Genomic DNA, 63,140 nt, shown 5'->3' on the forward strand with positions numbered 1-63,140 from the left:
ATCTTCGCTTAAGACACGCGCCGTTAAAATTTCTTTGTTATTTCAGTTACCCTGAGTGTATATATGTTATTTATTTCGAGAATAAACCTTTTGTTGAGAGCGAGCACCTATGCTGTTTACTCCTTTTTTACGCCTGCGGGCTTTTTGCGCCGGTTTGTTCCTAAGTATTGACCCGTACTATGGCGTTCAGCTTCTAGTGTTTTTTTTTTTCAACTACGCACGTCACTTTTTGCATCTGCAACACAAGCGGAAAAATTTGTGAGTCAAGCGTTTTGATTCCGATTATTATATTCCACAGAGGTTTAGAATAGCGTTCAACTAGGCTGACGCAATCATTTTCAGTCACGTTACGGCATGCGTATCTTCAAAACGTATGAAAGGCACAGGTTAAGGATTCAGCGCGTACGTCATCGTATGGCTCATGGTGTCCCAAATGTTCAATACGGTTGATTAAATAAGCAACCGTCCGGCCACTTTAATGCGACTCTGTTGTTAGGTCTATACTAAGAAGGACATACGAGGTGATCATTTCAAAGATACCTAGAAGACATCTAACGGAAACAGTCAGTGGGTCTTCATTATTTCCGAAATCATAGTTTTGCTAAGGTGACATGTATAATTGGCCCGTATTACAGGGATAACTTCTTTCCTATTTAATCTGTATGAATGAAATTTACAGTATATTCCTCAAACAGCGATATACATCAGCCTGTAAATTTTTATAAGCATCTGTGCAACAGTTCAAAAGATAATATTCAGCCCCCATCCCACTTAAATTTCCTTTTTAGTCTATACGTCTGCTGTAGTTGCCTAACGCTCTCACAAATTACGCCCACCGTAGGTTCGCAACTATCGTTTCAGGTGAGTATGGCGAAAACAAAAGCTTTCTTCACAATTTAGTGCCAATAAAACATAACGAGAGACAAAAATAGCAACCGTGACAATTCGCAGTGAACCTTGAGCCAGGGGGCTTCCATGTTTTACAGTTCGATTTCGTTGTGTACGTAAGCATTATGTATATTAAACGTGTGAAATATGATACAGTAACATTGCGAACGTAAGCTACTATAGGACAATAGCATACGCAACCTGCAGAATAAGCAGAACGCATTTCTTACCTATACGTTAGGCTTTTACCTAGGCTTGTGAACGCTAATTTATAGTTGTTTAATATTTGAATCCTCAGTATGGACGCGTAGGCGATGAGCAGGTTTTCAACATGCTAGTTCAAAACGTAAAACCGCTTATTAGACAACCGATTTCTCAAATTGATCATGTCCTTGCTTCGCTGTGTTGACCCGTGTCCAGACATTCAATTTTATAGCCACCATTGTTAATAAGGATCGCATTATTTGTGCATAATCCCTTCTATAATAATGGTGCGAATGGAGATTATTGTTTAACAATACCAATCTCTATACGGCGATCGGGCAAGTGCGGTGATTGTGCTGCAATGATGGCTATAAGCAAATGAAGCTAATGAAACGGGGAATGACACCGCTGAACGCAGGATGCTCATCGCTTTCCTAACCTTGCAGATGCTGTCGTGCTGGTCTTGTGCTGGTCCATGCCCTGCCCCAGAATCCTTTCGGCAAACCGGATCGCCTTCCCTGAAACCACCACAATCCTGGGCTACCCGTCCGCCTCTCGTCACCGAAGCCGTGAAGAAAAGTCCAGGTTTAGCGGCAGAATCTTCGTTCACCTGGCAACACCCTACGAAGGCGACGTCATCAGTCACAAGTTCAAGCCAGGCTGTATTTAATCGGCGTGGCAAAGCTGACCAGCGGGGGCACGACACCGCTGAACGCAGGATGCTCATCGCTTTCCTAACCTTGCAGGTTAGTTACTTACAAAATGCTAAGGAATTTCGTAGCGACAATCGTTGTCTCTTCGCGGCGTCGTGCCCCTGCGACTTGAAATGGGGTAGAGTTGTGCGTCTGTACTATAAAGCTGTTGCCTTTGCGCTTCTGTCCGATCTAATCCTGTTGCTCTCTGGAGACGTTGAACTTAACGCAGGCCCCGACAGAGACACCGTTTCTTCCCTTTCACAGACGAACAAAGAACTAAAAGAAGTAATTTCAGAAATACGCACCAATATAAGTGAGCTCAGAGAAGCCAACATTCTCAAATACAACACAATAGCTGCACTTACAAAACGTATTTCTGTACTAAAAAACGACCATCAGTACGAAGTAATTGCGACTCGACAGAATGTTTCCATCAAAGAGATAGCGCTGCTAAAAGCTGAGAGCACTGACACAAACAACAGAATGCGCCGTAATAACTTGCTTTTCCTCAGTCTGGAAGACAATGAAAAAGGAACATGGAAAGAGTCTGAGGAAAAAATCGTCAATTTCTGCGCTAACAAGCTGGAAATGCATCTAGAACCAAGCGCTATTGAACGTTCTCATCGCACAGGCAAATACCGTCCTGAAAGAAAACGCCCAATAATTATCATGTTGGCTCATTTCAAGTCAAAGGAAAACATTCTGGCCTGTGGGCGGAAACTAAAGGCAACAGACTTCGCTATACGTGAAGAGTTCACTCCTGCTACTCGCATCGCACGTTCTAAATTGTTAAATTTCATACGGCCACAAGAAATGTGCGTTCAAACTACACGTAGATAAGTTGCTTGTCAACAATAAGCGCTATCACTACGACCCTACTTCTGACGGCGTGATTGAGGCTACGAGGCCCTTCTAAAAGGCGCATAAACAGCGCATCTCAAATAACAAGACACGAAAATATGATATGACGGACAACGAAGCCTATCATTCCAACCTCATCCCGCAATCGTCCCTCATCTTTACCTCTCCTTAGCATAGCTTTCACTAACATGCGCAGTTTACTACCCAAACGAGAACAACTTCGCAGCTTCACTCATGACATCGATACCGACATCATAGCATTAACTGAAACGTGGCTAAGCGGAGACGTAAGAGATAGTGATATTTTCCCTCCAAATTCCGGCTATGCTCTGTATCGCCATGATCGGAGCAACCGGATAGCAGGAAGCATTTTATTAGCTATCAGAAACACCTTCTCATCTTCCCTGATCAGTCGAGATGATAATCTCGAGCTATTGTGGACCTGCGCTTACAATGGTGTTGGAAAGACAATTTTTGGCGTGTGCTATAGGCCGCCGGACAGCCATCCGTCATTATGCGATTTACTCCGTAAAGCACTAACCGACATCACTGGCAAATTCCCTAACGCGCCTATTCACCTCTTTGGCGACTTCAATTACCCTAACATTAACTGGCCTCTGCTTTCTGTAACCAACAGGTCGCCGTTATCAGAAGCTAAACAATTTATTGATCTTATCCTAGACTTCAACCTGCATCAGGTGATATGTTCTACAAGAGGGGATAACACCCTTGGCCTTATGCTCACATCTTGCCCTGATAGCCTAAAGAACGTTACCACACTACCCGGTCTTAGCGATCATAATATCATCCATATCTGCATGAAAATAGCGCTTAAGAAAAAGTCGCCCACAACAAAAATAATAAAAGATTAGAGAAGCGCAGATTTTGACGCCATAAATAACGAACTTCAAAATTTTTTTAATGATTTTCAGCAATCTTACTTATCAAGAACTGTCTATAGCAAGTGGAAACTTTATAAGGATGTATTGCTGAACTTGGAAGCTAGACACATACCAACCGTTCTCGTGAAATCCGACTCTAACAATGAATGGTTTAATAAACGGCTCAAAGCTCTCCTTACTAAAAAGAAAAGCCTTTACAGAAAAGCCAAACTTTCAAATAACTCAGAAACATAGTGAAAATACGAGCTGTGCTCTAACCAATATATTCAGGAGCTGACGATAGCCAAAGATAACTTCTTTAATCATGACCTTCTGACGATTCTACGATCAAACCCCAATAAATTCTGGCGCTTACTATCAGTAAAGACACATACTAGACAGATTGAACTAACAGATTCAGATGGTAATCTCATTAACTCTGAGAAATGCGCGTCAGCTCTTAACGACTACTTCACAGTTTTCTCCAACACTAATGACACTCCCATTGAACCAATACCACCAGTTTCAGTAAAATTGATGCCAGACATGAAGATCAACCCTGATGGCATATGTAGCCTCATTAATTCACTAAAACTAACCACCTCAGCTGGGTGGGGTGGAATTAACGTCAAAATACTAGTTAACACCAGTAATATTTCTAGCCAGGTACTACACCAAATATTTACGCAATCCTTAAAGACTGAAAGCTTGCCCGACGACTGGAAAAAGGCCCACGTCGTACCAATATTTAAGACTGGCGACCGCTCTCGTGCTATAAATTATCGCCCAATTTATCTGACCGGCATTCCTTCTAAACTTCTAGAACATGTAATCTCATCCAACCTAATGGCTCACCTGGAATCTGTCAACTTCTTTTACCCTCACCAGCACGGCTTCAGAAAACTATTTTCATGCGAGACCCAACTCGCCAAGTTCACCCATGACATTCTGCAATTCATGGACCTTCATTTGCAGATTGATGCCATTTTCTTGGATTACTCTAAAGCATTCGACCGCGTTTGCCACAATCGCCTACTTCAGAAACTCGCATCTATCTGAATCCCAAATAGCTTGCTTACCTGGCTTGAACACTTTTTAGAAGGGCGCACACAGTTTATTTCTGCAAATAACCATCATAATTCATCTCTTAGCAGCGTAACATCGGGTGTGCCACAGGGCGCTGGTTTATCGCCTCTACTTTTTCTCATCTACATCAATGACTTACCGGCAAACATCAAGAATAAATTACGTCTTTTCGCGTATGACTGCGTCCTATATGCCCCTAACGAAGGCTCGAGTGACATCCCCGCACTACAACACGATCTCGATTCCATCGCGGTATGGTGCGAGAAATGGTTCATACCGCTTAACCTTACTTAATGCAAAGCTCTGACATTCACCCTCAACCAAAGCTCAACCAGTCACACCTACACAAAAAATTCGGCTCCTATCTATCATGCCCCGTCTTACAGATATCTCAGCGTTCACATGACATCGACACTATTATGGGCAACTCATATTGACACCATCTGTTCTAATGCTTCACGCACACTTGCGTATATAAAACGCAATCTGAAAGCCGCATAACCAGGAATAAAAAGTTAGCATATCTAACATTCGTACGTCCGCAGTTAGAATATGCGTCATCAATCTGGCACCCTTCCCAATCATATCTTACCTATGACATAGAAGCAATACAAAATCGCGCTGCTCGGTCTATAACTTCCATTTACTCTCGTGAAACCAGCATAGCCGCACTAAAACGTGCACTTGAACTACACTCTTAGGCAAAGTTACACCCTTTGGCTTGCCCCTTCTGCCACACAACAATAATCGTTATCTGCCTTGATGCGTTTCCTTTCTTTAACGCTGCGAGCCCGGTACTTTCCAGTAACGAACGGCACGCGCGTTATCAGCACAGAACAGTTTACACCCTTTGGAGTGCCCCTTCTGATAACGCGCGTGCCGTTCGTTACTGGAATGTTCCGGGCTCGCAGCGTTAAAGAAAGGAAGCGCATCAAGGCAGATAACGATAATTGTTGTGTGGCAGAAGGGGCAAGCCAAAGGGTGTAACTTTGCCTAAGAGTGTACCATCACTTGCTTCCCGCCGGATCATCTCTCCTCTCTGTTTGCTTCACACCTTTTATTACCATCCACATTCCAGGCATTCCCTATTAAATCCAACCTTACGTACATCCTCTCGCTTAAGCCACAGTCGTACCAAGCAAACATTACCACCCGATCGTCTGCCATGAACACTTCATTCTTCCCCGACGCAATAACCCATTGGAACCATCTCCCAGAAGATACTGATACGTGTACTTGTTCGGCTTTATCGGGCGACACGTTTCACCGCCTATCAAACGTTATCGCACAGCGCAGGACGCGCCTGCATGTATCGGAAGTTTCTGGAATGTTGTCCATGCTTCCATCCGCTCTCTGTGACCAAACCTTGTGTAATCTGATCGCATGTGCGCGCGACGTGAATAATGTAGAATTTTGTGGAAGGCACGCGCGTCCCAGCGATTACTCCGGAACACTCGACGACTGATGTATAAAAGCCGACGCGCTTGAGCCGCTGCTCAGATTTACGATGCTCGCCGACTGTGTTCGCCGTAATCGTTGTGCTTGAAGTGTAGCCTGTCTTTGTGGGCACAGGTTCGTCCAATAAAAGCAAGTTTTGTCTTTCACAGTATTGCTACTGTGTTCTTTAACTTCACTACCACGTGACAATATGGTGTCATGCACTGACCGTAAATTTTATTACCGATCCCACCTACCCTTACTCTAACTCAGTATTGCCCTTTTTTCACAATTGTTCCTGGCTTGTTTTGTTTATTGTTGTTTCTTTACTGTTCTGTACATTTGTTCTAATATTGTCACAAGGATTAAAGCCCTCTTTTATGTAATGCCTCCATGCCTTTAAGGTGGAAATAAATGAAATAAATGAAATTAAATAAATAATGTTAATCATAGGACTACTCCTGCGAATAAATTTCACAACTCGACAGTAGCGGCAGGAAACGCGTACTTGCATTCTGAGGTATGGAACTGAAAACATGAAAAGTTCAGATTATGCTGGGACATTCTTACTCGCCTTTCTAGGGATATACCAATCATAGTTAAAATTTGTAGCCCGTGTTACCATGAGCATGTGCAAAACCTTCAGTTTGTTTTCTTTTCGTTTTGAGCGCGCTTAGGTTGAATGACAAAACATTCCAAAGAGCCCCCATGTGTTTATTATAACAATGACGTACAAACTATTTCTTTTTCTTTCTTAAAATATTTTTTTTGTTTATTGGGGACAAGTAGGCGGTCAAGCTCAATATCTTCAAAATTGATCTATAAACACCACTTAAGTGTAGCCGTAAGTATATTTTGTACTGTTGACATACCTGGCTTCAGAAAGCAGCAGCGCGAGTTGCTCTGAAAATTGATGTCACTGCCGCACCATACACTTGCATGCAGTCAACACACTTTCCTGCGTGCCTTCCCGGAAGCCCTGTAGTGCAGTTGACAGTTCAGAATTTCTTTAAAGTAAATCACCCAGCACACAAAATGACGTCTCTTTTTTTTACTATGGCGTTATCAGCCAAGCATGTTTTCTATGAATATCAACACGCACCTTCGCGGGTGGTATAGACTCATCGCCTGGAAAGCGTTCAAGCCTAATGCATTGGTAAACAGTCGTCGCGCTCCAATCGTTACAAGTAGAAGCATACGAGCATCTTTGTTCACTTCAACATGCCGCAGTACAGAATAAATACTTTCAAATCCACGAAGGGAGAAAAAGTACGCATGCTCACGGCAAGTTACTCCAAGCAGTGGTATAATTCTTTTTTTTTTACACGAGAGCTATAATGAACGAGAATAAATTACTGCTACTTTTTGTATAAGTGTTGTCTGTCGAGGTAGAACACACTTCGTGCGGCTCCTTTAGGAGAATCGGACGCTTCCTTGCATTTCCAAGCAAGGAATTACTTTGGCAACCTGAAAGGCCATTCGAGATCTTCTAGAGCATCTGAAGGCGACAGACTTGAGTGCTCGGCTTTAGATATGCGGTTCCTGGCTTTGTGTATGTGAAAGTGCGTTCGAGATTCCTGTCTTCTCGCTCTATTTCTTTCACTCCACGCTCCCCCTCTCCGCGTGTAGGGGTAGCAAACTGGGCAAAGTCTCATTAAGCCTCCTGCCTTTCCTTCTCATATTCTCTCTCGTGTCAGTGTTAGCAGTGAGTGTTTTGCCACCTAAGGTGCATTAGTCCGAGTAATGAAACCATTCCGCGATTTTTCTTTTGTCGCCTTCATATTGATCACATTTATTACTTCCAAGTCCAGCCAGATGACTTCGCTGATGGAAAGCGTAATTAATGTTATAAGTCGGCCATCAACTATTGTAGCTGTACTCTATTCATCAGTTGATGAGCGACTAGTGGCAAAGTTTCTACGAAACAGTTCTGTCCCAGTAAGTGTCTGGAGCATTCCAATTAACAGCGGGCTGTCCAAAAGATTTGCTAGCCACGTTGCACCAGCAGTTTACATACCGGCCCAAGCCTTAGTGCTTATACCACAGCATGATAACCTGCCAGCTAGCATATTCCAGGAAGTAACCCACTTCGAAAAGTTTTATTCGAATGTTCACTGGATTTTTGCAGTACAAAAGCACGAAAACGTCCTCGAGAAACTTGCCAACCACTCATGCCAAGTAATTACCGTGAGCGAATCCGAAATTACCGCACATTTTGGCGACTATAAGCACTGCAACACGAGTCAACGTCGGGTGCACCAAAGTGCAGAGACACTTTCAATAGGTAGCGCAGCTTCTGCCCTAAAGTATCCAAAGAACGCGAAAATAGAATACGCCGTTTTTGATCAGCGGAACAACTTCGGCAACGGCTTGTACGGTCCGAAGCCGCGCATGGTAATTAAAGCGTACCGAGCCCTCAACAATACTTTAATTGAGCGATGGAACAAGAACGACAGCGATTCGTTGCTGCTGGACCGACGCGTAGACGTCATCTTAGGCACGCGTAATGTGTACTGCTGGTCCCGCTGCTTCTTCTACCCCTACGCCCTTTACGTACCCAACGCTGCCCGCACCCTCGTCAAGCGTTCGGGTCCCTTGGTCCCGTCGTTCGCTAGCACTTGGCAGTCGTTCTTTCATATTCCAATAATATTGACTCCTGCTGTGGTGATAATCCTTTTGGCAGCGCAAGTCCACCACCGGTTCTCACCAAACGCAGCTCCGTCTCTGTCGGGCGTGATCGCTTTCCTCGTAAGCACTTACCTTGGCCGCAGTCCACCTCCGGAAATGAACTCAATCGCCCTGTCTAGTAAAATTATGATGGCTTCTTGGATGGTGGCTATGCTCTTCTTAATCAATTTCATTCAGACAGAGGTTACTTCGTCTCGCACTGTACCGGAATATTCGAGTGATATTCGGGACACGGAGGAGTTTATCTCACGGCTAAATTCTGGCGCAAGGCGTCTCTGCGTGAATGCTGCCACGCGTAACATCATTCGAAGAGTATCCGAAGGTGCGGCAACAGCATCCTACTTACAGTCACTGAACAGACTCCTGGAACAATGTGCGCCACGCTGCACGACGCACAACTTTTGGCGAGACTGCGCTCCGAAAATTCGTAGAGGTACGCATGTCGGCATCATTATGTCTTCTGCATTCCTGTTGGGCCTTGCGGAGAAGCAGGAGCTTGTGCCTGGGTCGGACACGTTATTGACCTCTATTATGCTTTCTCCCGCCCATGGCAGCTTCCCACTGAGGTGAGTGAATATTTTATGTAGTCTGTAAAAGGAGGGGGGTGGGCTATCTGTTTGCTCTGATTCACTCACAGACCCCTATGATGGAAACGACTATGATGCGACTGCCTGAACACCTAAACTATTTTTGATGCTGTAGTGTCGGCAGGCTTTTAAAGACTGTAAAAAGCATGTGGATCGTGTACTTTTTCACGCATATATTGACTCCGCAGGTGCTGAGTGAGATGACCTGCAACAGAACCTAAGGCACAGTGCCGTTTTTACGACAGAGCACATACTCTGTTCATGCCATTGACCTTATTATACATGTTTTCTCTACATTTGGTAGGGCAAATATAAGAAAAGATTTGTATTGGAACGAACTTCTCCGATCTGTAGTTGCTTAATTTTGTCGTAAACCAACAACCTCAAGAATTCTCGCTAATTCTTTCGATGTCAAAATGCCTACGAGTTTACTCTGCGCAAATGTTAAAGAAGGTGCCCAGCGAACGCTCTCGCATTTAATATTGCTGGCTTATTTGTTGAAATCTTTCTTGGTACTGAACCAAGAATCTCCTTCAATAAGTTGATGAGACTGAACTTGCTGTATAGCACAAGCTGTCACTTCAAAGAGTGGACTGTAGACCAAACGTACTCGTTAAAATCTAGTTTCAGCAAAGGTTTCCTTAAACGTTTCAAATAAATACTGTGGAGATAGACACACCAATCATTTACTCGTATTGTATTATTCTTATGCTTACGCTTATAACTGAGTTCTTTTTTACCATTAGTCATTATTGTTCTAGTAATAGCTCTTCATACTCCCTCTTTAATTTTACAAATTTCTCTTTTACAATATTGAACCAACAAACATCTTGACAAATGTTCTCATGCTATGGTTTCTTTTCTTATTGTGTAATCGCAGACGCCAGCACCGACGGTTAGTGACTGCCCTGCTCGAGTCCGGACTTCTTGATGCGGATTCTAGCACACACATCCGCCAGCGCAAGATCAGCGCTTTTTCTGTCGACATGCCATTCCGCGATTGTGTGCTCGTCTATTTAGCCGGATGTGGCTTTTCCTCGCTGACGTTAGTTATTGAAATAGCCTATCGGCTCTTCATGCAAACGATCCGGTGGCACTAAAGGCAATCTACAGACTGCGAATAAAATGACCTCTCAGAAAAATATTATCAAATATGAAACTTTCCTTGATCCGGCATCCTTGTCAACATAAACATCATCTGAAGACTGGAACCGTTTTGTCTCGTCTTTTAGTCAGTCAAGGCTGTCACAGAAGCTCCATCCACATGATTGCATTACAAGGGGATGTCACGGCAAGAAATTTAAGAGACCGGCTCGTAGGCTAGGTCAAGGAACAGAACTCAAAGACAAGAATTTCCGAGGCGCTGTAACGTGCCCATACTGTTCATTCCACAGCATCGCGGAGTATCCCCTTGCGCTGCCTGCCGAAATGGGCCAGAAGATTTTTGAGAAATAAACGACTTTAGTGCACTTAAATGATGACTTTGGCTGTATACTCATTTATTGCAACCCAAGGCGTTCTTAAAAGACACGTACTTGCGACACACACGGCGCCATCCTCGTTCGCTATAGTACTGCTTCCTTTTGGCTCCGAAATACATGAACAGAAGCGACCAGTCTCGTAGTTCACATGGTTCACAAGAACGCACACCAGTTTCCATGTGACATTGCCACGTGATATGGCGGCGGACAAAGTTCCCTGCTGTAAAGTGCCTAACGATGCAGTACCAGCAGTTCGATCTCTATAGTCGTGAGCAAAATCTTGTTTTTCTCTACGATATGACGAGCTTGAAGCAGAACACGAGGACGCGGTCCGACAAGACTGGCACAATGAAAAGTATGAAGGCTCAGACCAACGAACGCAGTGAGCCCAGATTTGAGGTTTTATCTCTTAGAAGGACATAGAAGTTAAGCATTAGGCAAAGTCAGATCGATAGAATATTCGATAGAATCCCGCTTGCGGAAGATGGTATTCATTATCCGCATATTATTCTGTTCTGCAAAGTCTACTAATAACACTCCCCTCTTATTCCTAGAACCTATGCCACATTCGCCCACTGACTTGTCTCCAGCCTGTTTCTTGCCTACCCTCACATTGAAGTCGTCCATCTGTAGAGTGTATTTTGTTTTCACTTTACCCATCGCCGATTCCACGTCTTCATAGAAGCTTTCGACTTCCTGGTCATCATGACCGGATGTAGGGGCGTAGAGCTGTACGACCTTCAATTTGTACCTGTTATTAAGTTTGACAACAAGACCTGCCACCCTCTCGTTAATGCTATAGAATTCCTTTATGTTACCAGATACATCCTTATTAATCAGGAATCCGACTCCTAGTTCTCGTCTCTCCGCTAAGCCCCGGTAGCACAGGACGTGCCCGCTTTTTAGCACTGTATATGCTGCATTTGTCCTCCTATCTTCATTGAGCCCTATTATATCCCATTTACTGCCCTCTAATTCCTCCAATAACACTGCTAGGGTTGCCTCACTAGATACCGTTGTAATGTTATGCGTTGCCAGGTACAGATTCCGATCGAGTTGCACGTATCCGCGTTTAAACGCTACCCCCAGCCTTAGTCTGTGCAGAAGACTGACACAGCTGCGTTGAATTTTCGGTGGTAACCTAAATTTCATGGTAGAGTCTAATCTCTGGAGTCCTCTGTGGCGATTATCCGGATTGTCCCAGTGCTTCTCTTTCGATTTTCGGAGGACACTGGAGAGGAGTCAGTTGGCGTCCGCTCTTGTAAAAGGAATTGCAAGCAGTGACTCTAGTTCTTCGAGTGCTTTCTTCGCCTTGGTATCGACCAGTTCGTTGTCGTGTATGCCACAGTGACTGGGAATCCACTGAAATCTGATATGGTTGCCGTTTTCTTGCGCTAAAGTGTAGAGCTCGGCAGTTTGAAGCGCCAACACTCTGTAAGCGCTTTCTTTCAACACCACTCTAATTAATTGCAGAGCCTTATTTTGCGTCACTGAAGACTGTCCATGCTTGAGGACGCTGTCGCGAGATATATTGAACGGCCTATCGATTGTCACTAGTTCCGTAGATGTTGTAGTGTTCTTGTTACACAGACGAAACTGTTGAATGATTTGATGCGCAGGCACGACGAAAGCCGCACCAGACGCATACTGCGAGACCGATCCGCCAGTATACACATTCGCCGAGGAGTCATATTCTTTCGACATATATTCAAGTGTTAAATGTCTGAGGCCGACGGTAGCTGTTCGCGATTTTTTCTTAAGGTGAACAAAATTGATCTGCTATCAGGCACGCATTCCCGCCCCCCCCCCCCCCCCCTCGCCTGGGGTTGCCGGGCTCCTCCCTCCTCACCACCGAAATTAGGCGCCATACACTTCCTCAACCCCTCCTCCCCACGTCTACGCCACCGCTCCGCGCCCACATTCCTAAAGCGCCGCCAAATGAATCTTGAGACGTGACAGCGATTCGGCGGTCAACACTGGGTTGCGGTTACAGTATTATTATGGCCGAGGCGTGGAAGCGATCGCTGATCGGGCTAAGGGGGAGGACACTGTGGCATAATCATCGTTGCTGTGTTATCGTGTTTAGTTCTTGTCATGCCACGGCCCTTGATGCGATGCCCTGCGCATGCGTCACATGCACACATATGTATATATACTACGGAGCAATAAAGGCGGGGGTTCATTCCCGTTCGTGTTCAAGACGGTGTCGTTTGTCGTGGAAACACGACATGGTGTCAGAAGTGGTCTTCGCAAATTGGGTGGAACCACGGGCGACGTGAGAAGATACCGGTATGGCTGACCTCCATCGTTGGCGTCCTCGGCTCGGACACGATAACGGAACAAGAGCTTCGAGCCATGGTGCGAGCGGAAAGTGGTATTTCGTGCCAGCTCCTTCCGGTACAGCCACCAACGAGCTTCAACTTTGACAAGGCGTCAGAGTGGCCGGCGTGGGTGCAAGAATTCGATGATTATCGATTTGCCTCCGGCCTTAATGAGCGAACTCAAGAGGCTCAGGTACGCACGCTGCTGTATACCATGGGGCGGCAGGCACGCAACGTATTCAAGACCTTTGAGCTGTCGGAAGAACATTCAAAGGATTATGAAGTGGTGAAAAAACGTTTCGACGCCTACTTCATACCCACACGCAATTTGGTCTACGAAAGGGCGTGTTTTCATCGTCGCCACCAAGTTTCAGGCGAATCGGTGGACCAGTATGTAACGGCCGTACATACTTTGGCAGATAAATGTGACTATGGCGTGATGAAAGAACGGATGATCCTCGACCGTTTCATGGTTGGACTACTTGACACAAAGTTGTCCGAGGCCCTACAGATGGACGCTGCACTGACTCTGAAAACGGCACTGACAAAGGCAAGGATGAAGGAAGCGGTACAGCAACAACAGGAACTTCACAGCAGTCCATACCACCAACCAGCCAGCGTAGAGGTCGACGGAATTCATCAACGAGCAAGCCGGGGACGTCCAGAGGACCAATGGGCCAAAGAAGACGTCCGAAAGTGTGCGGCTTGTGGCAGGGCCTGTCATTTGACCTCATCGTGCCCTGAAAGAGGGGGCAATCTGCTTCAGGTGCCAACGACGGGGACATTTCGCCGCGGTCTGCCCACAAAAGCAGAACTTCACGATCGCAGAAGCAAGCGCATCCGAGGTAGATTTGTGCAGTGTCCTCCGGACAGCTACATTGAGTGAGCAAACAGAGTGTGCCATCTATTTTGTTGGGACTTTAGCTGGTACAATTGCAAGAGCTCGTTTTGTTCAGGTCGCTATTAATGGGGTCACAGTGTCCGCTAAGATTGACACAGGTGCAGAGGTAAACGTTGTTCCAGCATCGTTTCCTGGCGCACCAAAGACTCTAGAGCGTTCCAACGTAACCTTAAAAGGACCAGGCAATGGAGTGTTAGATCTGAAAGGACAGTTCACTGCAGATATTCTGTGGAAATGATGTTTGGTTAGGCAGGGCATTTTCGTCATTAACTCTGTGAGTAATGTCATTTTAGGCTTGCCAGCTATCGAAGCTTTGGGAATAGGGAAATTTGTAGACGAAATTTTGATCCACCAAGCTGTGCAAACGTGCTTCTTTTTTGTTCTCTGGTTTGGGTACCATGAAAGGAGAATACTGCATTAATGTCAAAGCAGACGTGGTGCCCTAGGCGATTTACACCGCTCGTCGTATACCCATTCCGCTGAGGGACGGCGTGAAACGCGAGCTAGAAGAAATGGAAAAGAACGGCGTCATTCGTAATGTCGAAGGGCCAACCGAGTGGTGTGCTGGCATAGTGCCCGTCCTGAAGCCGCCCGGGCAAGTGCGAATATGTGTTGACCTAACTCAACTCAATAGGTGGGTGAAACGTGAGCGATTTGTGCTCCCCACTGTTGAGACACTCGGGTTACTAAGCGGAGCAGCCGTAATTTCTAAACTTGACGCGAACTCGGGATTCCATCAAGTAAACCTAAGCAAGGATTGTCGGCTATTGACCACGTTTATTACTCCCTTTGGACATTAGTGCTTTGAACGCCTGCCGTTTGGCATAACCTCTGCTCCTGAATATTTTCAAAGGAAAATGTGTGAAATTCTTGATGGAATGCCGGGGGTCGTAAACTTAATGGACGATGTGTTAGTCTTTGGTTCTTCACAGAAACGGCATGATGAGCGATTGTTTCAGACTTTAGAACGCTTGACAGAAGTCGACATAACTTCGAATCGTGAAAAATGTCAGTTCAGTGTAAAAGAGCTGCTTTTTGGGATGCCGAGTGAGCAAAGATGGCATACTGCCGGATCCTGCAAAAGCTGTAGTGATCACTGGTATGAAGCCGCCTGAAAATGTTGCCGCTGTGCAGAGATTCCTTGGTCTTGCAAATCATTGCTCGCGGTTTATTCCAGACTTAGCTGAGAAGACTGCGCCGTTACGTCAGTTGCTGCACAAGCACAGTGAGTGGATTTGGGCTGCGCCTCACCAGATCGTGTTTGACAGCATAAAACGTGCTATCTGTTCTGATAAGTGTATGGCAAAGTTTGATCCACGGAATCAAACCACTCTTTCTGCAGACGCGTCGTCGTACGGTTTAGGTGCAGTTTTACTTCAGGTACAACCAAACAAAGAGAGACGGCCAGTTATATTTGTTTCAAGATCACTGGCTCCAACAGAAATGTGCTACGCGCAAATTGAAAAGGTGACCCTAGCTCTAACATGGGCGACTGAGCGTCTGGAAAGTTATGTGCGTGGACTACACATAACGCTGGAGACGGATCACAAACCCCTAGTGACTTTGCTAGGAAAAACTCCCCTAGATTTGCTACCGCCGCGCATTCAGAGATTCCGAATGCGTCTGATGCGATTCAGTTTTGATGTCGAATATGTTCCTGGGAAAAATTTGGAAATTGCTGATGCACTTTCTAGAGCGCCAGTGTGAGAGCAAAAAACCAAGGACTCCTTTTCTGTGGATGAAGTGAACTCGTTTGTTACTGGTGCGTTATCCGAGTTGGGTGAATCGTATCACTTTAGACTGGTCGCCGCAGAGCAGGCAAAGGACGAGACCTGCCGTACGTTGTGCCGTTACCTTCGTGAAGGCTGGCCGGGCCCAACTTCACTATTAGCGTTATGAGGCCATATTGGCAGTATCGCGATATATTGAGCGTGTGTAAAGGGGTTCTCATACATGGCACTCGCCTCGTTGTGCCGCTCTCGCTCCAGAATACAATGTTAAGTCTGCTTCACGAAGGTCATCAAAACATTGCGAGATGCAGGGCAAGAGCACGGGAGTCTGTTTGGTGGCCGGGCTTGAGCTCTCAACTTGCTTCTTTGGTTGTCAATTGCCGCGTGTGTTCGCAGTTCCGAGGACAGCCGAGTGAACCAATGATCCCAACCCAGACACCTATTCGACCTTGGCAAAGGGTCGCAGCAGATATCTTCCATCTCAACGGCCATAACAATTTGCTCTTAGTGGATTTTCTATCTCAATTTCCAGAATTGTGTTTACTGGAATCGCTCACCAGCACTAATGTTGCTGGTCACGTCAAAGACGTCTTCGTTAGGCACTGTGTACCCGACGTGCTTCTCACGGGTAACGGTGCTCAATTAGTCAGTGGAGAATTTAAGCAGTTCGCGAAGGCCTATGGATTCAAAGGAGTTACGTGTAGCCCTAGGTACCCGCAGGCAAACGGAGAGGTAGAACGAATGCTGAAAACGGTAAAAGGGCTACTGCTAAAGTCTCGTGATCCCTATTTGGCTATGTTAGCCTACAGGGACATCCCGGGACCACTAGGCAAGACGCCAACGGAGCTGCTCATGGGGCGGCGGCTTCGTACAACCCTGCCTCTCCATCCGAACAGGCTGGTATCAAAGACACCCAACCTGAAAGAGGTACGGAAGAAGGATGCAGTTGTCCGGGCAAAGCAGCGGCAAAATTACGACCGCCGTCATGCGGCCCGACACTTTGTCCCATTGGCAGCCGCTCATTCTGTCTGGGTCAAGGACTGCAGGCGGGAAGGAGTCATCTGTCAGCGGGCAAAACGGCCGCGGTCGTATGTCGTCGCGTTGGAGAGCGGCATCCAGATTGAACACAACAGGAAATTTCTAGTCAAGCAAGCGTCAAGCAGAATTCCAGACTCTTACAACGAGACATACGAGTTTCCCCCTAGCCTGGAAAATGCAGAAGTTAGCGATCAGCGTAACTTCCAAGCCCTCCAAAATGACCCCACACAGGATCATGGTAATGTTTCGCCACAGGTACCAGGCGAATACGTTAGACGATTCGGTAGAGCTGAAAGAAAACCAAACCGTTACGGGATTTCTGAATGTAATGCAGTACGTTTCTTTTGACTGTGTTTATCAGTATTTAGTTGGTTGTTATTTTGTTGGAAGAGGGGAGATGTGGCATAATCGTTGCTGTGCTATCGTGTTTAGTTCTTGCCATGCCACGGTCCTTGATGCGATGCCCTGCGCATGCGTGACATGTACACATATGTATGTATACTACGGAGCAATAAAGGCGGGGGTTCATTCCCGTTCGTGTTCAAGACGGTGTCGTTCGTCGCGGAAACACGACAGACACTGCATGAACTGAGGGCGTAATGCAGAATGGTATTCTCCCCGCTAAAGAATGGCGGAATGTTCTCGCCTTTCTCATTGTTTGGATGCTTCTTTCGAAATCTCAACTTGGTGGCACTGAAAAGGCCCCACTGATATCTTTTCAACGATCTACGTTTCATAGCCATACCAAAACATTTAAATGAAACTGAAATAACCGTTGAACCCATAAGCAACATGAATGTCACCCGTTACCTCATCTGATTTTTCCCTAATTGTACAACACTTGTCGTGCAAAATTTGCAACGTGAACAAGTGTCGCAAGAAGTTGAAAAATTAAGCGATCTACTAAGGGAAAGACAATACACAAACAGGACGAAAAAAGGGAAAATGAACAAATTGAACCATTGTCTGTGAAAACATTTATGGATGAAAATCTTTTTATTTAAAAAGGAAGTTGAGGAAACACCGCTGGCAATAGAGAATGGTTCCGTGTGTTTTGAATGACGCTTCTACAGTTATCAATCGAGCCAGCCGACGTGGGCACTTCTCTGCTTTGCTTATGTGCGTGTTTTTCTAACATTCCGCGGTGGGCGCAGCACGTCTAGAGCCGCAGCATCCAGCGCTCTCTGCGGCTGTACAGTGCTGGTCACTACGCATGATTACGCAACCGCCCCAATTACCAATACGAGTCCGTTTGGCATTTGGCAGAGCAGTAAACGAGGGATGTAAAAGAACTTTGATTGTTCCGCAAATACATCTTTTTCTACATTTCTTCCGGAGCTAATTAGAAGAACGCTACTAGAAATCTTTATTTTTCGCTTTCGCTTGTTTATTTCTTCTTGGTTGCGTCCTTCCCACGTTTCTTTCCTGCGCGAATCAATTTGATGTGGTTCTTCGTTTTCCAAGTAAAGGAGAGGTGTATATCCCGACATACTTGTGAGATACACCTTATTTCATTCGTCTTTTGCGCGTTTACGCGCCTGTCTAGCGAAGGGTGGCAATTATTAACGTTTGTATTAGTAAAAGTCCACCTGCGCGTCATTTGCATAGAGAAGTTACCTTGGGGGTTGCCCTCCCCCCCCCCCCCCTCCCACCACAATGAATTCCTGGGTACGGGCCTGTCTACTATGCACCGCCCTGAACTATACCACTAATTGGCGAGTGGGACTTCTTCAAGAGCGTCGTGAACATTGTAACACATTCACCTAAGCTGTAAATTTATTTATCAAACTTGATGGCTTGGGTTGCTCCAAAAGACGTACTCTAGAGAAATATTATATATTTTTTAGTTGCAAAGTTACGGACTTGTGAACATCCAGCTTAAAATTTTTTCAGCTTACCAAAGTTCGGAATACCTTATAAAATAATTCAGGACTAAATCAACCTCCTCTTTTCTACGTTGTTTAGAATTTAAACTACAATCTTAAATGCATCCTATATATTTTGAAGCAGTTCACTTATTGTCTCATATAAACACAGCTGCTTTTTACATGTATTTGAATAGGCAATAACTGCTGCCCCTGAGTGAACGATACCTCTTAATAACAACAGCGTTGCCCCCTTGAACCCGTATTGCATGTCCGACAACCTGCCTGTGGATATCGTTTCATATTTATCTATGCTAACATATTTCTCGTTACCTGTTTTCGCGTTTTACAATTCAACTGCATTAAACACACTTTCCCAATTTGTTCCTTACACTTCAGTGAAGAATAACCTATACTTCGATGACGGTATTTTTCGCATGCTTTAATTTTTGGCTAACACGACGACGCCTTTTGAAAAGGAGAGATTTTGTGACTGGAGAACTGGTGACCTTTTTGTGCCGTTTCTTAGTAAATGTGCTGTGACTGTTCTCGTGGCACTTGTGCCGAATCTTATTTCAGCGATGATGATAAACTGGTGTATCCCAAAAGCTGAAGTGTAAATTAAAATGAAGTTACACGTGTTGCGGCTGGTACACGAATTGTTTATTAGCTACAACCAAGAGGAAAAAAATAAATTATTTGTACGGCATAGCAGATAATTTTGGAGGACGCCTAAACTTCGCATTTAAGGATCGAATGCGATTTCATTCGAAGATCCGTGACTGCTTCTCGCGCTTCCCGACAACTGCAGCGTATGTAACCGTAATTGTTACCGCTAAATTCTCGCCGCGAACGCTATGCACGAAGGCAGGCCTCCGGGTCGAAACGCGGCCTCTTACAGAGGCTGCCATGGGTGGATTGATGGATGGATGGGTGTTATGAGCGTCCCCATTGGAATGGGGCGGTGGGATGCGCCACCAAGGTGCCGCGGAGGTGAGCGCCATCTGGAAGTCTTTCAACAAAGTGGGCGCGCTGCTCCGTTTACTCTGAGATAATCACGCAACGGGGTACATAATTGGCGATGGAAAAGGGGTTTCTTTGAGTTTTCGCGTAGCAAAACTATGTTTTCTCTACATTCAAATTACAATCCGAGAGCTATCATTTCTGTAGGTTGTGTGTAAGTCGTAGTTCACAATTTTTCCATGTATTTTCGCTTCGTAAATTCAATTAGTTCAGTGAATGCCTTGCGTCACGTGAATGGCCTGGGTTTTGTGGTGCGACAATATTTTTGCCCATGCTATGGCTGACGCCTCAAGCAGGCCGCCCACGCCGCCGTCATGTTTTCTGCGACACGGGATCCTCAACGCAGTCGCGTTATTAAATTAGAATAGTTGGACCGGAAGGTAATAACCCCCACACTGGCAACAATACAATAGTTGAAGCACTAGTGGGTCTAACTAACCAGACTTATGTTCATCATGGAATCCACGTGCTGAGAGAACCCGCAATTGTCCCTTGAATGCATAGGAACGGCTGGTTTGCTGCAGAACTGGAACGTTTCGGCTGAAGCACCAAAATGCCTCGGAAGGTACACTCCAACTACAAGTGTAAGTGGAGTGTACTTTGCAGGGGGCTACGGCAGTACGCCAGGAAGAGCACCCGCTCGTCGCTGAAGGAGCGACTTTGGCGGAACGATTCGATCTCCAGATTGTTACGACGAAAAGTGTGGCCCGCTGAGATGATAGCTTGAAGGTATGCGAGGCGGCCGCTAGGGCGATGAACTCTTTGACAAGGACGCCACGCGCTAATGCCCCGGTTACTCAAAAGGCGTTCTTTCTGGCCCTTGGTGTCTAAGTCATTGACCTGTGAACACAAAATAGTAGGTGCTGCAGCAGATAGTCTTTCCATGAACCTGGAGAAAAATGTATGCATACCTCGTCCGATATATGTTGTGATTGCTCTAGAAATGCCTAGATGCAGAGATTTACCGTATGTTTCAAATGATGGTTTCGAAACGTACGTTTCTGCTGAGAAAATAGAGTAACCAAGAGGAACATTGAAGGGTGTATTAGGTCTGAGTGCAGGATTTATTATTTTAAGGATCACACAGTTAGATAATTAGGCATCCACCCTTTGTAGCAATTACTACGATTGGGTGTATGTCTAGATTTCCCTTCATTAATTACTTCGCTCCAACTGGCGCGTTTCTGCAGAACTATTACGTCAAGCTCTTGCCTTTACATCCGAGTTCTTGATGAGTTCGACTTCGCCCTACGATCTGCTACCCACCTGGTTAGCTCATATGGTAGAACGGCTTCCCAGCAAAGGCGATGGTCTCGGGTTCGAGTCCCAGACAAGCACGAATACTAAAGCGATAGCTTTACTGGCCGCGAACTTGCGATTTCACCGTGGCGGTGTTCCGAGGAGGCACGTGACATAACAACGCGCCCGTAACGAATAAACACAAATGTATTTTCTCGAGAAAATAAAAAACGGTAAGCCTATAGCCCAAGAAAAGATTCTGTCATTGAGGTCGAGTAAGTTCGCTTGAAAGCGTTGGTTCGCCGCATACGTCACTCCGCACGCACGCCCTGACTCCATTTTACTTGTTATATAAACGAATAAACACAAATGTATTTTCTCGAGAAAATAAAAAACGGTAAGCCTATAGCCCAAGAAAAGATTCTGTCATTGAGGTCGAGTAAGTTCGCTTGAAAGCGTTGGTTCGCCACATACGTCACTCCGCACGCACGCCCTCACTCCATTTTACTTGTTAAATAAACGAATAAGCACAAATATATTTTCTCGAAAAAGTGAGAAAACGGTAAGGCTATAGCCCAAGAAAAGATTCTGTCATCGAGGTCGAGTGGGTTCGCTTGAAAGCGCTGCTTCGCCACATACGTCACTCCGCACGCACGCCCTGACTCCATTTTACTTGTTAAATAAACGAATGAGCACAAATATATTTTCTCGAAAAAATGAAAAAAACGGTAAGGCTATAGCCCAAGAAAAGATTCTGTCATTGAGGTCGAGTAAGTTCGCTTGAAAGCGTTGGTTCGCCACATACGTCACTCCACACGCACGCCCTGACTCCATTTTACTTGTTAAATAAACGAATAAGCACAAATATATTTTCTCGAAAAAATGAAAAAACGGTAAGCCTATAGCCCAAGAAAAGTTTCTGTCATTGAGGTCGAGTAAGTTCGCTTGAAAGCGTTGGTTCGCCACATACGTCAATCCGCACGCACGCCCTGACCCCATTTTACTTGTTAAATAAACGAATGAGCACAAATATATTTTCTCGAAAAAGTGAAAAAACTGTAAGCCTATAGCCCAAGAAAAGATTCTGTCATTGAGGTCGAGTAAGTTCGCTAGAAAGCGTTGGCTCGCCACATACGTGACTCCCCACGCACACCCTGATTCCATTTTATGTGTTAAATCAACGAATAAGCACAAATGTATTTTCTCGAAAAAATAAAAAAAACGGTAAGCCGATAGCCCAAGAAAAGATTCTGTCATTGAGGTCGAGTAAGTTCGCTTGAAAGCGCTGGTTCGCCACATACGTCACTCCACACGCACGCCCTGACTCCATTTTACTTGTTATATAAACGAATAAACACAAATGTATTTTCTCGAGAAAATAAAAAATGGTAAGCCTATAGCCCAAGAAAAGATTCTGTCAATGAGGTCGAGTAAGTTCGCATGAAAGCGCTGGTTCGCCGCATACGTCACTCCGCACGTACGCCCTGACTCCATTTTACTTGTTATATGAACGAATAAACACAAATGTATTTTCTTGAGAAAATAAAAAACGGTAAGCCTATAGCCCAAGAAAAGATTCTGTCATTGAGGTCGAGTAAGTTCGCTTGAAAGCGTTGGTTCGCCGCATACGTCACTCCGCACGCACGCCCTGACTCCATTTTACTTGTTATATGAACGAATAAACACAAATGTATTTTCTCGAGAAAATAAAAAACGGTAAGCCTATAGCCCCAGAAAAGATTCTGTCATTGAGGTCGAGTAAGTTCGCTTGAAAGCACTGGTTCGCCGCATACGTCACTCCTCACGCACGCCCTGACTTCATTTTACTTGTTATATAAAAGAATAAACACAAATGTATTTTCTCGAGAAAATAAAAAACGGTAAGCCTATAGCCCAAGAAAAGATTCGGTCATTGAGGTCGAGTAAGTTCGCTTGAAAGCGTTGGTTCGCCACATACGTCACTCCGCACGCACACCCTGACTCCGTTTTACTTGTTAAATAAACGAATAAGCACAAATATATTTTCTCGAAAAAATGAAAAAATGGTAAGCCTATAGCCCAAGAAAAGATTTTGTCATTGAGGCCGAGTAAGTTCGCTTGAAAGCGTTGGTTCGCCACATACGTCACTCCGCACGCACGCCCTCACTCCATTTTACTTGTTAAATAAACGAATAAGCACAAATATATTTTCTCGAAAAAGTGAGAAAACGGTAAGGCTATAGCCCAAGAAAAGATTCTGTCATCGAGGTCGAGTTAGTTCGCTTGAAAGCGCTGCTTCGCCACATACGTCACTCCGCACGCACGCCCTGACTCCATTTTACTTGTTAAATAAACGAATAAGCACAAATATATTTTCTCAAAAAAGTGAAAAAACGGTAAGGCTATAGCCCAAGAAAAGATTCTGCCATTGAGGTCGAGTAAGTTCGCTTGAAAGCGTTGGTTCGCCACATACGTCACTCCGCACGCACGCCCTGACTCCATTTTACTTGTTAAATAAACGAATAAGCACAAATATATTTTCTCGAAAAAGTGAAAAAAACGGTAAGGCTATAGCCCAAGAAAAGATTCTGTCATTGAGGTCGAGTAAGTTCGCTTGAAAGCGTTGGTTCGCCACATACGTCACTCCGCACGCACGCCCTGACTCCATTTTATTTGTTAAATAAACGAATACGCACAAATATATTTTCTCGAAAAAGTGAAAAAACGGTAAGGCTATAGCCCAAGAAAAGATTTTGTCATTGAGGCCGAGTAAGTTCGCTTGAAAGCGTTGGTTCGCCACATACGTCACTCCGCACGCACGCCCTCACTCCATTTTACTTGTTAAATAAACGAATAAGCACAAATATATTTTCTCGAAAAAGTGAGAAAACGGTAAGGCTATAGCCCAAGAAAAGATTCTGCCATTGAGGTCGAGTAAGTTCGCTTGAAAGCGTTGGTTCGCCACATACGTCACTCCGCACGCACGCCCTGACTCCATTTTACTTGTTAAATAAACGAATAAGCACAAATATATTTTCTCGAAAAAGTGAAAAAACGGTAAGCCTATAGCCCAAGAAAAGATTCTGTCATTGAGGTCGAGTAAGTTCGCTTGAAAGCGCTGGTTCGCCACATACGTCACTCCGCACGCACGCCCTGACTCCATTTTACTTGTTAAATAAACGAATAAGCACAAATATATTTTCTCGAAAAAATGAAAAAACGGTAAGCCTATAGCCCAAGAAAAGTTTCTGTCATTGAGGTCGAGTAAATTCGCTTGAAAGCGTTGATTCGTCACATACGTCACTCCGCACGCACGCCCTGACTCCATTTTACTTGTTAAATAAACGAATGAGCACAAATATATTTTCTCGAAAAAGTGAAAAAACTGTAAGCCTATAGCCCAAGAAAAGATTCTGTCATTGAGGTCGAGTAAGTTCGCTTGAAAGCGCTGGTTCGCCACATACGTCACTCCACACGCACGCCCTGACTCCATTTTACTTGGTATATAAACGAATAAACACAAATGTATTTTCTCGAGAAAATAAAAAACGGTAAGCCTATAGCCCAAGTAAAGATTCTGTCAATGAGGTCGAGTAAGTTCGCTTGAAAGCGCTGGTTCGCCGCATACGTCACTCCGCACGCACGCCCTGACTCCATTTTACTTGTTATATAAACGAATAAACACAAATGTATTTTCTCGCGAAAATAAAAAATGGTAAGCCTATAGCCTAAGAAAAGATTCTGTCATTGAGGTCGAGTAAGTTCGCTTGAAAGCGTTGGTTCGCCGCATACGTCACTCCACACGCACGCCCTGACTCCATTTTACTTGGTATATAAACGAATAAACACAAATGTATTTTCTCGAGAAAATAAAAAACGGTAAGCCTATAGCCTAAGAAAAGATTCTGTCATTGAGGTCGAGTAAGTTCGCTTGAAAGCGTTGGTTCGCCGCATACGTCACTCCACACGCACGCCCTGACTCCATTTTACTTGGTATATAAACGAATAAACACAAATGTATTTTCTCGAGAAAATAAAAAACGGTAAGCCTATAGCCCAAGTAAAGATTCTGTCAATGAGGTCGAGTAAGTTCGCTTGAAAGCGCTGGTTCGCCGCATACGTCACTCCGCACGCACGCCCTGACTCCATTTTAGTTGTTATATAAACGAATAAACACAAATGTATTTTCTCGAGAAAATAAGAAACGGTAAGCCTATAGCCCAAGAAAAGATTCTGTCATTGAGGTCGAGTAAGTTCGCTTGAAAGCGTTGGTTCGCCGCATACGTCACTCCGCATGCACGCCCTGACTCCATTTTACTTGTCATATAAACGAATAAACACAAATGTAGTTTCTCGAGAAAATAAAAAACGGTAAGCCTATAGCCTAAGAAAAGATTCTGTCATTGAGGTCGAGTAAGTTCGCTTGAAAGCGTTGGTTCGCCGCATACGTCACTCCACACGCACGCCCTGACTCCATTTTACTTGGTATATAAACGAATAAACACAAATGTATTTTCTCGAGAAAATAAAAAACGGTAAGCCTATAGCCCAAGTAAAGATTCTGTCAATGAGGTCGAGTAAGTTCGCTTGAAAGCGCTGGTTCGCCGCATACGTCACTCCGCACGCACGCCCTGACTCCATTTTAGTTGTTATATAAACGAATAAACACAAATGTATTTTCTCGAGGAAATAAAAAACGGTAAGCCTATAGCCTAAGAAAAGATTCTGTCATTGAGGTCGAGTAAGTTCGCTTGAAAGCGTTGGTTCGCCGCATACGTCACTCCACACGCACGCCCTGACTCCATTTTACTTGGTATATAAACGAATAAACACAAATGTATTTTCTCGAGAAAATAAAAAACGGTAAGCCTATAGCCCAAGTAAAGATTCTGTCAATGAGGTCGAGTAAGTTCGCTTGAAAGCGCTGGTTCGCCGCATACGTCACTCCGCACGCACGCCCTGACTCCATTTTAGTTGTTATATAAACGAATAAACACAAATGTATTTTCTCGAGAAAATAAGAAACGGTAAGCCTATAGCCCAAGAAAAGATTCTGTCATTGAGGTCGAGTAAGTTCGCTTGAAAGCGTTGGTTCGCCGCATACGTCACTCCGCATGCACGCCCTGACTCCATTTTACTTGTCATATAAACGAATAAACACAAATGTAGTTTCTCGAGAAAATAAAAAACGGTAAGCCTATAGCCTAAGAAAAGATTCTGTCATTGAGGTCGAGTAAGTTCGCTTGAAAGCGTTGGTTCGCCGCATACGTCACTCCACACGCACGCCCTGACTCCATTTTACTTGGTATATAAACGAATAAACACAAATGTATTTTCTCGAGAAAATAAAAAACGGTAAGCCTATAGCCCAAGTAAAGATTCTGTCAATGAGGTCGAGTAAGTTCGCTTGAAAGCGCTGGTTCGCCGCATACGTCACTCCGCACGCACGCCCTGACTCCATTTTAGTTGTTATATAAACGAATAAACACAAATGTATTTTCTCGAGAAAATAAGAAACGGTAAGCCTATAGCCCAAGAAAAGATTCTGTCATTGAGGTCGAGTAAGTTCGCTTGAAAGCGTTGGTTCGCCGCATACGTCACTCCGCACGCACGCCCTGACTCCATTTTACTTGTCATATAAACGAATAAACACAAATGTAGTTTCTCGAGAAAATAACAAACGGTAAGCCTATAGCCCAAGAAAAGATTCTGTCATTGAGGTCGAGTAAGTTCGCTTGAAAGCGCTGGTTCGCCGCATACGTCACTCCGCACGCACGCCCTGACTCCATTTTACTTGTTAAATAAACGAATAAGCACAAATATATTTTCTCGAAAAACTTAAAAAACGGTAAGCCTATAGCCCAAGAAAAGATTCTGTCATTGAGCTCGAGGAAGTTCGCTCGAAAGCGTTGGTTCGCCACATACGTCACTCCGCACGCACACCCTGACTCCATTTTACTTGTTAAATAAACGAATAAGCACAAGTATATTTTCTCGAAAAAATGAAAAAACGGTAAGCCTATAGCCCAAGAAAAGATTTTGTCATTGAGGCCGAGTAAGTTCGCTTGAAAGCGTTGGTTCGCCACATACGTCACTCCGCACGCACGCCCTCACTCCATTTTACTTGTTAAATAAACGAATAAGCACAAATATATTTTCTCGAAAAAGTGAGAAAACGGTAAGGCTATAGCCCAAGAAAAGATTCTGTCATCGACGTCGAGTAAGTTCGCTTGAAAGCGCTGGTTCGCCACATACGTCACTCCGCACGCACGCCCGGACTCCATTTTACTTGTTAAATAAACGAATAAATACAAATGTATTTTCTCGAGAAAATAAAAAAACGGTAAGCCTATAGCCCAAGAAAAGATTCTGTCATTCAGGTCGAGTAAGTTCGCTTGAAAGCGCTGGTTCGCCACATACGTCACTCCGCACGCACGCCCGGACTCCATTTTACTTGTTAAATAAACGAAGAAGCACAAATGTATTAGGATCCAGGTCGCCGCGTTGTATCCATCTCGGCCCTTCATCAACGACAGTTGAAACCTCGGCGCCCGCATCGCTATAATATTTTTTTTTCAAAGGTGCAGGTACAGTGATTCGAACCGCCGTGCTTACAGGTACGAGCTGAACGCTTTACTACTCGGCTACCGGAACGGCACCTAGAGCGCTGTCCATTCGTTGACCAGCAGCTTGGCCAGCTACGCCGTTATCGTGGCCTACGTCCTCTCAGCTGAATCTACCGACTAGCGTGACGTTGCTTTTTGCCACCGAATCGTAATGTACGCTTAAATTACATATTATTCTATGCATCCGTGACACGCTACACAGTGATGTGACTGTGCGCAAATTAGGAGAGCACGTTACAGAAGCTGGAGTGGGCAAGATTATTCCCCCTGTAAGGGGCGCGTCATAATGACATCGTGGTTAGAAATAATTAGTAAGAATAACAACAACAATAATATGATTTATTTCTCGTCAAGACAGCTACATCGTCATCGGCCTATATTTATGGCCATTGCTGGACGAACTCTCCCAGCGGTCTCCAATTACCCTTGTCTTGCGCTCATTTCATTATTCCACCTAATGTTCTCCCAACCTCGAATTATTTCTTTTGACACCCATTCAATAACTCCCAAAAACTATCAGTTACTTACCCTACTCATTACATGGCCTGCTCAGCATCATTTTTTTATTTATATCATAAAATATTGGCTATTGCCGTTTGCTCTTTAATCGACACCACTCTCTTCCTGTCTCTTAATGCTATGCCTAACTTTTTTCGTTCTGTCTCTCTCTACGCGGTACTTAACGGGTATTTGAGTATCTTTGTTAAGCTCCCTATTTCTGGTCTATATGATAGCACGGGTAGAATATGCAACTATTCTGCACTTTTATTTTCTATGCACCTCATGCACCTTTTCGGTTAAAGTCCTCTATTATTTGTCCTGTTTTGTAATACTGGAGATCAATTACAATGATCCAATTTGCAAACCGAAGGTTGCCGATATATTAGCGGTTATCCTCACTGCTAAACCTTCCCAGTATAACAGCTTGAATAGTTCTAAGCATGCAGTGGATAGCAGAGGAGGGATTGTGTCTCCTTGCCTGACACTTTTATTGATAGATACTTTTCCACTGTTCTTGTAGAGAACCAAGCTAGCTGTGGAATCTTTCTACATATTTACCAACATATCTTTGTAGACATTTGCCAATATATTCAAGCATGCCTCATGTACTCCTTGAATACGCAGTGCCTACATAACTGCTAATATCTCTACTAAAACAAATGCCTATACATAATCTATGAAATTCTTAGTTAGCTCAGTGATGGTATGAATATGAACAATTGTAGAATATCTATTCCTGAAGCCAACCTCTTCTCATGATTGACTGAAGTGTTTCCCTGATTTTACAGGAAATTATCTTGCCTATTTTACACTACACTGAAAACAAGCTAATGAGCCTATACTGATTCCATTACTTAACGTTTCCCTTCTTATGGATTTCACTGGGGCTTACCTTTTTTTTCTCATGTAACTTGCGAAATCAGTTTATTCATCTTGTAAATGGGCGGCTGCTATTGTATTAGCTGCGAGAGTAAAGCATGTGACGTCGCCGCACTTTCCAGAGAAGTGAATAGATCTGCCTTCAGTGGAATTTCAGTGGGCTATAGTCTCACCTTGTTTTCTCGAAAATCCACATTGCGAAATCAGCTTACTAATCGTGTAAATAGACAGCAAATTTGTATTAGCCGGGAGAGTCATGTATGTGACGTCGCTGCACTTTTCGGAGAAGTGAATGAACCTGCCTTCCATGGAATTTCACCGGGCTATAGTCTTACCTTGTTTTGTCAAAAATCCAAATGCGAAATCAGCTTATTCATCTTGCAAATACACGGCAACTCTTGTATTAGCCGTGAGAGTCACGTATGCGACGTCACTGAACTTTCCGTAGAAGTGACTGGACGTGCCTTGCCTGAAATTTCACTGGGCTTACCTTTTTCTCTCACAAAACCCCATTTCACTTCACTTCACTTTATTACCTTAAAGTTCCCCGGATCAGGGGTATCACATAAGGGGAGGGTTACAAATATAAGCAAATAAATACACAAGGAAAATATGTTTAAGTACATGTTTGCTCGCTGGTAACTATGGTAGTTATACAGGTCAAAAATGTCGAGGGGAAAGTGATTGAGGTGATGTCGTGTGGAAGGCCGTTCCAGTCCTAGGCTGAGCGTGGAAAGAATGATGAGGCAGAAGCGATAGTGGGTGCACGTGGTCAGGCGACTTGAAGGGGTTGACCAGTCCGAAATGGAATGCGGACCGGAGGACCGATGTGGGGTGGATGATGAGGTGAGCTGTAAAAAAACTTACAGAATAAGTACATGCTAGCGATACGACGGCGACGAGCCAGAATTGTTAGGCCGGATACTACTTTTAACGATTATATTGTGGCATTATATGAATAACATAAATGAATGAATCTTGTGACACGATTTCGCACGAATTCTAAGAAATTTGTTAGATATTTTTGGTCAGGGTCCCAGATGGCGGAGGCATATTCCAGTGTAAAGCGCACGAGTGACTAGTACGAGTGATTTTAGGTTTGGTGGCGCATGACGTAGATGTTTCTAGAATCCAAGGCATTTGTTAGTATATGGTATGACATTAGTGACAGGCGCGTCCCAGGTTGGAACATTGGACAACGTTATGCCGAGGTATCTTTAAGACTGTGTTAATTCTATCCTGACGTGTGAGATTGTATAAGGGAACAGGAGAGGATTACGTTTAGATTAAATGACACCAGTTTGCATTTATCGGAATTTGGTTCCATGAGCCATTGGTTACTCCAGCCCTGAACGCAATTTAAGTCACTTTCGAGAGTTAGTTGATCAGAAGGGTTAATTACTGTGCGATTGATGACACAGTCATCGGCAAAGATGCGGATGTCACCGAAGACATGCGTTGGTACGTCGTTTTTTTTAGGCAGAGAAGGGGACCAAGGACTGACCCTTGCGGGACGCCTGATGTTACTTACTGGAAGAGAGCTAGAGGCTTGATTATTAATGTGAACAAATTGGGTGCGGTTAGCGAGAAATTTTTTTATGCACTGCAACATGTTAGGATGCAAGTTTAACCAAGAAACTTTTAGTAGCAAACGCTTGTAAGAAACCTTGTCGAAGGATTGCAGGACACCAAGCTAGACAAGCGGCTCTAGCAGGACAACTGTCTCATAAGCGCTCACCACTTCTCTAATCATCATGGCCCATCCCAGTAATTTCACTCCCCTTCCCTCTTCCCCAGTGCAGAGTAGCAGATCAGAGCGCACTAGCTCAGGTGGACCTCTCTGTCCTTCCTGTCAATAAATTCTATTCTATATTGTCGAATGCTTTCGTACGTCTTATTACTGTTACATCTAATTACTCGATGAGGCGGCCATTACTTCTAAGAAAATAAAAATGTTCAATTAAATAGTTAACGTAATTACGTCAATTACCTTTTTAATTATTCACTTTATGCCACATATTTCTATCTACGATTTATAGCCGCCGAGTTCGCGCGGCATACCCAATTCGAATGAATTCTCTTCGAATGAAGGCCAGCCGAGGCTGCGGTACTTCGATAGCGACGAAACGCGGAAACGCCCGTGGTACTTAGATTCGTGTGAACGTTAAAGAACTATGCGATAAAAATTAATCCAGAGTCTCAACCCCTTGACCCCCCCTCACCCGCCCAATACGGAATGCCTAAATCATATCGGAGTTGCGGGACGCAATAGCTTCAGGTTTTACGAAAAAATAATAAATGCTAGCCGTAACTTAGAGTTTGATACGTTTACGTTCTTTCTGCGTACCAACTTTATTTTCCTCGGCTCTGCAAGGGTTACACAATAAATTTGCAGTACTAAGGAAAGAAAACAGTCATCTCTGCAAAAAGGTACGCACTTGGTTCATGATTTCGAGCAGCAAACAGCATCAAACAACACGACGAAGAGAAGGACACAGACCACAGTGCTGTGGTCTGTGTCCTTCTCTTCCTCCCATCGTTTAGCGCTGTGTTTTGCTCCAGCGGATTGACTTTATAGAAAGAGGGAGCAAGGTGATTTAGACAAGTTGTTCTGTCTTGATTGCATAAGGTAAATAGTAAAAGTGGATTTTCGAGTCATCGTGATCCGAGTGAACATAGAGTCTAAAACTAACAGTACCACTGTCATTGTTATTGAGGGAATATTTTATTTTGCGAAGCTAATCCTGGCGAAGTTCCACCTTCTGTTTAATCAGCCAGAGCAAAATCTGGTTAGAAATATCAGAAGGGTCTTTGTTACATAAGGGTTAAGAAGTACCTAAATTGTGGGCACCATATGTATGCTTTACATGAGCTTAGTCACACATGCGCATATGCATGTAATGTAACGGCTGTGGTTGATGAACACAACTGCCACTATGCGGTCGATTTTATTGCTGACCGCTTGCCCCTCATGACGGAGATGCCGTGCTTGACACGTCCGTACGCGCGACCAGTACTGCATGGCCAGTATACGTCGCGCTGGATTTCGAAAAACGCCCAGCCATCTGTCATGTTTCCGTAGCGAGTTGCCTGAAAAAAAAATAAATAAGGCGCCGTATTAATCTGAGCATTATAAGTTCTAAAGCCCAAATCACAAAGAGAAAAAAAAATTTGACGCATGCTCAGGACGCGCACCGAAGTCTGCAAATGCTAGATACGAGCAACGACACTCGTAAGTGGCGGAAGCGGAAGAGGCAAGCAGATGATAGAGACGCCCACATGCATGGTATTTGTACAAGACAACTTGACTCGACAAAAATGGGTCGAGTTTGCATGTTACGCAACGAATTGTCTGCCGTTTTCATGTAAAACGCTAGCCCGTCGGGTTTAGCAAGTGTGGAGTCGGTTTGCACCAGCTCGACTGCATGAGGTGCGTTGACTCAGCCCGACCCACATGCAACGCCCGTACGAATGCAGTCGGGTCGGCGGTTCGCAGCCAGCCACGATGAACGACACACGCTGTTTTATTTCTTGCCTCAGTGGAAGCTGCTGCAACAATCATTCCCTATTTTATACAAGCTCAAGTAAACGCTATCACGTCGGAATGTCTGAGTATGGCTATGACTGGACCCGCACTTGCCAATTCAACTAAATCTAGCAGGGCCCCCGATATTCTAGAAGGTTTCTCCGCTCAAGAAAATAGAAGCAGTGCCGACCCTCGACAAAAGTTGTTACTTGGCGTTATCTACGACTCCAAAGCAGTTCTTATGAACCTTAGTGTCTTCCTCGTTCGAAAGGCGGTGCAATTATGACCTCAGTATGCTTAAAATCGGATATTTTATCCGGGTTCGAAATTAGCCAGAGATTGGAGGCCGGTTGGCTTTGGGAGCCAACGGTAAAATCCCAAATGAGGCAGTGCAGGGTGATATGGGTGGGGCGTCTTGAGAGGTCAGAGAATTGCAGAGCAAAATTAGTGTCGAAGAACGACTCAGAATCATGAGTCAATATAAATGGGTGGCTAAAGTGCGCCAATATCTGTATCTGAAAAGTGTGGTCACAGAATGCAAAAAGAGATCAAGAATGTTCGAAACCGCGTGCAGGGAAATTGAAAGTGTAAATAGAAAACAAGGAGTCATCAAAGAGAAAGTGAGAGAGACAGAATCACTAAATTGAATGCAAATAATGGAAACAAAAAAGACTGGAGATTTACAAGAATGAAAAGGAAGAAATAAGAAGGGAATATCTGTACGATAATACAAAGGGGCCTTGCTATTTGAGGCTAGAGCTGGTGGCTTAAGTACAAGACATACTGGAATAAATGTTCGCAACAAGATAAAGCATGTGTACGCTACAGCAAATATCCGGAGCCTACTCAGTACATCCTAATGAAGTGCGAAGTGATTCACTCTATGATACCTGTAGTTTTGCGTGCATATTCTAGGAGCGCTTGGATCTAAAGAGGACGGAAGCATCAACCCCGCAGCATGCGAGATAAGCTAGAGACGTTCGAAGTATCGGTAAACAAATTCTGGGACGAAATTGATACGACTGGATCCGCTACAGGCGTAGGTAGCGGTACAAAGTAGATAATGAAGTTTTCAGGAAGAGAAAATAGGTTTAAGAAGGTGTATACAAAGATGTTAGAATGAAAAGCAGGCATAGCATACCTGAATAACTCAAGCGGGCTAGGTGACTACTTGTCACTGCCCCGTTCCAAAGGGGGGGCCAATAAATCATCACTATCATGCATTAGTTGAGTAGCTTAGATTCGAGGATCGTTTGAGAATACGGGGGTTAGTCTGCATAGGGATGAGATAAGACACCCAAGAAACCGCGCTCGTGGTCTCAGTGGTTTACACAAAATGCAGCGCAATAAGGTGTACCGCTTCCCACCTTGCCATTGAGCGAGTTGATGCTTTCGAAGACAAACATGTAGCCGCTCTCCGACTCTCGGAAGGTGATGGACTCGGACATGTCGTCAGGCCAGTACTCGGACTGCAGGTTGCCGAGCGTCTCACGGCAAACAGAGTCGATATCGGCTAAGAAGGAACGATCGCACTTCCTTCTGCGTGGGCCGACGCTGGGCGAACCCTTGGCGCTCACATACGCCATCACGGCCATGGTCGACGAGAAAAGCACTCGAAGGCCGTCGACCCCGACCTCCCGCAGACGTCTCAAGGCCACCTCAGCCGTCGCCTGTGGGTATAATTAGCGTTCCATTGTTAGCAAAGAGAACGTAACGACGAATACGAGATCACGCAGAAATCCTATACACAGGCGGTATTTGGCGACGGGACACTAGCACTACTAGTATTCAGTGTTGCTAGTAATTTCGCTTACAGGGAAGAACAGTGATTACAAAAATTAGCTAATCGAACTGGTGTCAACGTTTCAAACACAGGTTGGTTCAACCATTGCCACCGAAATAAGACGTTTCTTTTCTTTGTTATCACTGATATTTTAAAAAGAACCTTCTAACAGAGTGGCCGTTTCGTCCCATTCGCTCTATTACAATAAAACAAGTAATATGATAAAAAAAACTGTATTATGAGGTTTTACGTGCCAAAACCACTTTCTGATTACGAGGCACAACTATGATTAAGAGGATACTGTTACGAACAACTTCAACGAAAATAGCGAACTTCGCGTGACGGCTAGCAAAGAAATTGTAAATAAAAATTACGTAGATAATGTACAGTTTTCAGTTCTCGATAGCCGTGGCATGAGAAGCTGTGGCTGCTTCGGGGAATTATACGTTTGGAAGCGACGGCCACTCGAGAAAAGTGCAACGTTGGCGTACTTTAGAGATGGTTGTTTGCGGCCGTCCCGCGTCGGAGTGGCCCCTGGCGAACACATAGAAGACTGCTAGGCTGACTCGGAGCAGTGTCGCTAATCTTCCAAAGCATTAAAACACCACATGTAACGTGAGGCCCACAGGGAGTGCGATGGAGTATTGCAAACGGCAAAGTCAGCTCCTTTCACCATTTAAATTGGCCACCAACACTTCAGCCCATAAATGGACTGAGTAACTGATTAACTGGCTGATTGGGCAGAACACATAGTGCTGCATAGGGGAATGATTAGTGGCAACAGAGTTCACTTAGTGCGGAAAGCTGCGAAGAATTCCGAAGGCCCGTTCCTCTGACGCGTTAGGGGGTCAGTATCAAAGCCAGTGAACTTATATGGTGCTTCAGGAAAGGCGCGTAAAGCTTGCCCTATGAGTACTTGATATAATCCTTGCCAGAGAAATAAATATCTAAATTATCCTGGCCTATACAAGGCATCCCCGCTTTCGAGAATGCCACTAGTGTACAACCATGGAATAACCAGTGCTACAAGAACTGACTTGTAGCTTCTTCGTGTGTCAAAGTACGTTCTGATTTCACAAAGAAGCCAAGGTTGACAAGTTTGCACTGCGTGAGAAATGGTTACAAACCATTCACCAGCACTTACGAAATTTGGTACATCGCCTAATTCCTTGCCCTCACTGATCATGTAAGCGTAGCAAGACCCGTTTTGCGCAGTCATTGTTATGTGGGTCTGTATGATGATAAAGTCGATGGATCTAAAAGGAAGAAAAAAAATACCGTGATCTAGGTCAACAGTGGAACCATAACGAGAATGACACTAAGGTAGCCAATATGAAAGGCATTTAGCTTCCTTTGGGCATCTAGCTATAGAGGTCATCGTTTGTTACGGTAAGTTTGTCACAATACGTACTGTGTGTTGCCGGGAAGCTTCGCAAACGCCTCCGCGTTTTTTGCTGTGATGAACCACAGGCCGAGAAAGGTCATGGAACCTTCCCTAAGCTCGAGAGCTGCTTTCAGGTACTGGGAGATTTTCATAACAAGAAAGAAAAGAAGACAGTTACACCCGGCAGCATCGCAACCACTTCAGGCTAAAACACTAATAAATCGAGGCCATTTTGTCGTGACATTGGATACAAAAGGCCATAACCCATTTATTCATAAACGGCGCCTAAATAGAGCTATCTGTTTCAGATATTTTTGGAGGTGCCGCACTTATCCCGGACTTGAAAACAAAAGCACAATAAAAATTAACTAGACGTGTTTAAATATGGTACATAATCGCCGTTCCTAGACCTTCGCAGTGACGCTCCTCGTAAGAAAATAGAAAGAATAAAGGTGAACTAAATATTGATTCGTTGCACCGGCTGTTGAAGTAGAACAATTTTGTCGCAGTCAGCCATTCACCACAAACCATATCTCGTCATTCTTTATAGAGTTAAAGCTCGAGTAGCCAACATTATCACAGAAGAATAGCGCGGCTATGCGTGTGTTATCGTAGCCTGATACTTAACTCCACCGAATAGAAGTGAAAATGGGGTTGCGACAATGCAATATAGACATGACAGTAATATTGGTGTACGTCCACTGTGGTATTAGATGAAAATGTATTGTTATTCTTACCTATTATCAAGGCTCACTAAGTATTTCTTATGAGCCGTGAATACGAAGGCAATAGTGTTCAATTGAATGCCGCTGAGCGTTCCTTCGAGTTTTGCGCTGCGAGTAATGCCGTCGAGTTTTGTGCGGGTTATGTTATCGTGTTTTGCGATTAAATTGTTACGGTTTATATTTTTTTGGTACAGTTTTTATGTTAGCATTTTGGCTGTAGAGCGGAATCACCTGGAAGATATGGCTGAGAAATCAAGGACGACGCATGCTACCGACGTCCTGCGAGACGAGAGACCGAGGAAACAGCAGCGGCAACCAAGGCGGGCAGGCGCGCGCGGCAGCTGAGCACAGTATGGGAGAGAGAGAGAGAGACGGAACCGCGCGCCGGCTTCCGAGCGCGAGATGGCGTTACCTGCACACGCGCGTCAAGCGACCGCCTTGCCGACGACAACCCGTCTCGTCCCGCGGCGTCGCATCGCCATATTTCCTCCCGTCGATGACGACGGTAGGAGATATGGTGACGTGCTGGTGACGTGGCAAATGATCCGATTTGCCACCTCTGCTTCTTCGAGGCACGCTCGTGATGTGGCGTCGCAGCCAATGAGAAGTTGGTGCCGTTTCGGTGCTACAGACGCAAGCTTTTTCACGCAATAGATGCTTTCGTATCAATACAAACTTCCCATAAATATATATATATATATATATATATATATATATATATATATACATACACGAAACATAGCGACACGTCTTGCTGTGTGTGGCCCATTCGTATCGTTATTTAATTTGTTTCGTTTCTCCATTGCGGCTACATCACTCAAACTCACCTCATTTGCATTTCGCTTACCGAAATATGCAAAAGTGACACATCACCGTAACGATTTTTCTAGGTAATCTAAAAAAAAAAATGAAGTTTTAGATTTTTACGTGTCAGAACCACGATGTGATTATGAGCCACGCCGTGCACTGTAAGTCTATTTACACTTTTAAGAGTCCTTAAATGGAGCCCTGAACCACCCGTCGGGCTTTGGCGAAATACCATAGCCACCGGGTAGCATACGCTGATGTGAACAACTCAGCCAAGCTTTGCTGTCGCGCGCGGTGCGTGGAGCTCGCAAGCGGATCGCGAAGTCACCTTTCTCTCAAACGTTCTGTTTTCAACAGAAGGCCCTGTCTTCACTCTCATCTAAAGCACTATTTCGTCATCGGATGCACTATGTCGTCATTCCCTTAGACAGCTGCTATTGGCCGATAGCTGACATCAAGCCGCGGTCGACTACATGGCTTAGATAACACGGCCGCCCCGAGGTGCCGCCATGAGTCCACTGGCTAAGTGCACTGCAACTCGCTGAAGACAGCCGCGTTTGGCTAATGTTTAGCGCGTCGTGGGCACCAAAGGAGGAAGTCGTGGCATCTACGTTAACATCCAAAATAAAATTTGAACTGCGCGCCATGGTGTCATTTAGAAGGCGGAGCGTTGTGGGCGCGCCCCACTGATCCGTAGCCTTCGTAGTGCAGGGCATTGAAGAAGTAACGGGAGCACAGTGGAGGCCGTGTTTGATTGCCCATAACTCCGCTTCTGGTTAACGCATTGAAGGGCTTTTTGCGGTAAAGTATTTCAAAAACATCATATTTTCACGTGAAATGCCTTTCTACACTTCGATAAAAAGTGATTCAGGGGCACCCTTTAGGGTACAAATTATCCTATAGTTCACACCCTACACCCTTAGAGGTATAAGGGTGTGAGGACGAGGAGTATGTTTCGTGGGCTCGATCTCATCCGCGGCGGCCGCATTTCGATGAAGGCGAAATACAAAAACGCTTCACTTCTTGTGTTGCATCAGAAGAAAAATGTCCCCACATTGTAGTTACTGTGATAACTCCGGCGATTCAGTCGAGTATATTATCATTGAATGCCGTGAATATGATCAACAGCGGATTCGTTCACGTAACGGGATGGTTATCCCGTACAGAAATCGTCTTGCACTGAGCAAACTGCTCGAACAGAGGTCATTCCCGGACAGGAAGAGACGTGTCCTTACTGCCCTTCGCCATATTTTAGTGGACGCTAACGTTAAGGACCACATAAAAATGGCGTTGCACGTTTTGTCTGCTATGAAACGTGCTTATTGTTTAACGGACAGTCCAATAAGTAATTGGGTGTGGTTTCGGTGCTGATGTCCCTAGAGACATTCTTTGTGCTCTTATGTTCGTTTGAGTACAGCGCTGATTGGTATTTTCTTCTTGCTTCTCCCTCCTTTAGAGTAGCTAAAGTAACGAACTTGGCTGGGATTTTGGCATAGCTTGCGCTAACGTGGCTTTCTTTTTCATGTTTCTACATCTAAACATGAAAAAATAATTGAAAAGTAAACATAAAGCGCTTGTGTAATTAAATTTGCATTCACGTACAAGAACTCAAGGTGGCCAAAAATACTGTGGATTCCCCCACTAAGGCCTGCCTCATACTCATATCGTGATTATGGCTCGTAAAATGCATAATTTAATATTTTATGGAAAGTCAGTGCTCAGCCTCGTCAAAGCAAGAAATTTTCGTGTAAGGACGTTTCTTTTTTTTTTTTTGTCTGGACGAGTTTGACGCACAGGGAGAAATACCTAATTAGAAATCAAAATGACAGTCACCTCGAACGTCTTTCCGAACACGTCCTCGCGTTGCGAGAAGTCGTGCCTGAAGCCCAGCATACCCAAGGCGAGCATCTTGTAGTCTACGACCAGCTCAACAAGCTTGTCCATAACGCTTCTCAGCTTACGCATCGTTCCTTCGCGTTCGGTGGCCTTATGCGAGGAGAAGCTCACGCCTCCCAGCGTCCTGTCAGCATGAGAGATCGCCTGCGACCCAGGAAACAGACACGGTTGCTAAGACTCGCGCATTTTGCAACTCAAACGTGCACTGAAGTCATAACATTTGTTTAGCTATAGGCACAGCCATGCTCGTTTTCAGTTAGCGCGTTCTTTTGCCGCACCTCACTTCAAGTGCTGCAATTGGATGCCTCAAAACTCAAGGGAGTTGGGACTGCAACACGAACAGTGCATGCCGCGTCGCGAAGTATTGCGTTCTCTCAGCGCATCCAAACATCGCACAATTTCATGGCGCGACAGCCTTTCCGAGAGTCGACAAGGTACGGTTCCTAACACTTGGTCATAAAACCTTTACTTATTTTTTTCCGTAACGGTACTTAACAATGACGCTATCGTATTGTTGATTGTGTGTGCACGCAAATACTCTTAAAATAGCAACTCTGACATGTAAACCAATGGCAAATATTATGGTGTTATTTCTCTTTCATAGCGTATTGTAGAGGGAAAGCCCTCTCTACCCTCTCAAACAAATAGTTTGTAAGGAATTGTACGTATATGCAGCCTAAGGTGAGCTTTTGTAGCGAAGCTTTGGTAGCATGTTTCTCTACTTTGGTTGCGTGTGTTTCCCCTAAATATTTAACACGCGCAAGCACGAGCATGATAGACGATAGAGAAGTGCCGTTTAAATTCGCCCTGGAACTCGTTTAAGTTCCAGGTCTCACAGTGGCACGTCAGGAGGGCGGAGCACGGCGCTTCAGCACTCACTACCTTTGCCATGAAGGTGGTTCTAAGATGCGCGTGGGTTGCACTTGTAAGTGAATCGATTCGACGATGGTTCTGCGACATCATCACAGTCGATTCGAAAAGAAAGCACCCTCAGCTAGAACATTCTTCCGCGGGAGGAAATTACCAGCCCATGGTTAGAACCTGCAGATGACCACGAATGAAGCAATCTGCACCCCCCGCCCCCCAGAAATTAGGAAGAGGGGTGAGGAGTGAGACGCTGGCCTTTTTTTTACGGAGAGAGAGATAGAATAGAGAGAAGGACCGTAGTATATAGAGCAGAATGAGCAGCATCTGTAAGGGCAGTCAGTGTTTTGCTGCGGCAGCGGGAACTAGCCAAAAGAACGAAAAGAAGCCTGTATAACACTCAGCCTGTCCTTGTCACATGTTTTTCGCCAGTATTCGCTTGCCAAGACAATCTCAGCAGCTGCCTTGTCATCCATTTCACAGCTCAGCGTCGGCAACACCGAACGTTGGCGACGAAGTTAGAGATGAAGTGTGCTTGCTCTAAACGGGTGTACGAGATTAACAGAGTCTGGTCCATGTATTAGAAATTGAAGATGAATACAAGATTTTCTAGCCCATAAAAACAATAAGGACTAGAGTTGGATAGAGTACGCAATCCCTGCGGCACAGATAACCAGGGATTTATTTGAGTAGAGTACATTGGATGGCGATGGAAGAAACTTAGTTTATGGCGTCCGAAGAAAGCTTAGTAAATGATATGACATGACATGGTATTATATGTTTGTTCGGAGAATCATATACAGATTGTCCAGGACGCGGGCGAAAACGACAATCAATGCCTGACAAAGCGCCAGCTACCCATATGGCACATCCATAAACGTTAAGGCATGGGTAGAGGTAAATGAAGTTCTCTGGTTGATGCCCTTTTCCTGTAGTTTGTTTTATTAGGCTCATTATGATACAACGACGGTGAAATGAACAGCTGCCAAAAAGACTTCTATAATAATGACAGCCTCCTTTTACCTTCTTGAATACCTCCCATGCGTAGCGTCCCTGGACGGGTTTCAGGTCACCATCGACTACGATCAGATCGGAGAAGATGGCGTAGTCGCAGATGCCCTCAGTGATGGGGTCTTCGATGCTAAGCGTGTCACTCACCGTGCAGATCATAGGCTTGATTGTTGTCGTGGCTGCAAGCCACCGAGAGAACAAGCGGACATGATGACGGTGGCAATTACACGGAAGATACTGCCAATGCGTTTTTGAAATAGCGCGGCGCGACATAGGAACGCCCAACCTATACCGCGCCACGTCATGATCATGTTGCTGTGTGGAAGGTGCGCCTTTAAGTTATAATAACACAGAATTCCAGCTTGCGGTGAAAAAAGATGCTGATCCTTTAGCGCGTCTTATGATTCTGCGCCTTTGAATTACAGTCATTTCAAGTCACAGATTTAAGATAAAATTAATGCTGAATTGGAACGAGGCTTTCTGCGGGAGGCGCCCACTCAGTTTGTTTGTTTTATCAACCAAATGCGAGATCTGATGCTTTACGTTTTGGACAAACACAACTTTTTATTAGAAGGCGCATTGTCACACATGCATAGTAACATACTAACATAAATACCAGAAGCTCCCAAGCTCTCACTTCGAACGAGCCAAAAGTATTTAAGAGTCATTCTACGATGCAGTGGTCACATGAAAAATGACGTCTCAATTAGCTGTTCGTAATCTGCTTAATTTATAGTGGGGTTCCCTTGCTCCACAGTGGTTATTAAGAAAATTTTACTGAGTGGAGCAGCGGGTAGAAATGCGGGCAAAGGTATTTTGTGCGTAGATGGCAGTAGTACTTTATTATTGTTACATGCAGAGAGGCACAAACAGAGCAACTAACTACAATGTATTTACAAGATCAGCGAAGCGAGAGACCAAGATGGTAAACGGGTTGTGCCAAGCTCAGATGCCCGTCTTCGTCTTCCTTTGCGTCATGTAACATAAGAGCTTGTTGTATCGCAACAGCGTGCTTCACCGCAATACAATTGTGTATTGTGGTGAGATTATTTAGAGTGCGAAAATAAAACTAATACCGCTAAACGTAAGCCTCAAGAGAGCACCTAACACGATAAGAAAGCGGGCCGCGCAGAATCTACGTAACACCAAAGGGGCACTGGGGGGATAAGAGTTGGAACCGGGAGTGGTCGTCGGTTGGGGCCGCCTAGACTGGAACTTTCTGGGGGTGTTAGTGTAGCAGATCGGCTGTCCGCGATAGCGGGCATCCGATTATATACACCCCCGGAACGCGAGCCGTCTCAGCGAGCCCCCCATAAACGACAAATCCGGGTTCTGGCCTTGGTCTGCCCGTTGCCAACTTGGCATCCTGGAGGCGCTATCAAAAAATACTGGATAATGGCACGTTGTTAACACTTCGTGCTGCGGAAATTCTCTTTTCCCTTCACCGCAGTGCATTCCGTACGCTTCAGCACAATGCGGTACTGCAGAGCGGTGAAGGCAACTTTAAACACAATTGCGATTACTGAAGTTTACAGTTTATGCTATAGTACTAATTGAATGTCACACAGCAATTTACAATTGATTTCAACCGTGCGCATCTATAGAAAAATAATATTTAAAAAGTGTCAAACATAATGCAGTAAGTTTACACTGATACATCTAAATTTAACTTACTGCTGGGGGTCGGAATCGTTCGAGGCGTCACCGGCAGGTCTTTCGATGTGGTGTAGTGGGGTCTCAGCTTTGTTCTCATGGTCGGCTCCGTTACAGCGCCAACTGGCGTATCATCCTCTACATCTTCTAAAGAAAAAACAAGAGGACGCCACATGAACGCGTGGGATAATTATTAGTAAGCAATCATGCAGATCCAAGGCACATATTGGAATCCACGTGAATCAAATAATTATTGCTATTCAATTGAAGCCATTAAACACAACGTGTGACAGCACAGTGATTACGCGCTTGCCATGCAAAATACCAAGTCGCAGAGACTTACACCATGAGACCCACACGACCCTACATCAAGATGTCTCCGGGACCAGCCTACCTCCGGGACCAGCCTATTTCGCTTTAAAACAGACAAAACTTTCTACCTATCCGTTATACGGGAGCAGATGTGAACATGAAATGCTTCCTGAGTTGAACAATCATCAGCATATGCACGCCCCATTCCAAGTATCTTACGCAATGGCTTCCATACCTGTGCGCGTGACGGTGACTGTGCAATATTGCATTTACACGGAAAATAGCCCAGGCTGCAGCCGTAAGAATCGCACCCTGCATGTCTTTAGCGAATGGAAGTCTACGTTATGTCAGCACGTAGAACTGTGCTACCGGAGTCATTACGCCGTTTCACTGCGATGCTGCAGACTGCTCGTGTCATTTGCACCTAGACGGCAGCATGCCTTGAGGAGCATTCAGTTTCTTTGTAGATGCGGGCTGCAACACTGAAAATCTTCTCCCTTTCGGCCACAATTTTATGGACGCCAGCAAAAATTACTTTATGAGACTTAGGCAGCGGCAGATACTATGACATTCTTTTATATCGTGTCACATGTTGACCTAAGACGGTGGTGTGACAGCCGAGCAGATGATGACTAAGAATAAAGTGTTCCGATGGAGGAAGGAAAGCATAGGAGAGGCCCCGGCCAGCATGGAGGTATCGTAGAATCTTTGGCGGAAGTCACGTGCTGTTTTTCGCAAAGGACTATTGGGAGTGGTAACCGAAACATCAATGTTGCCATAGGAACCACGCTTCTGAAGCTCTCGCTGCTGCTCTAAGCCTCTGAAAAGGGAGGTAGGTTTTTTCGGCCCGAACCTTTCTCGCAGCAGATCCTGTTCGCGAGACAACTTTACTTTGGAGCGTGGTGTGTAAGCTTGAAAGTTGTGTTTTGGGTCTGTGAGCCTGAGTCGTCAGTCAGCACAACACACTCAAGTAATCATGGCGTGGTTTTTTTTTTAATACGAGGGTAAATGCCTCAGGGCATACAGGAGTATGGGATGGGGGTGAATAAGGATGATTAAATGAATGAAAAAAGATTTGCTGATCTAATGAAGTCCAAGAGGGATCGATAATGTGGTCCCTGCGTCCAAGCAGTGTAATCGCTCGGATTATGCGGCGAGAGTCCCGCTGCTGCGAGGTGCCGGAGCCTCGTCGGTTTCAGTGCAGGGCAAACCCACAGCAGGTGGGTCTTCGTGGTCGTGTTCAACGGATCACGGAAAAGCACAGGAGCGCGTACGTTACAAAAGTTTCGTAAGCGTCTGTTCTGACGCCCGTCGGCAGCACACACTATCGGCGGCTCGTAGCAATGCAAGTTCAAAGATTCCGCCTCTCTGCTACGGCGAGCTGATTGGAGGCGCAATGGGAGCTGGCACACGAACATGGCTGCATTTCCCGCTTCAAAAACGTGACGTCAATGCCTTTCCTATTTTGTTTCTTTCCTGCATGAGTGTTCCCTTATTAACCAACCGTATAAGTGTTAAACTTGACCAACTTAGTACACGACGTTATCCTTACAGCTGGCCTTACCAGGGTTTTTCAATTTGACCTATGAATTATCTTGTCGAGCATGGTCGGACAGGACTGACAGTGCGAAAGGAGAACAAAATATCTCGAACACTACTCGTTCATTCTTCAGCTGGTGAGGTAGGGAATTATGACGCTATCTGGTACTTTGCGGATATTTTCTTTGTAGGCAATTATGAAAAGACTAACAAGGACCAGACACTGCCGAATGCTAACACAACAGCTTCACCAAGACGCTTTAAACGGATCTACACATTGTAGTATTTCTTAGTATTTATAAGAGATCAAACAGAATTATCTAGAGATGGCCGTAGCAATTCTCAACATAAAGGACTGCAATTTCTCTTTACACTTCTCCATTTGCAAACATACAACCGTTTGGATACCCCGGATTGCAGCAGATTATGATCTCATATCTATTACTGTAGAATGAACCTACAAGTCATAATAGCCTACGCGATAGTAAGGAAAATGAATAAATGCAACGAATAACTCCATTACAGCTAAGACGATAAATTAGCACACGCAAAATGAGACATGTGGGTTAATCTCCCATTCATAAAGGTGTCAAGAAAGAGTGCTACGCAGAATGTTCCGCCTGGTTGCTGCACTTTGAAGACTCACCGTTTGTTTCAGGTTCTCGGTAATCTGCAAGGAAGAAACAGGCCCCATCATAAAATAGCCCATGCATGCCTTAACTTATTTGTTCACGTATGTAAAAATAAAACAATGCTGCTCATTGCGTGCCGCTTATGCAAAGAACGAGCAATCAATCGTCGAACGTAATAAAAATATTACCATTATCGTAATATTTCCCAGTTGTTGAATATAGAGTAACTTCGAGACCTTTGTAGAGTTTCAGTGTGTCCTATAGCAATAACTGTTGCAGAGACTTCCCAGTTGCGTTCTGGGGTAAGCTTTAAAGGCTTACCAGGAATGGTTACCCAACGGAATGGGATGAAGGGCGGGTGTAACAAGAAATCAAGCGAATTCAATCATTCAAATCCTTAAATAAGGTGGTACCTAGCACATACTACATAGAAAACATCCTCGTCCTCTCGGACTTCATTGATAGTATGCTTCGGCTGATTCACAATTTTTCGTTTTTTTTTCTTTAAATTTAAAGGCTGAAATAACTATAAAACTGCCAGCTGTGGCTTCAGAACTTTTAACCTCGCGAGAACGCACGACTCGCACTTTAGACAGCAATGCCGTCACCGACTTCCGGTGTGGAGCAACGCGACACACCGCGATTTCGCAGGCGATTTTTGTCTCTGGCTACGCCTAATTGGGGATACTTCATGATCTGTGCTATTTGCTTAACGCTAGAACGTTAGTCTTTGATGCGGCTATCTCTGATAGGGCTATATCGCCCGTGATCGGATGCTATTTAAGAGCCTTGGGATGAAATCGCGAGTGTACCGAGGGTTCCACGTTATATATCTGCATCTTACTCGATACAGGATTAGTTTTAGTATATTGCTTATCCAATATCTTATTACAATCGCCCAACACAATACATTAAAGGGATTATACTGTAGGCCCTGAATTCAAACAAGAAAAATCATTTGACGGAAGATGGAGGCTATCATCGACGAACAGTGAGCGAAGAAGGAAACGATCGACCCAAAGCCACCTTTTTTAAGGGGTAAGGGTTTTCTCGCTCACTGATGGTCATACGATGGGCTTGATATAGCGGGAGCTCACGGGTTAACACACAGAAATTATGGATATTTCAGTGCACTTACAGACTACTAAGGCCAAGAACATCGCCAGAAGAAGAAGCAGGAACAGAATGACGATTACCAATTTTAGAAAAATCAGCGTGGTTGACCTGCGGAGGAAAGCAGAAACATTGGCACCATAGTTGAGCGCTCGTGCCTGAGACTTGCTTAAGCAATCCCAATAACGTGACTAAAACCTTGTGTTTCTGGGCAATTCATTAGACGGCCCCTAACCAGGTCTGGCCATACTGAGCCGACAGGCGCCGTGCATACAATGAGCGCCAACGATCGTGCCTGCTGATAGTTACATCCCAACGCGCCCCGGAAACAGCTTCAATTTCAAACCAAACGTCGTTTTTCCTTCTCCTCGCGGACGCCGCGCTCCGAGCCGAAGATTGGACGTATATCGCGCTAGTGCGCCTACGTACAAAGCGGTTCTGTGACGTCGCTTACCGTGACACGTGTCTTCAAGAATTATTCAAGGCAACATCGGTTATTTAATTCGTTGCTTCAATAATGAATTATCGTTTAAAGAAATAAAAATATACAAACGGAATGTCTGCCTGTTTTTGTTTTACTTCATACCGTAGCAAGAGAAATCTACTTCCGTTTCGTCTGCTTGTTCCCGTGTGTCGCAGTCGCACGCGTTTCTACCGCCTTCCAACGCCGCGATCATGCTCTCTGAGCCATTTGCACCTGCCTCAATGTTCGTGTAGCTCTGATTTAGGCCGCTCGTCAGATGTTCTCCTGCACAGGGCGCAAAATCGTGCGCTGCGCGAATCTAGATAGTCGCACCCGCAGGCGCGCGAGGCCGTCACCGGAAGTGCGCCGGCAGCGAAAAAAGAAAGAGGCGGCACCCGTGACGTATGCGTCACGTGAGTCTCCGGCTCCGACATGGGAGAATGCAGGGAACTTTCGCTTGCGGAGGCTAGATGGGGCAAGTGGAGAGAGTACCTCTCCTGGCAGTGGCGCTCACCTCCTGAAATCATGGGTTCGCTTGACTTCAATGTCTCTATCTCGGCTATTAATGAACTAATTTGCAAAATTCTTGCAGTGGGACACTCCTTAGAGGGCACATAATAATTTCCACTGTATGATCAAAATTTGCTGCGTGGCCTGGTGAGAGGCCCTTTAAGGGAAATCTACTGTTTGAAGCACTTGTTGCTGCACGAGTTCGGCATCATAGTGTGCAGCAATGTGACGCTCCAATTAATATAACAGTACTTTCAAGATAAATCGTGTGGTCAATAACTCTGAAAGGAAAGCCTGTAGCACGTCACATTGGCCGACATTATGTACAGTTGCGTCCAATATGAGCTACAGCATGGTAGCCGATATAGCAAAAATTGTTTTAATACATACTAGTAAATTGAACTGTGTTCTTTGTCCAAATTTTTGTATGACGGCTGCGCCGTGCTGTGCTGCGGTCGTTTCGATCACGAGCACAGTGTTTTAGCCGACTTGGAACACGACTGTACAATTCTCTCGGCACATACACATGGGCTCACGCAACGTAATGATGTCTTCCCAAATGGAAGTACGGAAACTCCACATCTAGGCTAGTAACTAAGCTGAAGCGCATCACTGCAGCAGAAAGTACCCTAATCTGTGCAACACTGCAAGTAGAAGAGCGGCAGTGTTGAGTGTTGCGGCACCTGCGGTGGATACTAAGCAACGTGCGCTGTCGAGCAAATCTAATATCCCTGAGAGAAGTTCGAGGCTTCCGAAGCAAGTGGACTGTTTTAGCATTAAGTACGGCTTTACAGCCACTGTTAGTATAACTATAATTAAACTTCATTTTTCTAACATAAAAAAACGTAACTAAGCTACTCTATTCGTCCTATTGAATTGCCGATTGCGCTCCCGTAACAAACGACGTGTTTCGCGTATGCACTTCGCGCGTACTAGTACTAGTACTTGTACTAGTGTTTGTTACTGCACAGCAATGGTGAACCAAGACTAACTTCCCAATCCGGCTTTTTTGGTGCCTAAAAGACACTTGGTGCTATCTGCAAAATTCTTAAGAGGTATTTTTATTACGTATTTGCCTATCTTCTCCCTTTCAAGAAAAAAAAAAGAAATGGGAATCATACTTGCCTGTTCTTTTCGTCTGGAAGATAGAAACAACATTTTTGGCCACTGCGCTCATCGAAATACATCGTCAGCCAAACCTAGCGCATTCAGCTTTGTAGCAGATAGCCAGGAGGTCAAAGATACACTGCTGCCAACGCTACACGTACTAGGTACCAATAAAATCCCACCTAACATGTAAGGCAAAACTTAGCTTACTGCCAACTCCTACTTCCCTGCAGTTTATCTAGATTAGCCGTAGAAATGCTTTGAACCAGTTTAAAGAAGAGGTTTATTTTCTATTTAAATAAACGTCTGTAACAAGAATATACAGAAGAAGGTCCCCTTGTCGACGACTGTATTGGGCTATTGTCAAGGCTATTTAAGATAAACAATTAAGTACAGCAGTTAGGCAACATAAAGGCATACACAGTAAGTACGCAGCAAGGTGGATAAACAAAATTTTGCTTTGAGAAAAAAATAACAAGAAAGAGGCGAGGGAAATAAATAAAACAACGAATAAGCAACATACACATAAAATCATAGGATTTTGAATGTAACAGGTCAAATTTCACAGCAGAAATGTATTTCCACAGATCGTCACAATATTGCCAAAGCATAACCTTGATTGTGAGAGCTAAATAATTCACACTAATTGCAAAATAACATCGAAAACATTGGAGGCAGCGAGATTTAAATTCCGCTAATCTACTGTATATATTGTCACTAGTTGTCACGAGCCAGCGCTAAGAAAGAAGTTTAAACTGGGGACGTAGGCTTCAAGGGATCCACGCCATCTTGTCCAGCTATCTGTCTTGCCGACGCTATGCGCGTCTGCAAGTGTAATATTGTGAAAAAAACTGGTGGAGGTGCGGAGTACAGTTCATACGACTCCACAAACCCCTCCCAGAGCATCATGCCGATCGTCGCCAAGCTCGCGCAAAGACTCTGCAGACAAAATATGGCATTCTTCCCACCACACTATAGACAGATGCCGCGCAGTACCCCCAAAGAGCAGCCATGACCATCAGCGTTGTCGACCACAGCCGTCAAGAGGTCCTCAATGACGGTCCGCACTGCCAGCGCCCTCGTAGCGGAGAAGACAGCCATCGCCTTGGCCATCACCTCTAGTTTGACCAACGAGTACGTCACAATTATTACTGACTCGCAGGCAGCTTACCGTAGCTACGCGAGAGGGGGAATATCTTCAATCGCCCACCGACTCCTCAAACAAGCCTCCCAATTCCCGGAAGTTGAAATAGTGTGGACTCCAGGACACGCGTCCCTCCGTGGAAATCAGCGTACGCACGCTGTAGCCCGAGCTCATGCCTCCCGGGCGCCACAATAGAGGGATGCGGCCGCATCTATGAAGACCGTACCTTTACAATACAACGCCATACTACAACACCACAGATTGAACAGACGACAATACCTACCTCCACACAAGACCCTCTCACGTGAAGATGCCGTAACATGGCGACAATTACAAACCAATACATACCCCCATTTAAGCAGACTACATGCAATACACCCTACACTATATTCATACAAACGTCCCCTTTGTAACGATTACGCCTGCCTATATCACACCACATGGGCGTGCCCCAACTTGAAAGCAGCCCCGCGAATACCCAACCCCTCACGCGAGCAGTGGGAGGCCGTGCTGACTATAGTTCGGACCCTCGTAACCAGCAGCAACTGGTGCGGCGGGTCCGGGAGACAGCAAGAGCCGCAGGAGTACTGGACTAAGGGCGCCTCCAGCAAAAGCAGAAAGACATCTGCTTGTCCTTTCCAATTTTTTAAAATAAATGTTTCTCCTCATCTTAGTAGCAGGAGTACAAACCCTATACTAGTGAACACACCCTGTCTTGCGGGCCAGCAGGCGTATGCGAGGATTGCCCACAGAGCCTGATTTTCTCTCCGAAACAACGTCGGCGCCCCCAACGACTTGTACGGAAGGACTTCTTGCTGAAGGAACGTCGACGTCTCCACCAGCCGTTATGCAAGGTATGGCCAAAGCTAACTCAGTACATGCTTCAAAATCCACGAGGGCCGAACATGCTCTACAGTTATGTCTTCGAAGATGTAGAGGGCTAATTGGTTCAGTTTTAGCTTGTCGCAGAGATGAACGAGTGGAACAACGCAGCGAAGTAGAGAAGTGTGACATAAACTTGGCGGACGGTGCTCGCACTTGGTACGAGAACCGAGAAGGGCTCATTAAATGGTGGGTCCTCCGTTCCTCCATTCCTCGCTGGAAACTCCACTCCCACGTCCATCTGCCGAACGTAAGCGTAACGCCGCACGTCGAGGATATGACGCGCCTCATTCGTCGGATGGACCCAAACATGTCATAAGAAAAGAAGCTGCGCGACTTGATGCGTGGAGTTGAAGAACCGCTATTTGCTGGCCTTTTTTGAAGCCCACCGAAGAGCATGGCTGAATACTTGGCCAAAGTCACCACGATGGAGAAGGGGCTACAGAAGCGCTCAGCTCTGTTTAACAGGCCAGCGGACGCTACTCCAACGACGGACCCAATTGCCATTGGAAACATCCACTTCCTGCGGGGACGTTTATATATATATATATATATATATATATATATATATATATATATATATATATATATATATATATATATATATATATATATAAAGAGAGAGAGAGAGAGAGAGAGATTACATAAAGAGCTAGCTCGGGTGGTAAACAATTCCTCAAGTTTAAAAAGAGGCACTTAAGATTGACATTCAACGCGTAGCTGTTGGCTTGTTTGCTCTGTCCAGCGTTGGAGCCACTACAAATGCAAACCAAACATTGTGCGAAAAACATTGTAACCAAATTGTTGTGAGGGTGTCGGAAAAACCAACTTACTGCCCCAAATTGTGTCCATGCCTGAAAAGTATCCTGGAACAGTTATAAAAGTCACGTTTAGTGCAAACGATACGGTGCTTCAGTGAGTAGTGTCTGCTCGATCGATTATTCTTTTAAAAAATGTACCACTAAATTATCACGTTGTCCCACTAATGCTTGCTGATTTCCGAAGTTTCACGGAAGAATAAGTTTTTCTCACTTAGATTACCTCAAAGCATGCTTCACAAAGTGTCGTTTTTCTGGAGATCGCAGCTAGCTGAGTATAACGGATTATCAGTATGCTCTCTGCAACGCGAACTGCTCCCACCGTGGAGGCAGTATCACAAGGGTTTCACTATGGGAAGGAAAAGACAGCTTGACATGACTGCATTACACAGGTACTAGCCACTAATTTTCGCTTAAATATCTTCGAGATACATTTATGCAATTGCTCCTGCATACTTAGAAGCTAAGGGCTTGCTTACCTTTAGTTCCTTGCGTCTGCATATTGGTCGTTTCCACTGCAACGGGAAAAGCAAACATCTTGTTTCACAGCAGAACTTGCTGCTTTTGCCCAAAATTAATGAAACGTCTACGATGACGCCTGATAAAAGAAAAGGGGGATTTGGAAGCGAGAAGAGGAGCAGTGGGCATTTCTGCATTGTGCATTCCATCTTCCTATAGGAGGGTGAAATTCCTAATGCGGAGGACACGGAGTCCAAAAAGCAGTTCGCTTCCCTGGCGACAGACCGCGCCACGGTTCCCTTAACAAATGAAATTGCATTTTTCATTCATCATTGTAGCACAGGAAGTGTAGTTCCAGTTTAGACTCGTCAAGGCAGCAATGTACTGATGAGCAGATGACGAAGGCCAGTTGAGCAAAATCTAGCAGTAGGTTATTTGTCACAGAGAAGTAAACAGCGCGCAGAACAAGCACTCGGGTGACGAGTGTGATGAAGTTTCAATTTATTAAGTATGCAGTAATATTTACAGCAATGGACGCACAATGGTACAATATATTGATGATATCGACTTAATAAACACCAATATTGCCCTGAATACGTACATAGCGATGTCAGGATGCAATGTTGCTGCTATTAAGCCTAGTAATAAACAAACTACACCGCGTAATGTCACTTCTATGCAATATATGAGCCTCAAGGTCGCTTTAGCTAGAAGAACCAGTTATAAGAAGTTCTATTATCATGAAAACATTATAGACGGTCTTCTAAAAGTCACCTGTTACACATATAACATGCACGGGGAACGTATAATACATGACAATTTGGTAAATACTTGGTGATGTCTTTGCTTTCCATTTATATTTTCGATGTAGCGTTATGAGCACGCGATTCCATTGCTTGCTTGAGTATGATTTGGTTGCTTTAATCATTGCCCAGATGTGTTACTTGCTCATTGTCATGCTTGCATTATGTATTATCTGCGACTGATAATGTGGGATCATGGGGTTTCACTACATTTGATTAGTAATGCAACATCTTTCTGGCATAGTGCCTTTTTAATGATGCAGTAAAATGAAAAGAAAAGAAAACTAAAGAAAAGCGCACAGGACGCTTACTATTTGGCATGAACTGTGCTGGCATAGGCGGCGGCGGTGGTGGCGGTGGAGGCTGAGGCAGTCTTGGTTTGGTTACGACGGGGGATGGACGAGCAGGGGTTGCCACAGCGGAGACGGGGCCAGGTGCGTTGGGTGCCACGTTCATGGGCCTCGGGTCTTCCCGCTGTGGTGGTGGGGGAAGCTGCGGTATAGCGGGGGGAATGGCGGGTGCCCGGCGAGGAATCGAAGGAATGATCGGCTGCATGGCGAGTGGGGACGCTTGGGTCTTTGCGAAGAGACGAGGACGACACAGCCGCACGCAACGAACGAGCACGCAACGAACGAGCACGTAACGAACGAGCACGCTTTGTCTGCTTCTTCGTTGCGTGGTCAATATGCGGAACGCGCTGGCGCTGTTCTTCTTGTTTCCTACCAAGCATGCGGCTCGTACCCTCAATATGTTGGATTGGCCAAGTTTGGCAATGGAACTTCAATAGAAGTCCTTGCCTCCCGTTAACTTACTGGTCTGCAGTACCTAAATTTAAATAATAAAGTGGATCTGAGCACGGCGCCGTGGTAGCTCGATTGCTGCAGGGGTAAGTTTGCACTAGAAAGATCAAGCGTATGCAGGAGTAATTCTTGTACATAGTTCTAAATATGAGGTGTAAAATGGATGGTTTGTTCGCGGTTCTTCATTATTTATGAGAAAGTATCAAATGGCCCATTCAGCGACAAAGGCGGTGTCTGTAGGAGCGACAGGGCTCCCAGGTTGCCATTGGCTTCGATGCCACGTCACGAGCGCGCCTCAACGGAGCAGAGCGAGCGAAACGGAACACCTGCTGTAGCGATAGCGCGCAGGAGGATGGGTGAGGAGAGAGGGCGCCATGCGCGCGGTTCGCATCTCTCTCTCACCTCCAGTGGCCTTAGCTCCCGAGCGCAGCTGCAGGCCTTGCTGGCCGCTGCTGCATCCTAGGTCTCTCGTCGCTTGATCCGCGTACGTAACAAATAATACGTAATAACACATAAATGCACTTGATTTCTCGGCAATAGCGTCCAAATGATGCCATTCAACAGCGAACATGCTACCGTAGAGACTGCAAAATAATATATTAAAAAAAACTCACCCGCACCATAACTGCAAACTCGGTAACATACGCCGCAGCGAAAATCCAAAACATTACCTGCAGCGCAAAACACGAAAAACCGCTCAGCGCCGTTAAATTTCACAGTAATGCTTTCGCATTCACAAATCATAAAGAGTGCTTAGATATCCTATTATGTTTTTTTACTTTCTTTAAATATTAGTTCATTAACATTATCTTCCATGTGGTTTAGTCTTCCTGAATACCTGCACAATTAAGAATGAGACATGCTCACTCTGGTTTTTTTTCTATGTTCAGATTTCCTTAAAATATTTTCTGCTATACCGAGAGGCACCCTTTTAAGTGCCACAAACGCCCTCATTAAAAAAAAAACCAAAGAAAGAAACACGCGCGGTTCACTAGAAGAAGACGAAGAGCCGGAGTGCATCGTTCTGCGATTTCTTCTCTCTGAAAAATGGGTGAGAACCACTTATAATTGAATGAAGTTGCGTGCTGTCGATTTCTTTAGTGTTAATAACTGTACCTGGAACCTTACGCCCAAGCCGGCAGTGGTATATTCGTCGACTTATGCTCGTCGCTTTGTTACAGGGCCATTTTGTGTCATATTGAATGATGCGATTTTGTAGCGCAAAACTACAGAGCAGACAGGTTAGCAGACGCTAATATTTCCTGTTCAGTATTATTGCGTTACAATATCGTGTCATTCAGTAAGCACCAACTCGGCCAGGAAAAGGTCATGTCATACTGTTCTGTTTCCAGCAGGCGGGCGCACTGCAAGCGAGTAGGCAGTTCTTAAAGGTACTAGGAAGGCAAATACTAAGTCGACGTTGAATGTTAAAATACCATTCCAGAAACCTCGCAACTCTTGTTTCGTGCCAAGAAAGGACTTAGTTTACGAGAAAATAAGGGTCCGAATACCTTTTCTGTAATTCGAATCTCCCGGTACTCAACCGGGGGAGTGGCGACGTTGCATATACCATGTACGAGCGCAGTATCACTGGTATCGTGCACTTCCTTTTGTCCTTTTTCCGGGTTGCACTTCGCACCGCTAGGAATATATGCAGTCACCAACTCACCCAGCTTGCTGTGTTAAAACAGACAGGTGGATTCGCCGCTGCAGCTGCTTTTTGGTCAAGTGGCGTAGAACGTTCGGGCATCCAACAACATCACATGGAAGTTAAATTCTGAGGTACTTGCAGTTTGTGTGAATTTCGCGAGCCAGCAAAACCTGCGCAGCACTATGCGACAACCATACTGAAACGCGAAAGCGTGGGCGGCGCGTAATCGAGTGAAAACGAAACCTTTCGACCGTCCGCATTGTTGTCAAGGGTAATGTTAACGAACTTTTTTCTAAAGGTGAAATAGAACGGGTGAAATAGCATTTTATTTCGTGTTATAATACAGTACGAGGATATTTTTTTTGCAACGAGTGGTTGAGTTCTAGTGACAGCATTTAACTGAACAGTGCTTTCGTCATCGGGCAAGCCCTACATTTACCTCAATTTCTCGAGCACAGCTTTTATTGCTCTGCTCGCAATAATATTGACGCCTTAGAGATTCTCGACCACTAATATGTCACTTTAGCTTGACTTAATATTTGCCTTTAGTGTCCCTTTAATTTTGGTTACGCTGTCGCCGTTCAAGCGCAATAAAGAGATAGGGCCGTCGACATCACCTAATGTGCAGTGAATGTATTAAATGCAGTGATACAGGGAATGCACGAAATGCAGTGAGTGGCAATGAATTGTCATTCTGTGCTGTCTTCATGTAGTTTTGTCTTACCAAAAATCGAGTCCCTCAGTTACTCTTATTCTTCTGGTGCATCGCAAGGCGAGGGCTTAGAATTTGGCAACCAAGATGCCGTAGCATACGAGAGTTTATTCTCCAGTTGCCTTCCAGGTCACGGCTGTAATTCAAAAGATTTTCCACATCCAACGCCTTGGTGGTGAGCGGCACTGGCTAACACCCCCAGTGCTAATCTCGTGCTCATACGCAAATACAGAGGAAGTAAAATGGGGACACAATTTCCAGAGGATCGCACGCGTAATGTGGAATATCTGGCTGTGGCCCCCATCTGCGTCAAGCTGTCTAATCGTCCCCTTTCACTTCCGTTGTCATTGCTTCTACAGATTAACTAAAAAGGACAGTTAATTTTCCAATGATTTCTTCGACTTATCTGTTGGAGCGATTTGCTTGTAAGTAGAGATGTAGCTCATCTTAAGAGTTATTTACTTGCCTCGGCACCTGTCCTGTCTAGAAAACAAAGTGAGAGCTAATGATTTGGAAGCTATACGACTACTACCTTTCGAGTGATTACTGAGAATCTGTGGTGATTGCCAAGGCGTAGGAAGCTTTATGCAACTTGGAAATAGTCATTCCCCTGAAATTAGCATGCGGCTACAAAGCAAAGTCTGAAGTCTTCCTCAGAAAGACTGCTCCACCGGTGGAGAAATATTCGTGGGGGCCCGGGGATCGAACCCTTATAACGTGTTGCTGCTTAAGGGTGGATGAGATTTCCCGTTTCGTTACAACCTGTTATCCCGTCTCTTTCGTTGTGTGGGGATGTCTGTGAACAAGCTTTCTCTTTCAAAATGAATAATGCTAAACAAAAAAGAACAATTATCTTGGAGTCATTCTTATACTGTAATAAACACAAGAAATGTTAAATCATGAATTGCATACACTGTTATGCCCTACAGTTAGCGAAAAGTAAGTAGACAACCAACCCGTGTGGTCGGCATTTACGTCACGGTACACGCACCGCTGCTGCTATCTGCGCTGCCGTGTCGGTGTTTCATCAAAATTTATTTCTCCTATCTTTCCTTTTTCAGTGTAAAGAGAGGCGCTGCGTGCATCTTTATTGCTATCTCCTGCGCCGCGATTGCCGTGTCCGCCCTCCTCATATATGATGTCATAAAAATCGGTGAGTTGCTATCGTCAACTGTCGAACATTCGAGCTTGCACAAAAATTGCCGCGTAAGACGGGAATATTACAGCGGGACTGCTGCACTATATTAGAAAGCAGAGAACCATAAAATAAAATGTACGAGTATAGCATATGTATTTTTGCATTGTTCGATTGTATGGTCTTGTATAGTGATTATTGGGTATATAATGTTGTACAGCACTTTTCATACTGCCACAACGTACATATCTAATTAAAAAAAAAAAAAAAACTTGGTTTTAGGTTCTTGAGTTAGAATTTTTTCTAAGGCAGAATGCTTCATAGTTGTTAGTTTATTTATTTTATTGGATCATTCTTGCTTTTAACCCAGGCAAAAGCACCACCCACAAAACTGCTTTCCTGAAACGCACGACAACGCAAGCCTCAGGTAATTTGACAAGGTCTCTAAGCTAAGATATATTCGCTCACCACCAAACAGCTTATACTCCTGTCACACGGCACGTGTAATGTCATTCAAAGTAAATGACATTCATACCGAATGTCATTGCGGTCTTGCGTTCTCTGTCTACATTTGCCCTCGCAATTGATGGCGATGGTTATCGGCACGCAGGCAGTCGGCAATCGACATGTATAATTTTGGGTGGCGCTGCGCCCTGCGTAAATCTGCGACTTCGTCTTCCCACGCTTTCAGCAGCGCGCGCGTCTCGTCGTCGGTCCGGTGCGCTTTTCGCCTCTCATTCAAAGCTGATGAAGCTGCAGAGTTGGCTTCCGTGGTTGGTGGATAGGCTTTACCGTAGCACCACTTTGAAAAATATATGCAGCAAAGCAGACGAGCGATTGTAAACATGGCCGACAACAGGTGCTAGCGTCCAGTCGGAGACTGGGAACAAGAATATAGCTGCACAACCTACTTCAGCTATGGTGCTGTACGTCATAAAATTATTAAAAAGTTCATGCCCGTGTAGAAGCAACAAAAATTGCATTAAGAGGAAGCTTTAGCTCGGGCCAGACTCCAAGGCGGCCTATTCAAATACATGTAAAACGCAAAAACGTTTTTCTGAGATAACCCAATGGCCGATTTTAATTAAATTTTTTGCATTTAAGAGAGAAAGTTAAATTCTAGTGTCTGTTAGAAGCGTAATTTCGATTTAAGGCTTAAATTTTGTTAGAGATTTTCAAAAATTTGGAAGTTTGAAAAAAGTAGAAGTACGAAGTTTACAAATTATTAGCTCTGCATGAATTACAGATATTGCAGTTATGTAAAGGGCACCTATTATATCATTGAAAGCGAACAAATTCGGTATATAATTTTATATCTTACATGAATTTGTGACGTTGTGTACAAGGGTTCTGCAAAAGGTGTATTTTCTTATTACTGAATATTTTGAGATTCATGTGTAACAGATCTATTCGAAATCAATAAATTGGAAACCAACAGTCACTAGATTTTAAGTTTTTCTTTTAAGTACAGCAAATCTCGTCAAATTTGGTGCAGTGGTTGCGAAGAAAAACGAATTCTCCTTTTACATGTATTTAGATAGGAGCACCCGAGCTAAAGCTTCCTCTTAAGACATAATCTCATTCTCTGCGAATGACATTACACGTGCCGTGTGACACTGGTATTACTTGCGCTCATGTTTCCTTAGGCTGCTTTCGCTCGTGACAACTTATTTCAACCGGTACTACTGAGGCAGTACTCTGAGGTCTCCGGTTGCGGTGGCAACGTGAACTGAATGCACTTCTCCAGCAATCTTTTTTCTTGTTTTGTTTTTTAAGTTTTTTTTTATTATATTAACAAGGACGCCTGATCCCTAAATATCCTGCTATATTTTAGTACTCACACTTTAGCTCAAAAACCTGCCGTTCTAAACCAACTAGAGAAATCTGGTGTTGTTTTTAATGAGGAGCGGCATGCGACTTAATTTAAAGCCAGTTTCTTCTGAATAGCTTCAATTAGAAAGTATTACGGCCTAAGCAGAAGTACTTCTCACATAGAAATAATTGTGTAAGAATAAGAAGAATTGTATACAGAATTAGCACTACACAGGGAGTCCAAAAGCTAGAAACTGTCAGAGGGACTTCCACACATGAACAAAATAAAAAAAATAACGAGATACAGGTCAAGCATTGGTTACGGTGACTTTACCGAATATTTGATAAAAATAAAGAACTTTGCGAAAGAACAAGAAAATATAAAGCTGTTTAGTAGCACAGAACTTGCGAAGAAAACTTCTGTAGTGAACAAGCAATGCAAATTTGCAATAAAATAAAAATAGGAGTAATATAACATATAGTATGATAGCTAAGTGAATTATTACTACAATCACAAAAGTCAGTTGTTAGGATGAAGAGAGTTGCTGCATAAAAATATTTCTTGGTTTTTGAATATATGCTCTGTGGGGGATGATTTAATTGTATGTGGAATAGAATTCCACAGTTTTATTCCCGCAAATATGATAGTGAACTTACTATAGTTTGTGCGCACTTTAGGTAAAAGACGACTATCGAGTTCAGAGAACCTAGCAGTGTTAGTATTTACAAACGTTTCAATAAGAAAGCCACCTATATGTGCAATATTATGAAATAACTTATAGATCACGATTGTAACTTGAACTGAAAGAGCTGGTGAAGAGGATGAATGTTCACACTGCAATAAAGTGGCCTTGCATTGGATAGGAAATGGCTGAAATTCATGAGGCGAAGCGCCTGATCCTGCAGGCCTGATCCTGCAGGCGAAGCGCCTGACCCCAGGCTGCTACCCAGTAAGATGAATGGCTGTGAATGTGTGCACGATAAAGGGAATGGATAATGTGTGGCTGAAAATATGAGCGGGTTTTGATTATGGCGCGTATTCCAAAAGAAACCTTACGGACAAGTGACTGCGCATGGTGATTGAATTTCAGATGCTTGTCTAAAACTACGCCAAGAAACATTGTGCTATCAGATATTGGTATTAAGTTGTTGTCAAGACACACGGATATAGATTTCGAAATTAGTGTCGCGAAGGAATGAAAAACCATAAAAACCGTTTTCAGCGGGTTGACGCGCAACATGTTCTTTCGACAGCAGGAAGCTGTTATGCAGATCAACGTTAACGTCTTGCTGTAGCTCGTCGACATTATTAGCGCAAGTAAAAATAGTCGTGTCGTCTGCATACAATATGCAGTCGGTAGTGGTCAGAACATTAGGTAGGTCATCAATAAATAGTAGAAACAGCAGTGGACCAAGGATCGAGCCCTGAGGCACGCCTTGATATATGTTCTTAGAAGAATAGGGTTTGCCGTCAATCTGCAGAATTTGGGTACGATTGGTTAGGTAGCTATAAATAAACTGAAGTGGCGGGCCGGTTATGCCGCAAGATTCAAATTTATGTATTAGAATTTTGTGATTAACTGTGTCAAAAGCTTTTGTGAAATCTATAAATACGCTTCCAACCAGCAAGGTCGATTGCCTTCTTCACTTTATCGGTGAAGGTCAGAAGCGCAAGCTCAGTTGAGCAATCCTGCCGAAAGCCACACTGTTTAGGTGATAGTAGATTACATTTTGCTAGGTAGGATGATAAACGTGTATGAACTAGTCGTTCAATTATTTTACTGAAAAATGAAAGAATACAAATAGGCCTGTGGTTATTCAGAAGTTCACGATTGCCTTTTTTATAAACAAGTGTTATTTTACCAACTTTCAGAGAACTGGGAAATATGCCTGCTTTAAACGTTGTGTTAACGATATCTGCCATGATAGGAAACAGTTCATTAGAAACTAACTTGATACGAGATGGGTGAACATAGTCTAGGCCAGGTCCAATAGACCTAAGCGAAGAATAACACGATATTCCATTCGTAGGTCGCAAGTAGAAAGAATGAAGACGACGAGGCAATGTCGGTAATGGGGGATCTGTTTGAGAATCGCGTGTACTACTAAAATACTCACTGAAGGCATTCGCCATATCAGCTGGGTGGCAGTATGTGTGTCTCAGTTTTTATTTTTGTTAAATGCGCACGAAATTTATTATTTAAGAATTCGTGGATGACCAGCCAGTTGCGCCTCGTATTATTGCCATTATTCAAAAGCTTGTTCTGAAACTTAATCTCCTGTGGCACATTTAAGTGCGGCTGCAAGTGTGTTAGAATATGTTTGGAAACGAGATTTAAGTTCACAGTTAAATGGCTCGCAAATTACCCTTTTGTGGAGCCGATTTTTCTTCAATATAAATCGAAGTAGCGCTCTCGTGACTCAAGGTTTTCGAAAGGAACTGAAAAAACTAGTTATGATAGATGGAGTAGTGCATTCATGAATGCAGCGTGTAACTTCAGCCAAGAACAACTGATAAGCCTCTTCAGTGCAAGATTCACAGAGTACGGTGGTCCAGTCATTTGACTGTATCATAGAGATACATTTTTGAGAGTGAAAATGTACTTTCTTTTTCCTTTCAGTCGATTTACAATTTTCTCTACCTAAAGTCAGAAATATAGGATAGTGGCGGTTATGCTGTGCTCGATGACTGCTGCTGTATGATCTGTAGTAAAGTTGGTTAATATGTGATCAATTAACGTATTAGATGCTGTCATGTCACATCTAGTTGGAGAAGTAATTAAAGAAGCAAGGCCATAGCTAAGAAAACACCCGAGATAATGAGAACATGATGGAATATTAGGGTCGATAATGTTTATGTTGATGTCTCCGCAGATAATAACATTTTTGTTTTCGTTCGGAACAGTGTGCAACAACTTTTCAAACTGTAGACAAAACTCAGAGTGTGACGGTGATGGTGAACGATAAATGCACGCTAACACTGTGTTCCGGCCATCAATTGAAAAAGCACTCTGATCAAATTCTAACCATATAGACTCTCAGAGCAAATTAGAAAAGGCAAGATTATTGCGGCGTTTGTATGGCAATGACGATTTATAAATATGGCAGATCCGCCGCCGCGGGGCGTAGCACGATAGCAGTACTCTGCATTGTACTCTGGTAGCGCATATAAATTTCTATCGCCCAGTGACAACCATGTCTTAGATAGGTAGATGAAAGAGAAGTTGTGATTACTTATAGAAAGAAATGCTATGAGGCTGTCATAGTTTTTTCGTAGACTACGAATATTAAAATGTATCAGCGATAACTTGGGAGTTTCATTACTGCAGTGTTTTTTAAGATCCTGACAAGAAAACATTCTTGCGCAGGTTTAAGATACGCAGCTGCAAACACTAGTAAGCTAGGTGAAAACAGCAAGATCACCCGCACTAGAGATACGGTAGACACGGCTGTCGTCTGTCTTTCGCGCCTTGATTATGCAGTGGTCTGCCCAGAGGTGTTTCTAGCCTCTTGCTTTTGTCAGTTCGAGAGCTTGTGCGAACAATCACTTTCTTTCTTGTGTGAGAGGTTCATTTACATATAAGGGCTTCTGATCCTTTTGTGGAAACCCAAGGGTCGCAGTGGTCAAGCGAGCCTTGCGTGCCTTTTTCACGAACTCAGCTTTTTTTTCTCGGGAGCAAGAGCGTGCAATAATATTTGTATCTTTTTTTGACTGGCACACGATGTGCAGTATCGACATCCTCAGGAGCGATTTTGCATCCTATAGCATCACCCATAGACTGAACAACCGCAAGACAGCTTTCACCTTTAGTTACAGAGACACCTTCTACTTCTACGTTATTTAGTCGGGATTACTGTTCCAGTTCAGAAACCCTGCGTGGCAAGTGGCCATTTTAATCTTTCAGAGCCCTGTTTTCAACAGCGAGATTGATATTCTGCTTCTTAACCATGTCGAAAAGTTTATTAATATTGTCACGTGGTGGTGACGTAGAAGAACACAGTAGCAATACTGTGAACGAGAAAAGTAACTTTTATTGGGCGAACTTGTGCCCACAAAACAGGCTACACTTATAGCACAACGAAAGCGGCGAACACAGTCGGCGATCGTCGGAAATCTGATTAGCGGGTCAAGGGCGTCGGCTTTTATAGATCAGTCTTCGAATGTTCCAGATTAACTGATGGGACCCGCGTGTCTTCCACAAAGTTCTACACCATTCGTGTCACGCGATTAAATCTGATAACACAAGGTTCGGCGACAACAGATTGCGGATAGAAGCACCGATAACTTTCCAGAAAGTTCGGATACATGCAAGCGCGTCCCGCGCTGTGCGATAAGATTTGTTAGGCGGCGAAACGTGGTCGCCCGATAAAGATAAGTACACGTGTCAATACCCCCCTCTTAAAAAGCATCGTCCCGATGCTCCAAATGTACGAGAGCGAAACACAAAAGGACACTTATTAAACATAAGTAACAAAACAACGAAAAGAAATCAAATCCAAAGGGCAGTTACGCGAAGTCCCAAAGTTCAACGCTGGTGGTACGGCTTGAGTCGCACAACGTGGACAATTTCAGGTCGTGAGCGGCGCCGCTGTGACAGCGAAATGCCGTCTGGCACGACCTCATAGTCCAGTGCGCCAATACGTCGGATGATCTTGTACGGTCCGAAATAGCGACGCAAGAGCTTCTCG

At 44.4% G+C, this 63,140-nt stretch overlaps 2 protein-coding genes across 7 annotated transcripts; one reads left to right on the forward strand and one right to left on the reverse strand.

The window, feature by feature from the left end:
• Positions 1 to 13,163: 13,163 nt before the first annotated feature.
• On the forward strand, positions 13,164 to 14,015 carry LOC140218587 (uncharacterized). The gene has a single exon (XM_072288391.1). It carries the CDS (start codon positions 13,164 to 13,166, stop codon positions 14,013 to 14,015), a length of 852 nt encoding a protein of 283 aa, XP_072144492.1.
• Positions 14,016 to 29,422: 15,407 nt separating this feature from the next.
• Positions 29,423 to 54,841, reverse strand: LOC126532436 (uncharacterized). 6 transcript variants are annotated; one of them, XM_055071319.1, is made up of 12 exons: positions 52,653 to 54,841; positions 51,559 to 51,594; positions 51,095 to 51,127; positions 46,181 to 46,266; positions 45,057 to 45,080; positions 42,581 to 42,706; positions 40,919 to 41,085; positions 38,969 to 39,175; positions 35,631 to 35,740; positions 35,364 to 35,475; positions 33,804 to 34,106; positions 29,423 to 29,761 (listed from the first exon to the last, which is right to left on the reverse strand). In XM_055071319.1, the coding sequence occupies exons 4-12, from the start codon at positions 46,200 to 46,202 to the stop codon at positions 29,435 to 29,437; spliced, it is 1,398 nt and encodes a 465-aa protein (XP_054927294.1). In that variant the 5' UTR covers positions 46,203 to 46,266; positions 51,095 to 51,127; positions 51,559 to 51,594; positions 52,653 to 54,841; the 3' UTR covers positions 29,423 to 29,434. The 6 variants fall into 6 exon arrangements, with proteins under 6 accessions (XP_054927294.1, XP_054927295.1, XP_072144562.1 ...); XM_055071320.1 differs by lacking the exon at positions 51,095 to 51,127; XM_072288461.1 differs by lacking the exon at positions 52,653 to 54,841 and having other exon boundaries at positions 51,559 to 51,846.
• Between the last annotated feature and the right edge of the window lie 8,299 nt (positions 54,842 to 63,140).

Source organism: Dermacentor andersoni, chromosome 5, assembly GCF_023375885.2.
Source record: "Dermacentor andersoni chromosome 5, qqDerAnde1_hic_scaffold, whole genome shotgun sequence".
Taxonomy (NCBI): domain Eukaryota; kingdom Metazoa; phylum Arthropoda; class Arachnida; order Ixodida; family Ixodidae; genus Dermacentor; species Dermacentor andersoni.

Coding starts and splice junctions, on each gene's coding strand:
- LOC140218587 (XM_072288391.1), top strand. CDS start 13,164: ATGGTGCGAGCGGAAAGTGGTATTTCGTGCCAGCTCCTTCCGGTACAG.
- LOC126532436 (XM_055071320.1), bottom strand. CDS start 46,202: ATGTTCTTGGCCTTAGTAGTCT. Junction 45,081..46,180: donor GTTCTTGGCCTTAGTAGTCT/GTAAGTGCACTG, acceptor TCTTCCTTGCAG/ATTACCGAGAACCTGAAACA. Junction 42,707..45,056: donor CCGAGAACCTGAAACAAACG/GTGAGTCTTCAA, acceptor TTTTTTCTTTAG/AAGATGTAGAGGATGATACG.